Genomic DNA, 72089 nt, shown 5'->3' with positions numbered 1-72089 from the left:
AAAGGATAACATGACAGCCACTGTCATCATGTCAGCTAGCATTTGTCAAACTGCATTCACAGTTCCTCAGGAAGAATTAAGCTAATGCCAGTGTCAGTCCATTATGAAGTTTATACTGGCCTCAGCTGTCTGCAGTGCATTCATGTAAGAATCCTGCAAGTACAGGCTAGTATGTCAGCAATGTGAAGCAGGGCTTTGAAGTGTCAGCCTGGGTCAACAGAAACAACAGGTACTGTAGTACCAAACCTCAGAAACAGGTGGTGCGCTCATGTCTGAGCCAATACGTGCTGGTGGCCCAATGAAATGTTTCCGCTCAAGGACTGGATCATTGTGATCAGCAGCATTCAATGTGATCATCAAAGCATATAGTAAAAAATAAATGTTTTTTTTTTTCATTTTTTGGAACACATAAATCAGTTAAAAGGCACAATTTGTAAGATATTTGAATTAAAATATCCAAAAACCACTAGGCTAGTGTTATATATTTTGTCCAGTTGATTACTAACAATATCTCTAATGTTTTCAACTACTTGTAAATCATGAGAAAATTCCTATTCTAAACAGTGACACGGGGCAGTGCAGTCGCCTGTCAATGACTTTAGTTACCCTTTGTTACCGCCTTTACTGACGTAGAAACCACATGACAACTGTGTCATGAAAAACTGTGGAAATAGCTTCTCGACAAACTTCAACTAGAGAGAAATGCCAATTTTACTCGACAGGTGAGTTGTTTTGATCCGTATCTTTACAGAAAATGTATGCTATTATAACTATCAACAAGATTGGTATTATGGGGCATACACGCCAAATGCCAAACGGGGCATAACGTCTCTAAACCCTAGCAAGGACGCGTCTGATCCATAGTCTGATCGCGTATTTGCATTGACTTTGTATGTAATCTACTTGTGCAAATCGTTGAACTCGCGTTAAATCCATGATTTATCTTTCCGTATTGATTGATGGCCGTCAGCGTTTGCGTAGAAGACAACAAATCCCATCTTCCACGCTCATTCTTAGCGTCATCAAACCATGTGATTGTTATTGTTTTGGTAGTGTTAACACAACCATTTGTTAACATTAGTTAACATGAGCTATGAGCAATACTGTATATTTTTACAGCATTTATTAATATTTGTCAGTTAATACAAATACTGACTATACATTAACTTATGATAACAGATACAACTTTTGATTTAGAAAAACATATTAGAAAATGTAAAAATTAATATTAAAGATGAATATTTTTTCTATTTTAATTACTTTTTACTTAAGTACTTATTTTTAAGCCAAACTAAATGAAAATAAGAAACACTGTCTTCGCAACTAGTTTAAAATAAGTTTACGATTTTTTATATTTTATTTCAGTTAACAGTTTTTTGAAGTAACAAAAATGTTTCTAGTTTTAGTTAACTACTGTAAAAAAGAAATATTAATTTTATTATAACAGATTATTGGAATACGTTTTACAAGAAAATACTCCAGTTTTTTCTACTTAAAAATTAGATTTTTAATTGTGTTACTTGTAAATTCTTTGTAATGAGTTGTGAAACTCACTAACAATTTCTGGGTAAAAATCGTTTCTACACCGCGAAATATTTTTCAGGATGGATTAATAAGGTTATATATCAAATATTTGGGGCCAAGGGTTTAAAAAAATCCCTAGCCCCAAGTATAAGCAATAACAATAGTGTTGAAAGCATTAGCAAGTCTCAAAAATACTCTATCAGACCGTTCCCAAACAAGTGGACCTGATATTCACACAGTTATGGTTTGGCATCTTTAAACACTGGAAATGGAAAGGAAACTGCTCTGTTCATCTTTTGGAGAGCAGGCGACAGTCATTGGCATGTCAAAGGGCCAAGTGTTCACATATGGTCACAGAGCTGAGCTAATGGCTGACAGGCCTCAGCAAGGGCATTAAAGTGACCCTGCCCCAGGGCAACACACAAACATACACACGTAAACAAAGATGCAGAAATCTGTAAACATACAATTAGGCCATTAATGTTGCACGCGACTACTACTTGTGTTCACATTTGACATCTTGGCCACGATGATGAGTACAAAACTGAATTGAGATGAATAACGACTCAAATTGCCTTCTGTAGAGCTGCTTACATATTTGAAGAAGTTTGCATCACTGATTATTTTGTTTTGCTGTTTATTACAGGGAAGCTGCCTTGAATACAATCTATATTGTATTAAGCACTACATAAATAAAATTGCTTTAGGATTTACATAGAAATAATTTTCAATTTCGCAATTGCATAGAAACGGCAAGTGACACATTCTATTTTAAATGTGAAATTTTGAACTAATAAAGACTGAAATAATATTTTATTTTAAAAAGTACTCTAAAAAAATCATTAATATCAATATCTATCTATCTATCTATCGATCTATTACAGTTTATTAGTTTTAATTGCTAAACCCCAAGTATCACCAATTATATATGTTTCAATAGACAAGGATGGCCAAGGAATTCATATATTCACTGTAAAAATTCAACTTGTAGTAGTAGCTAAAATAAATATTTTTAAGTAGAAATCAATATAACATCCATAAACATGTTGCTAACAAAAATAACTTTGACCTTACTCATGCATTTGTTCAAAAACCCGTCCAAATGTTTTCCCAACTTTCCAAAGTGAGTTATCTGAACAAACAATTTAATGTTAATGGATTAAACATGATCATTGCTGTGCATTTTACTGCCTTATTTTATGCTGCTGCTGTCACTGTTTGTTAGCTGTCAGAGAATTCATTTTCATATTTTACTAAATTAACACTGTTTTAGATTCGTGTGTTGAGGTCTCAATGCAACTCTGCGGTCTAATACTGAATATTTAGCTACAAGGTAACAAAGTACTACTGATTCCCTATAATTTTTATAGGCCAAAAACCAGAAAAGCGCTTCTGATTCCAACATCCTGAGATTTCTGTGGATTAAAATACATAACACACCATGTGATTTTAAAGCTTTCACTTGTCTTGAAAAAGGCTAAATGGCTAATGCTAGGTTGTGAGTTAAACATCATAATGAAGAACAAGTCAACTCATCTAGCCGCTTGTGTCCAGGGAAATTGTTTTTAAAGTAATGACTGAAAGAGTTGAGTTTCACTTCTGGTGACTTTATTCAGACTTCAAAATCCATAATCCAAGTCGTGTTCATTTGTGAAGATTACCATGATGAACAAAACATGAAAGAATCATGAACTGTTGTTGGTCACAGAGCTTAATTTCTGCAGTAATCCAAAAGCCAATGGAAAAATCTTGAGTTTTTGTCGAGGGAACCAGAGTGATGCAAGCAAACTTCTGGGTCTGCCAAAAGAAATGCTTCAACACTGCAGTACACTATATTAAAAAAACTATATTATGAAAATCAAACATAATGATGAAAGAATGATGTTTGTAGCTCAATGCATTGCTAAACAATCTTTAGCAGTTCAGCAAACCAATCAAAAGTTTTTACGTTCTCAGTTTTTAGGAGGCATATCATCTCAAAAGCTAACAAACCTGTGGGAAACCCTTCACGTATCTGACAGTGCGAGAATGTTAGCACACAGATTTGAAGCAGACAGCTCACAATGGCCCTTATCTGTATTGAGTGTTTACGATAGATAGATAGGGTTTGCCCTCAGTGACAGCCACCAGACGGTCATGATGTTCAGATAGAAAGTCTGGACACTTCTTGAGATTGTTAACTAATAGACTGCTTCAGACAGATAAGTTCAACAGAGATTCAGTGACGTTTTTCAACATATTAGACTATTTGAATGTGCCATGGGAACGGCTTTGTTTAGTTTGCGTTCCAAGCATGACCACATCATAATCAGCTTGTGTCATCAAGCTTGGCCTGAATTCGTTTTTTGTCATCAGCGTGCAACATTTGTTTGCTTTTTAACTGTTAACTATTTAAATCTCTGTCACGGTAAGGGCAAGGTTTGAATAATTCAAATAGGTTTGTACAGTATGCGTAGATGATGGGAGAAGGACACAGAAAGGTTTTCAGCGGAGATGGAACATTTTCATTTCGAGCCGTTGCGGCCTGATGTACAGTATTTTCTTTTGTTTTGCATGTTCCGCTCTAAAATTGGAAGTCAAAGAATAAGTAATTATCTCTCTAAATTGAACCATTTCGCATAATTATTTCTTGGAATCTAATGTTTTATTGCGCAACAAAGAACATTGAAACTTGCCGTTTTATAGGCTGTTTGTGTCCCATAATGGCTTTTCACATCAGTTCCAGACTGTGCTGGTTAATTTGGGAAGAGGTCCTGTTCCCTCCCAGAGCACAATTTAATGAGGGATAGCATCCAACTGAGAGAACTTACATTTATTTATATATTCAGTATCTATTATTGTATTTTTCTTTCAAGATTTGTTTGTTTATGCACTTGACACTGATAAATAAATAATAAAGAAAATTCTTAAAATCAAATAAAAGCTTAAATTAATACATATATATATATATATATATATATATATATATATATATATATATATACATATATATATAATTTTATACGTATGTATAATTGGTTGTTAATGTACATAATTAAAATTACTAAAATAATTAGTACAATAAAGTACATAAAGAAAAGATAGGCATAAAAGTATATTTCTTTTCATTTTTTTCAGACCTTAACAACCACACAGCAACACCCTAGCAACCATCCAAATCAAAATCACATTTCTAAAAAAATTGAAATGAAATCGACAAGTGCAAAACTTTAGTCAAACGTGATTCTAAGTTGGATCCATAAAATTGAGATTCTACGCTGAAGCACTTTACTAAAATAAACTACAGGGTCTTCATGTCTCTTTATTAATCTGTCTGTGACCGTTTAACGTTCATTTTGCTCAAAACAGAGCGCGCTTAATTTTTTGTTACTCCCAGATGACCAAATCAGCCATATGAGTGAGAAGAGAATTATGACCAGTTTTACGGTGCTTAGTTAGTGACTCCTTTCTGTAGAACTGAATGGAGGGCAGTGTTGTGAGAACAGTGTTGCAAATGGGAAATTTATGTACAGCCTCAGGCAATGGAGTTTTTTTTCCAGCGCTGCGTCAGTGAGCTGAACTTTGCATTCCCAGTCTTATCTGTAAATCTTTACATAGCTGTAAACCACAACCCAGACACAAATGTGAACACGCTTTATATGGTGGAACCCTTGTTCTGCGGGACTCATGGTCAAGAGGAAAGAATGGATCTGAATAAAGGGTGACCTCTACTGAAAGACAGCAAGGGTCGCAACTGGAGTGATATACAGTGACCCCAAAAAGTATTTGGACACTTAAGTCACATAACTTATAAATGTCATTGCGTTATAAAATATCAAACCAAGTAGATCTGCAAAGGAAAGGTTTTCACAAAACTTAGTTATATTTTTGCAAAAACTTTTAAGCGACAGGTCAAAGGTTCCACTAAAGCAACACTTTTTGTCGGCATTTTAAACATCGGTCAGGATTTAAACTTAAAATTAATGTCTTGTGTGAAATATTAGATATTTTGTTATCTCATGCAATGACATTAGAATTTTTAAGTTTTACTTCAATTCAGAGGAATATCACAGGAATAAATGATATTTTAAAATATGATCACAATGAAAACTATTTATTTAAATATTAGTGTTTTTACTGTTTTCAATCAAATTAATGCAGCTTTGGTGAGCATAAGAAACTCATTTCAAAAACATATTAAAAACTCTTACAGATGGCTAACTTTTGAACAGTAGTGTATGTCCAAGTACTTTTGGAGTTCATTGTGTTCACATTCAATTCATCAGGTCATCTAGGCTTATAATGTCCTAACAAGCATTGCTCATTCAAGGCTTCAAAACCTAAACAAATATGCATTAATAGTAATATCATCAGGGATGTAAAAAGCATTGAAAATATGAGGACTGGGTCAAACATTTTTCTGTAACATAGGAGAATTAAATTATAATACCGATATAATAAATGAAGCAAATAAAATACATGAAGCTGCAATTACTAGAATAAACAGAATGTGTGTTATTCACACTCAATACATGTATCATTTAATACATTTATGTTAATCTCTCAAAAGTGACAAGACAGGGCCCCCAAATCACTAATTTAAGCTTGATCTTATACACTCAAAGAACTATGCATATGGAATATGTTATTCATCTGAAACATCAGATGTTATACAACTGTTCAAAAGTTTCAAAATAAATAAAAATTTTTCAGCAAGGATGCATTAAATTAAATAAATAAATAAAAAATTGATTGTGATATACATTTATAAATGTGACAAAATATTATACTATTTAACTATTTTAATATTAGTGTTTTTACTGATTTTAATTAAATGAGTGCAGCTTTGGTGAGCATAACAGACTTTTCAAAAACATATTCAAAACTGATGGCTAACTTTTGAACAGTAGTGTATGTTTCCAAGTACTTTTGGAGTTCATTGTGTTCACATTCAATTCATCAGGTCATCTAGGCTTATAATGCAAAAGAAAACAATTCTGATTGTCAGTAAAACACCCATTTTAACTAGAGTAGCCAAATTTCCATGATAAAAAAAGTAGATTCCGTGGAACAGATTCCACGTTGGCCATTTCAGATTAGCAGACAATAGCATGGTAGAGTTCATATGAGTTAAAGCACTCCAAAAGCCCCATTTCCCATTTCCCCAGTGGGAGTGTTGTTATTCTGCTGATGGGACGGCTGCCTTTTCTGCAGCTGAAAGTTTGTGAAACAGAGCCCACTCCTTTGGCTCCTCACAGCAAGACTGCAGTCTATAGTGGGTGGTGATTGTTCTTAAGACAATACGTCTTTTTAAAGGGTGCCACCACGATGGCAAGTATATATATGAAATATTGTTATCCTGGCTCAGAGAAATCAGAGCGGTCAGGCTGTCTAACCACAGTCACGCAGTGGCGCCACAATCTCGTGGACAGCTTCCACGCTTGTGCCGCTCAAAAAACACTGCTCGCTGGCATCTGGAATGCAAACGTAATTTAAGGTTATAGTTAATGTATACTGTAATTAATGTAATTTTGTTATATTAATTGATGTACTTTTTTATAATTTATGTAACTTTTAGCATGTATATTAACAAGTATGCATTTTATATGCAAAAAAATGGCAATTATAAAACATGCATATTTCATTTTATACATTAAAATAAAAAAAAATGTTTAGAGAAAATACAAATATAATTTAAGTACAATATATTTATGCTGTAATTTTAATATTATAATTAATATATAACTACTACATAATTTAGATTTTATATATCATATACACTGTATACTAAACATAAATTTTATAATAATTTGGGTTATTTTAGATCATTTATTATTATATTTTTTTTGATTATGGGCAAAGATTTGGAATGAATTGGATTGTGAAAAGTGGTTGTACAGTTAGCCTCCAAGGAAAGTAGTCTTTAGAGAGAGAGCAAGTGAAAGATTGTGAAAGCAAACCTTTTTATTTTTATTCACAATAAGATCAGAAAGTGTATTAAGAGAGTAAAGGGGGTCAATGTTGGTTTCATGTTGACTTTTAGGATATCGGTCAATCTGGCGTGCACTATTTTTGGCTTGAATACACATTTCTTGGCCTCAAAAAGGCGCCGAACACTTTCGATTCAGCAGTCCAAACACATGATTTTAAAATGGGTCAGCTGCCCTGCCTAAACATGACATCGTTCAAACCCCAAAATGCTGCCGTGCTCCTGTTTTTCACATCAAGGCTTCCCCCTTCAGACCCCACCAGACCACCAGCACCCCGAACAGAAACCACATGAGGGAGCGGGACCGGCCTGTAACCAGGAAGAACAGAGAGGCTGTTTATTTCTGGTGCATCTCTACTGAATGACTCACACGTTGGCTGGAAAAGCGGTCCAGTCTCCAACAGCTGAGCATGTGCCAGCTCCAAAGGCATAGAACTTGTGTGCTACCCACCCGCTCTGCTTTGCCCCCGTCTCAATCGCAACGCTCATCATCTGTCTATTTTCTCCCGCCTTTAATCCCCAAGTAATCATCAGATGCAGCATTTTACAATCAACATTGGGTCTGACCTTGAGCAGGTTTAGAAAAGGCCAGACACATTAGTGGATGGGTATGAGGCCGGGGCAGGGGGGAGAGCGAGAGAGATTAAGTAGAAGTGGGCGGCTCTCAGCTTCACTGGAGTTCAAACACACATTCAGCGTCCCTATTATAGAAGACAGCGGGTCCTAACAAGCACTGCTCATTCGAGGCTTAAAAATCTAAACAAATATGCATTAATAGTAATATCATTAGGGATGTAAAAAGCATTGGAAATATGAGGACTGGGTCAAACATTTTTCTGTAACATAGGAGAATTAAATAATAATACCGATTTAATAAATGAAGCAAATAAAATACATGAAGCTGCAATTACTAGAATGATCAGCATGTGTGTTATTCACACTCAATACATGTATCATTTAATACATTTATGTTAATCTCTCAAAAGTGAGAAGACGGGGCTCCCAAATCACTAATTTAAGCTTGATCTTATACACTCAAAGTACTATGCATATGGAATATGTTATTCACAGACATCATCTAGATTGCAACTGCAACATGGAAAAAAACTAGAAGGGGGGAAAATGTTCATGCTTGTTGACTCAACTACATATGAAGCAATGATTTGTCAGAGTCTGATTTCCTCTTTAACATTTGCCCATAAAACAATTCAGCCGCACTGACAACGTGTGCAGTAGGGTTAGCTTGAAATGCTATTATTAGCTTTAATTTGGGGTCAGTTAGATATATACTGTATATGACAATTATGAAAAGAAAAAAAAACATTAAAATATATATCAATAATTAATTTAATAAATATTACCCTAATCCTGATTAACCCTAGTGGTTTTTATAGTGCCCTCCAAAAAATATGTGGTGGGAAAAAATGGATGTCTTTAGTAGTTTAGTACTGATGATAAGCTTTGTACCCATTTTGGACATCTGATTCAAATCATCAAACAAGTAGAGACTCAGAGACCTGAAAATGAGTCTATGCTCATTATCTAATACCATAAACCTGGTTGTTGATTATCTATTTGGCTTTTATATAGCCTGCTGAAGGTGCTAATGAGCAGCGTGCCTGGAAATACACTTGGGTTTCAACTCTTGCCAACCAACATAAGACTGTATTCCCTCAACAACCAGACCAACCAAACAACAAAAATGAAGATGTAGCTGTGACATTCTCACAAACTCCCAGTGAAGTCAGCTCTAGAAGCCCCCATAGGCAAAACCCAGTTCGTGGGAACGGCTGAGGTGACAGATCTCGTCATCTCTTCCTATAGAGCTCAGGGACAGAAGACATCCCTTATCCTGACCTACAGCCTGTTAGACAAGAGCCGCTATCAGCAGTCAGTGACCCTCTGTGGACCAATCATAGCCAAAGAAAACCCTTAAATGCTGGAGGTCATGGAAAACCTCTCCCTGAGGTCCAGATTTCCTTGCTCAGCAGAACCGAAGCAACGCATAACAGGGAAGACGGACATCACCGGGCCAAAAAGTCGCCCTCAAAAATGCAGTTTTATTCACTGGACAATTTTGTGGCGTTCATATGCGCTTCTAAAACGGATGAGCTTGTGTTCAAGCAATAGTAATTGGATTGTATACACTCTATAAATAAACTTAAAATGGATGGATACGCCAGTCTTTTTAACAAATGGTTCCCTCCAAGTTTAAATTACCATGTGTGGGGGAAATGTCTTAGAAGGTTTTGAAATTTGTACGAGTAGGCCATGATCGTGTGGCTTCGACTTAAGATACACCAAAGTTAAATATGCTCCAAATTACAGTCGTTACGGGACCCTGAAAGCCAAAATTAGAGGGCGAATGCCTAGGCGGTGCTATTGACTTCTTTATTGAATGGCTGCCCTGTATAATTAGCAAAGCAAACTAATCCATCTGAACGCAACCATCTGAGAGCATTGTGCCGTGATTCAGATGTCGTCTCGTTACGGTGGCTAATCTACAATCAACCTGTAGTGTTGTCACATGAGAACTTTGATAACCGTCTGCGGTCCACTCAAGGTTTTTGGTTGGTTTGTAAAGCGAAACATTCATCTAACAGAGGATCCGGTCTCTGGAGACTCTCTGGACAACTGAGAAGGAAGCCATTACTGCCTGATGTTAATGGCAGGATGACCTTTAACCTCGGTTTTCCTTCATCTAAAGCACACCCGAGATTTTCAGTGTATCATATTACGACATTTGACCACATTTCGCCATCAGATGATTTCAGCTCAAGATGAACTTTAGTTACAGTTTTGGTGCTATTTATAAACACTGGTCTTTAAATATCTCTGAATTGTTTTTCCTACGTGTGATTTCAGGAAAGTGATGTTTCCTGCATGATATTTCATTTACTAAACACACATACAGTGGATTTCATTATAATTGCATACAGTTACAATACAGTTATTGATTTTAAAATTGTTCTAACAACTTGAAGGCAATGTTCCAGGTTTTCTGAAGCCATATAAAACTATATTTGGGGAATGAAAAACACTGACAACCACAGATTTCAAATCTCATTCATGCTTATTTATGTTTTTGTTTTGTTTTTTACATTTTATAAAGGCTTACTGTGCCTGGTTTAATGTCAATCAAAGCAAACAGCTTTAATTCCTGCTTATGCAAATGCAAGACAATTCTAAAATGTGTTTAAAAAAAATTATTGTTAGACAGAAGAAAGACAAATGCTTTGGGGTGACTTTAGGGCAAGAAAATATTGACAAAAAATGTTATATATACTATATACCAGTGGTTTTCAACCTGTGGTCCGCGCCCCCCTAGTGGGCCGCGGTGGTATTGCAGGTGGGCCGCCAATTATTTTCTGTTTATTTCCAGTCCATTCTAGGGCTGTGCGATTAAAAGAAAACGTCCTAAAATCACAATTTGAGCGTGCGCATATGCCTAACTCCAGGTTCATACACTGTCTGTGATGCGCCTTTTTTCTGAGCCAATGTTGACGGATCAGAGCGTTCTCACTGCGGTAAAAGGCTAGAAATAAAAACGTGCGAAAATAATTCATGTCTAACACATGAGCATAGAGTGAATTTGTTAGTGAACAGGATACAGTTTAAGTGAGAGGAGACACGTTTTAAGTGTGCAAAGCAGCGTGTATCTGAGCAAGCACGACCGGTTTTGTGACGGAGCAAAGGAAATCTGCTGCGAACAGAGAGATTCGCACTCGTGCATTATTTTAATGTGCTTTCGCGTTATATTTATGCGCTCTCACTGCTGACCGCATACACATACTACACACTGCAAACACCTGAGGCACCGCTACAATTAATGAGCTCTATGAACAATGCATGGCAAAAAAGAAAAAAAAGTCCCTGTATACAGGTTTTTAAAAAAAATTTTTTTTTTTTTGCCACAAGTCTATACATTTTTTTTACATCTTCACTATAGTGATAATTTTGACTTATGTCTGTTCTAGAGATGTTACAACTTTTTGATAAAGCTCTGATTGGTTTTCTTTTGGAAATATGTTTCAAATTAATCCTGAATGCATTTATGACTGTAAAAGCACAATTGCAAAATTGATCAAAAAAATCGTGATAGTTTTTTTTTTTTTTTTTTTCCATATCGCACAGCCCTAGTTTATTCAATAAATATAGTTTAAAATCTAGCTTCTGAGTACTAAGTTATTAACCCAACAATAGCGGGGTCAGTTAATTTTTTTGAAGTGGGCCGCGCAAACATATGTGTTTGGTTGTGTGGGCCGCGAGTTGAAAAAGGTTGGGAACCACTGCTATATACTTTTCATTTTTAAATGGTCTCAAATAAAATAATGAAGCACTAAGAATGTATTTTAATATATATATTATATTTAATTATTTTAAATCCTGCTTATTTGATCAATTTGTTCTGGCATTAATCAAACCTTGCTCATCTCTTTGGCCCGATTTGTTTGGTTTAAATGCAGCAGGTTAACACACATGGTTTTATAGTGATCTGCTGAACTGTATCCATGATGATGTTGTGTGTAGTTGATTGTCATTACCTCATACAGAGCCACCTCTGCTTCCAGACAGAGACACACTGACCAAATTATCCTCACAGCAGTACAGATACGCCTGGAGTCATCGATCAGCCTCTGCAGAGCTGCGGCAGTCACACGTTTCATTTTGGATAGTGTTATAAGAGGTGATGCTCAACACATTCATCCATTTAAAGCCTTCCTGTCATCTCACCGTCACACTGTTTTGACAGCTGAATCGATCCCACATAGGCAGACATCTGGCCCAGGATCGAGCCAAGGAGCAAAACTTTTGTAGATGTTAAACTTTTCCAATGAACCCGAGCAGCTCTTTGAAAAAAGATTTTTTGAAGAGTGTACTTCACACACACATTCTGCCACAGATTTTCTTCACGAGTTTCCTTGACTTTGCAAGGATTCTGATTGTATTATATTCATACCTTATTTTTGTTATTTTTAAAGGTGTATTATTAAGAACTATATTTTTGTTAAAAGTTTCGATCTTTTTGAACAGCGATCTCTCTTTGCCCTGGATTATAATAACATCCAACTGCAGTCAACAGCTGAACTTTTCTTTAAATAATGTCTCCCTCTTTTGGCCAAGACTGAAAAATCTTGTTCTAAAAAAAAAAAAAGAAATGGACCAGCTGAATAAATATGCTATTGCAGCATAATTTAATTTAATAGATGTATTTAGCATTGTTTTATCCCATGCTGTCCTTGAGAAGCAACATGGCTGTGATGATGACACTGCACTTTAGTCAAAGATACAAACACACTTCTTTTTTTTTTTTTTACTGTGTATTTACAATTAATAGTACTCTGCAATGCTATTTCAAATGCAAAATGAACAGTTGCAACACAAACTATTAATACTCAAGACATAACACATTTGCAATGATCAAATACAAAATATCCCAATAAAAATTGAACCAACCTATTCATATTCATGACCCAAAATGTCATTTGTCCTTCACATCCAGTACAGTTCAAGCATCTGTCCAGAATTTCAGCACCAGTCGCACCTACCATTCCATACATCTGAAATGTGGTTTACTGCTCATAAATAAGGTCAGCCAAATCTTCAGCACACATTTTCATTGGGTCACAGCTGCTCACGAGTCGCCGGTCATGATGGAGATGAAATCCTCTTGATTAACTGAAAGAGACCAAGAACAAATGTGATTCACTTTGCTTTTAACCTACTTCCTCACAGCACAGACAATTATTAATATTTTGCTGATTAAATTACATATAGCTCTTCACAATGCCAAAGGACACACAAACATTTTTCAACTCAGCCTTCATTTCTACTGTTCCCATTTTTGTTGGCTGCAATACATTGATTTGCTGTGCCTTAATTGAAAAAAGCACTTTGGGCCAACTGGGAAAAGCACAGTAATTACTTCCATTCATCAGAGGCAATAAAAATAGCACTTTTTCTCCTCTCCCTAGATAAAAATCCAGCAACTTACTCTCTCCGTCCCCATCGGTGTCAAATTCATCAATCATGGCTCGCAGGTCTTCGTCAGTCATGTCTTCGCCCAGCTCACGAGCGACACGCCGCAGGTTTCTCAGGCTTATCTTTCCCGTTTCATCATCATCGAAAAGTTTAAACGCCTTCAGAATCTCCTCTTTTGGGTCTCGCTCCAATATCATGTCTGTCACTTTAAGAAAATGATATCACTTGGTTCATATCGGTCTTCACATTTTTTCATCATCCCAAAATTCACATAAATACAATGTGGATGGAAGCATAGCTATTGTCAAGACCTATTAGTGAGTAATAGACTCAACTCACCCACTTCTTTGAAATCTTCGAAAGTTATTTTCCCAGTTCCTTCTCGGTCATAGTCCTTTAGGATCTTCAACACATCTACTTTCTTCACCTCAAAACCCAGAGCTCTCATTGCCACCTGGGACACAGATTTTAAATATCTGTATTTTTGAGCTACTACGGTTCATTTTTAAGTGTTTACTGAACAAAATGAATACAAAGTCACTACAACCCTATATTAAAAAATGTTTTAGAGTTTTGAGAAACTGTGCCTTGTCATCCTCTCTAATTAATCTTACAGTTATTTATAAATAATTAAATATTTTAAAAATTAAGACAAAGTTAAAAGATTTAAATATTTATATAATTATTCATACAACTTTTTTCTTATTTGTAAAAAATGTTATTTGGTTACTCTCTTTGGTATTATGGTTAACTGCATTAAAAAAAAAGGAACACTTCAGTTTGTCTTTGGTTATCTGTTAATATTTCACCATTAAAGGAATAGTTGACTCAAAAATGATAATTTGCTGAAAATGTACTCCTTCTCAGGCCATCCTAGATGTAGATGAGTTTGTCTTCATCAGAACAGATTTGGAGAAATATAGTATTACATTATTTGCTCAGCAAATTTTCATTTTTGGGGTCAATTATTCCTTTAATTTTTTCACTTTTAAACTGATGAATAGTCACTGCACATGTGTGTTCCGTTTCTAAAATTATATCTTTACCTTTAACTCGTGATAATCTATTTCTTTATCTTTGTCTGTGTCGAAGAGCTCAAACGCCTCCTTGATTTCATCCTTTTGCTCCTCAGTAAGTTCTTTCCTTTTCTTCCTCTTATTCTTATCAGCAGTAAGGTCAGTCCTTAAAGCACAAATCAGCCACCTTATTAATTTTCCATTAGTTCAGATACCCTTCAAATCTCTCTCTCTCAAACACACACACACTCTCTCTCTCACAGTGTCAACAGTTCACATACACCGGCTAGTAATGCTACACACACCAACAATTGGTCTCTAAATAAAACCTCTATCGATCAAACACCACATTACCTTAGAGTTAGGCTCATTTTTACAGTTTAGCAATAAATAACTGATACAGAGAATCAAATCAGACCAACGAGATTACAGTTCGGTTTCTCCAGTCGAGCTAATCAGCTACTGCAGTGCTGCAAACACAAAACAGACGCCAAGCGCAGCGCGTTGCTAGTTGACTGTCAAGGAAACGTTTCCGATTGGCTGTGAAGGTCTGAGCGTCCGGATAACGTTAATTGTGATTGGTTGTTTGGAAACAGACCTGGGTTTGAGCCTGTTTGATTGGAGGGCTGGTCCAGGAATGGGCGGTCTTAATTAATAGTCACGACGTAATGATGTATGGTTAATCATAATAGACATAGACATATAAATACCTAGACGCCTCATTGGCCGCTCGACCGCACGTCAACGTCGCCGCCATATTGGAGCGGGCAACTCTCATAACTCTCACACCAGGACAGAAGAAAACATACCTGACTCATCGACAGATTGGACACCTACAAACCGTCACACGATAATAAAAACAGACTCCGAAGTGCTGATCTGAATCAACCGAGTCACGAACAGGCTCCGAAGACCCGATCTCAATCAACCGAGTCGCGAACAGGCTCCGAAGTCCCGATCTGAATCAACAGAGTCGCGAACAGGCTCCGAAGTGCCGATCTCAATCAACCGAGTCGCGAACAGGCTCCGAAGTGCCGATCTGAATCAACAGAGTCGCGAACAGGCTCCGAAGTGCCGATCTGAATCAACAGAGTCGCGAACAGGCTCCGAAGTGCCGATCTGAATCAACCGAGTCGCGAAAAGGCTCCGAAGTGCCGACCTGAATCAACAGAGTCGCGAACAGGCTCCGAAGTGCCGATCTGAATCAACCGAGTCGCGAACAGGCTCCGAAGTGCCGACCTGAATCAACCGAGTCGCGAACAGGCTCCGAAGTGCCGATCTGAATCAACAGAGTCGCGAACAGGCTCCGAAGTGCCGATCTGAATCAACCGAGTCGCGAACAGGCTCCGAAGTGCCGATCTGAATCAACCGAGTAGCGAACAGGCTCCGAAGTGCCGATCTGAATCAACAGAGTCGCGAACAGGCTCCGAAGTGCCGATCTGAATCAACCGAGTCGCGAACAGGCTCAGAAGTGCCGATCTGAATCAACCGAGTCGCGAACAGGCTCCGAAGTGCCGATCTGAATCAACCAAGTCGCGAACAGGCTCCGAAGTGCCGATCTGAATCAACCGAGTCGCGAACAGGCTCCGAGGTCCCGATCTGAATCAAAATATAAAATCCTCTGAATGTGTGTGTGTGTGTGTGAGTACATGTATATATTATACTTTAGGAGCTCATTAATTAAACACAATTTGGAACTCATGTCCACAATATTTTTGTGTTGTATCATTAGTTGTGTCTTAATTTGATTAATAATTAGTATTTTAAAATTACATTTCAATTTTTTTTATTTTACTATTTATTTTACTATTAATTTATTCTTCATTTTTATCTATTCTGTATTATTCCACCCTTTATATTACATAATCTTCTTGCTATTATTAACCTATTGTTGTTCAGTTATTTATTATGGTATTATTCATATTATACATAGAATTTAATAAATCTATTATATCTCATATGTTATTGTACCGTTGTCCTCGCTTTTCATATTATTCACTTTACTTTAAGTTGTACTACATATACTTTTTAATCTAACATATCACTTTTACTATATTTCTACTGTGCACTGTATCAGTGCATATTTTCATTTTCACTGGATCCATAGCCTCATCAGTTACATGTGTTAACACTTTGTGTTATTATTGGTTGTATTCTTCTATAGGCTAAAGTGCTATCAAAATGAATGGCAGACTTCAAGTGTGTGATTTGTATTTACTAGTTTTATTAAATTTTCTCACTGATAGTAGTAATTATTAGTGTTTAAAGATGTATTATTTAGGTTTTATCCCAGTACTTCAAAGGGAATGGGCTGTGTTCTGACCTGAGACACAAGAAAGAGAGAAAAAAAAGAAAGAACAATGTTGCGACTGAACACAGAGAAAGCAATAAAACAACTACATATCATGTAATGTACATTCAAATTACATTACATGAATATGTCACAGTTATACTAAATTAACACATTTGTAAACCGAAAAAATCAACGAAATCATCAAGTGAGACAAATGTGAGCTTTCAATTAATAATTTTCCAAACCTTACTAAACAACTGGAGGCAAAGGTTTTTTTTAACTGGTTTTTAACCTATGAAATTGGTTGGTAAGTGAGAACGTTATTGTGTTTTTATTTTCCTAATGAAAGTAGGCTACACCGTACATTGTCTGTATATATATATATATATATATATGTAAATGCAGTATAAACTGATGATAATAATTACATCGATTTACAGATCGTCATACAAAGCAAGAAATGATTAATTTGATTCAATATTAAATCAAAATGTACTAAAACTCTGGTGAAATAAAACTGTCTTTTAATTAATTTTTACTTTCTCTTGATATTAATAAATATAATTTTTAATGAAAATATTTAAACAGCAAATTGTTAGCAAAAACAAAAAAGAATAGATTTTGGGCGATTACAGTCTATCACCAATAGAGGACGCCCTACACCATGACAACACTGACATGGAGCCTTTCTAACTTGAATTGCAACAGAGAGTCAAAGAAACTCTTTAAAACTTTGCACATGGTTTTGTCACATTCACAGTGTAATGTAATTAATGTATAGAATACTAGTATTCTCTCACTTTATTATATTATCATGACTGGTGGCAGTATCCTCACAGCACGTTTAGGGAAGTGAGATGGGTGGCTCCCTCACCACTTCCTCTGAAGAGCACAAAATGTTTCTGTCTGGTCTCAAGAAGGGGTTATGGGTTTGAGCTTGAAAGGTCTTAAGGTCACACAAAAACACCCTATAGACTGAAACTGAAAGTTGAACCGATTAATCCTGTGACGTGCATGAGCTGTACTAATTAACCTCATAGAAAAACTCATAGGGTGAAGAGTTAACTTAATCTGACATACTGACTTCAGGAAAAACAAACCACCATGGAAGCATGCTTACTTGCAAAAAATGCACATGCAAAAATTAAAAACAAAGAAAATGGAAACATGCAAAACACGCTTGCAGGATTTAATCATTAAAGTGGAATGCAGCAAAACCTGCTTTCATGTTTTGGCTGAACTTGCAACTGGCCCCTGAACAGTCTGTTACCATGACGACAAAGATTACCTCCGGGCAACCGTTGACAGTTGATAGGTGTCCTGTTAAAAAAACAACAGAATTGTTCACAGACTCAATAATCATTAGGCTACTCACACACACAAGGTGTGAGCGGTTGCTGGCAACTCAGCTTTTTCACAATTTCCATGATCACAAGCTGATCTCTTGCATGCACGCCGACTGAAGGAAGAGGGTTTCGGAAAGTACATGATGTCTTGTCTCGAAAGAGAAAGCATAAAGTCTGAGTTCTGATAGTACTAGTGCACACAGTGACAGACCACTGCTGGAGTTTTGTACTAGAACAGAGTCTGTGTATCCCAATGTTCCTATTGGACGGTGCTGGTCATGTGTCAGTCCATTCATTTCATTAGCCTACTTGTGACAGTCAGTGCAAGGATCTCAGGACCCTCGAACGTCTGGAACATCTGGACTAGCTTGTGTTTTGCTAGACTGTTGTGATGTTGTGTATTAACTAAAATATCTATCTATCTATCTATCTATCTATCTATCTATCTATCTATCTATCTATCTATCTATCTATCTATCTATCTATCTATCTATCTATCTATCTATCTATCTATCTATCTATCTATCTATCATTTTAAAAATATTTCCTAGTATGGCTGTGTTCCACCAGTCATTTGAAGCACACTACTACGTTTTATTTAGCCTAAAACAGTTTTATAGAGTGTTGTAGTGCACTGCTTTGTAAGGCATCTGTGGGGGAGCTATGACTGGCTCATTCTGAACAAAAGCAGATGAGGAACTACTGTGATGCTGCTGAGGCTGGAGCTATCTAGTTCAGACCGGCGGCTGGGTGCTGCCTTCAGCACTGAAGGGCTCTTTGAAGGTGGGAGGGTTTTTTTTTTTTCGTCTGTGTGATTAATTTAGGGAAGACAGCCTTCGGAGGTTTCACAGCTGCTGTTGTAAGAGATAATTATACGACGTACTGCTCTGAGATGGAGGAAGTCATTGACAAAACTCTGTGACTGCTTTTTAATCTGCCTATTATAAAGGTTATAGAAATGTGTTACACAGATACGTTAGTTAGAAAGGTTGATTTGTCCTGTAGATACAGTATATGTCCTGGAATATATATAATAATATAATATTAAATTATTATAATTATTAATATACAGTATGCATACAAATTAAATAATTATATGCCGTTTATAATATTTAATATTATATTAATATACAATATTTAATGATATTTTAATACATGCGATTACTGCATGATAAAAATATATACTATATAATAAAAAGTCTTTGCATAAAATCATCTTCCAAATGTTTACATTTTAAAATTGTTTGAATATATTTTTTTTGTTTGATGTTCAATTTAAGATGTAATCAATGGTTGTCAAGTACTTAAAAGGACTAGCATTATTAGTCTATCCTACTGATTCATTGTGTTACGTGGTGGGAAAACCAGAGTTACAGTAAGTACAGTACATCTTACACTGCTTTAGCTCCTCCCCAAATACCTGTTCTTTCAGCTCAGTGGTGGCGTGATTCTAGACACACCCCCTCATTGTTGTTGCATTCTCATTGGATGATGAAGACAATGTGTCATGCAGCCGTGCAGTTGATGGTGCATCAGGTATTTAATGTCTAATTTTAATGTGTAATATACATTTAAATGGATAAAAAGTTTTTTACAAACACTTTATGTGAGGTCACATAAAAGCTCCTTCAGAAGCCGTTTTTATCCAGACATAGGAGGGACGTGTGACTTCACAGGGCCGTCCGCTGCAGTAATAATCATGTGGAGATGTTTTTCTTGTGGCAGAAGGTTAAAGACCACATGCGCTCATGTGGCTTCTCGCTTGTTTTCTCTCGCTGAGAAAGAAGGAAAGGCAGATGTTGTGTGTACACAATTCCAAATCATGACGCCACAGGAGATCCTGGGATCTGGCCAATCTCTCCCGAAGCCAGGAAAAACAGACCAGTTGTTCTGGTGCCATCTGACCGACCTTCTGTGATAGCTCAGGATGGTGAAAACTGCATTCGGGTGCAAAAACCTGCATTTGTGCAAAATGAGTGTGTTTACATAGAAAGCAAAATACTGATGCAGCAGTCAAGGCCTTTAGTGCCCAAAAGTGAATCAATCTAGTATTAGAGGAGTCCAGTATGGAAGCTTGTGACCATCCAATATATATTAAAATAATAATAATTAAATAAATAAAAAGGTAATTGTGATACTTTATCTTAAAATTATCTTAAAATATGTCATATTACTGAAGCAAATAGAGCTGTGAATATGATTTTATGTTGACTTTAACGCAAAGGATAGTAACTTTGCTCTGAATCATTTTGTAAAATCTGCCAAATAGGTCAGAAAGTTTTGAATCATCTGGTTGCTTGTCAGATAATTATTTGGGAGTGATTAAAGAAGAAGTAAAGCATATGAATGAGGGGAAAAAAAGGTTTAGATGATTGCCAGACAGGGAACAGCTCAGTAATTGGCACAAAATGGTCATCCAATATCCGTATCACAGAACGGAACAACCCGACCTCAAAAAGGTGAACATCAGGAGGTTGTGTTTGCATGCAAAAGACTTTCTTGCAAACAGGGAAGTAAATCAGAACTTTGGAAACATTCTGACAATGCTCTCTCAAAGTTATGAACAAACGTTCTTCCATTTATGTTAACAAAATACTACCTTTACTTGTTTCAGAATGTTCAGAGAACATTAAAAAGTAACGGAATGAATGTTGCCTTACTGTAACATTTGCATTACCAAGAAATTTTGAACATTCATCCTAATGACTTCAAATGAAAAATGAATGATCCACATACTTGTGTACTTCTTGATGATTTGTAGATTTGTGCTGAAACATTTGATCCATTCAACATACTTATTCTGACCTGTACGTATTAAAATATATAAAAGAATAATGTATGTGAGCATACAAAATTGTATTATATTTTAAATGATTAAAAACGTATTGCTGACAAATGGATAAAACCTAGTGGTTTGAAGGATAGAGGGAAATATTGGTAAAGATTTCAAATGACAATTAGTATTTTGGGCCTCCACTGTGATCCTTGATGCCATCTAATGATTCTGGAACATGTTTGAATGACTTTTCTTTTTTGTTTTTCTTCTTCTTTTTTTTTTGTAAATCACAGTAAATTATATGATAGTCATTATTTTATGCTCAGAAAAAAAAACAGGACACATTCTAATGCACGAAAAAATAAATAAAGCTTCATTAAACTTTTGTTTTGATGCTTGAAAACCCCTTTTCATCTTTAACCCTTGATGAACACTTGAGAGGGACTTTAAGAAAATGTTCTCAGAACATCTGTTTCTTAGCTGGGTTGCTTAAAGGTTACACATTATACCCTCAATACACACGTTCTGTATAAAATAAAAAAAATCATATAAATATAACAAATTCAAGCAAGCATCTCCTGGCATGAGTGCAGATGCATGTACATCTCTGACGTATTGTTATCTTGTGAGAGTATGGTGCACAAATTCTGTGTGATGTGAGAAAGAAGCTGATGCTCGGTAATAGGATATCTGGTTTGAGTCGGTTTGTTTTTTTGCCCTGAAATAAACCTGCTTTGTTTTGTGTCATTCACACAGGTGTGAAGCTCCTCCCCCTATCCCACTTGGCTCGGTGCACTTAACGCCTGCCCGCTGCTTCACAGCAGAACAAGATGTTCTCTCGATTACTCCTGCTGCAAAAAAGGAACAACCGCTTTCACTTTCTGTTGCTGCTGGTATGTTTTTTTAAGGCTGTGAGTGCTGAGATCAGCAGTGCGGGTATGGTTCAGGGCATCTGGTTCACGACAAGGTTTACAAGAGAAAAAAATATTCTAGACTTCTTCCACTTTTTCTTGTGGTTATAAGTAAAGGATACTGTAAAACCAGCCATGATTATACAGATCTTGCATGAAAAAATTAATAAAACTTCCAAAATTGCATAAAAATGTATGACTTTCCCAAAATGTGCATAAAAACACCTGCTTTTGGTGGATTAAAAAAAATATATATATATTTTTACAAAAAGCCTATATATGTGCTTGTGCATAAAAGGCCATCTAAATCAATTGCTCAGAGAAAATAAAATAATGATAAAATATTTTATCATCAGACTATAATCATATAACATCTGAAATTTTTCTTTGGTCTTACAAATGTTTGGCTACTACCAATCTCTAGAAATCTATAATTATGGCAGTATGTAATTTTTAATTATTAAAGGGGCAGTCATTCCAAATCTGTATTTATTTCTTCGGCTGAACACAAAAGAAGATATATTGGAGAATATTGATAACCAACCATTTTTGTTTTCCATTGTATTTTTTGTCTATGGAGGTCAGTGGGAACTGAAACTGTTTGGCTAACAACATTCTTCAAAATACCTTTTTTATATAATTTTTTAAATATATTCATTTATTTATTTGACAGATATTTCTGAACCTGGTATTATGAGCAATCACAATGACCTATATATACAAAAAAAAAAAAAAAAAGGTTTTGCTTACATGTCTGTGTAAAGTGTGGGCATGTGGTTGCATCTGCAAAATGGCTTAAATTGCTTACAGCAGCTTTAACACCTGCAGCATTTCAATCTTGCACAGCTGATTTCAGAAAACATAAACATCATCAGGATATTGTGGCATCAGAGTGCTAGTAAAATGTGCATTTAAAGGACAACAACAGTATTGAGAATAACATCTGTGTTTCTGTCTGACGCACACAGAGGTACATAAAATCAGAGATGGCCAAAGAAGATTATCACCCGCTCTGACATCCAATCCACAACCAGCAGCTGCCCTCACGGCCTCATGATTCAGTGCAGAACACTCTTGATTGAACCAAGTCAGGCATTTAAGAAGTCTGGAGGTAGCAGCCCTCACTCATAAGTAAAATAAGTGTGTGTGATGTGTCTTTAATGGGAGCTTTCACCACATGCTCAGACAAAAAAACTAATTAAAGGCAACACGGTGCATTAGTAAATGGAGTCTTGAATGAAATAGATCACCCAAAAATGAAAACTGGATGACAATGTGCTCACCCACAGACTATACAGGATATAGATGAGTTTGTTTCTTCATCAGAACAGATTTGGAGAAATGTAGCATTCCATCACTTGCTCACCAATGGATCCTCTGCAGTGAATGGGTGCCGTCAGAATGAGAGTCCAAACAGCTGATAAAAACGTCACAATAGTCCACAAGTAATCCACACCACACTACTCCAGTCCATCAATTAATGTCTTTAAACTGTGTGTTTGTAAAGAAGCCCATCAGTAAATTTTAAATATGGCTCCATCATTTTTACCAAATATTTGCAAGAAAAACAGACACGTCCAATTCAGACAGGACTGAAAATGTCTGCTCAACAAATGAACCTAACTGCCTCATAGATGATAAGCTCTGTCTAAATAGGAGTCACTGAATGTGAAACTGTAACTACACTTTACTATTGATTTCTCACAGCGGATCGATTTCTTACAGACAATTTACTGAAGCTAAAACTCTCTCTTGAGAGAAGCACATAAATAAACATTCGCACTAATGAAACTGCACTTTCTCCAGTCTTTCATTTGTTTAAACTTTCCATGTAGGCAGCATTTTCACAGGCAGTTCCTTCCCTGTTCCACCATTTGAAGATCATTGTCTGTAAAGTGCATGCAGCACTGTTTGAATGAGGCTGCACTTTGATATTTTGAAACGATGTCTCCTGCTCAGCGAAGAGCATAAGGAGCTGTAGGCCTCAATCATATATCTAAGACAGAAAGTTTGTTCTTGTGAAAGGTGCCGATTCGTGTCATTTCCTGTTTTAAGATATGAGAGCGTCTGAGAGAAAGGATATGTGTTTTTTTTACCCCTCACTGTCTTTGTTGAGATTCTCTCGTCTCCTCACAAACAGGGATTCCTTGCTGAAAAATCCAGCTAAAACCAGCAGTTTTAAAAGCACCAGTCGGTGGAACTGGTTTTGACCTCAAAGCCATCTTGGAGTATAGCATTTCTCACCAAGACAGTAAAAACAGCAATATTGTGGAATATTTTAACAATTTAAACTGTTTTCTAATTGAACATCCTTTCAAATATAATTTATTCTTATGATGGCAAAGCAGAATTTTCTGTATCGTTATTCCAGCCTTCAGAGTCGCATGATCCTTCAGAAATCATTCTAATATGCTGACTTCAAGAAACATTTCTTATTATTGTCAAAGTTAAAAGCAGTTGTGCTGCTTAAATAAACAGTACATTGAAATATCAGTTACAAAATCATTCTGATGGGTACTTCTGTTTTCTTTCCAAATGTCTATTTTTAGGGTCTGTAAGCTTTATGGCAGCGACTTCTTCTTTTTTAACGGCAGTTGGCATCCATATTATTGGTGCATTACTGCCCCCTTTTGTTCCGGAGTGTGGATCAGTCACAACAGATCCCAAGTCACATAAAACTACATACAGTTGCTTTAATATTTATTTCAGGATTATTTAATAAAGTTCAAAAGAACGGTATTTATTTGAAATTAAAATATCTTTTGTAACATTAGAAATGTATTAACTGTCACTTTTGCTCACTTCTAATGTGTCTTTGCTGAATACAATAATTTCCTTAAAAAAAAATAATAATAAAATATCAATCCTACTGACCCCAAACTTTGTAAGGCTTGTGTATTTATTACTGATTTACAACCCACTGAAACAAAGAAACTACACATTTCTATTTTTCACCTGTTTTTGTGGGCTAGGTCTAATTCAAAATACTTTACAAGAATTACAAGAATCGAATCTGTTTAATCTGTTATCACAAATTATTTCATAACTAATTGTAATCACATCCTCATTTCTTAAGTCTGTTCTAAAGATTGTGACGCAATGATTTTTTGCTTTACTTTGGTGAAATCTGGTTGGTTTTGAATGTTAACAGTTCAAAATATCGCTTTTATCACATTTTTACATTGGCATTATTTGATGACATTATAAATATAAATTAAACACTAACTTTTGTTATTCAGTTATTCAGGTGTAAGTACGTGCAGTGATGTTTTTCTCTTATCATTTCTTATGAATGTGCTAGTTTGAGTTCAATATTAATTTCAAATAACCCTAGGGCATCTTTATCACTCAAACTTGACATGCCAGCGATTGACTGCAACAAATACCAACTTGTACCTATCCTGTATGTCATATCCTGCAGTGACATGTTTTCAGACGGGTCTTACTGAAGTGGAACATGTCACAGACCAGTGCTACAGTGAACCCATCCAAAGCGTTTCAGCATTCAAGCTTCCATCACACCTTCATGGGCTCTTTTCTCATGGACCTGCGGTTGTCGGAGGCTTCCGTTCCCTTCCGTTTTGCTGTTTATCTGTTAGAGTTAGTTTGACACAAGGTCATCGTTCACATTTAAGAGGCATGCTAAAAGTCATCCAAGAGCTGGTTTGGAAGCGTTCTGTTCTGCTGCCAAACCACAAGCTGTCATCAACTCTCTGCAGTGACTGTTTGCAAAGTCTAAAATGGATCTGAAGCCTGCAGCTTTTTGACATATGCCTGCTGTCTAGATTACAGACTACTGCTGTACGTTCAGTCGAAGCTGAACGGTGGACATCTGATATCTCACTCACACACCAGTACAGCCTCTGCAACTACAGATGCAGCAGAACTGTTGCTGCCACATTACAATCATATCCAAATGTCACATTAGTTAGAACACTAATGTTCTGTGGTTTCATCTATCGTTTTTTATAACTTCTGGACCCCTCCGGTTTGGATGACGTTTGACAGGACATGTGTGTGATATATTGACACAGTGCTGGCTTATGTGACATTTAGATCATAAATCAACATCGTTTTGTGTGTATGTCTGGCGTACCAGTCATTGCTGAGCACAATACAAAATTAACCAGCATTACATAACCTTTTCTAAAGCAATCAGGTGTATTTCTCAGAGGACGTGTTCACGAAAATTAGCATTATTAAAAATATCAATCAAATTTGGTTAACCACACAAGTTACCCTGAACAAATAAAGAATGTGTTTATACAATAAGAAAATAGCACGGACGGATGGACAGAGAGATATAGATAGATTACTGTTTTTATGGGAAAACAGCAAAGATGCACAGTCAAAGCAGACATGAGCAATTTGGGTTGGCTGAATGGATGGATCAGGTTAAAATAAGCTCCTGTAAAAGTCAATGAAGCCGGATTGAACTGGCCAGATCTGTAAGACGAGAGAGCCGTGGACACTGATAGTACGGCCCGCACTCCCTGTGAACTCTTCACAGCCCTTCACTTCACAGCACACAGCCCTGAATGTGCCCTGATAAAATATTTCAACACTCCCAAGTATGTGTGTCGAGAAGCAAGCGCACACGCAGAGCTATTACGTTGCTGCTGAGGCCGCCTCCATCAGAGACCAGTCCAAACCAGTTCTTGTTTAACACTGGCACAGTGGCCGCCCTTGTATCAACAACTGCAAGCAAGCGAGTCAGACTTGCACGCAATGTCACTAGATTTAATACAAACATGACTCATTTGCATGGTGTGTCAAAGGTGCCAGAAACAAAGAATTATTGTTGCCTTTGCTTTTTTTACTGCTTAATGTTTAATCATTTTGAAAGCACTGATATGAGAACTTGACAAGTCTTTACTTTACTTGTTGCAGTTTATTATTATTATTATTATTATTATTATTATTATTATATTTATATATATATTTTACTTTAGGCTATTATTATTATTTTACTTTATTTATATTCTTTCTTTCTTTATTTGCATTTAGTTTAATTCAACAAAAATATCAAAAGACTAAATAAAAATATAAGATTTATATACATTTTACATTTATGCTAGGCTTATTTTTTTTTTTTTTGATGGGTCACGGACATACTAAAGGCAAATTATAGAATGTGTATTAGATATTATAAATATAATAATATTATTATTATATTTAAAAATATATTTATTTTATATTTATATAGTCATAAACTCTTAATGTCGAGTTTATGACTATATAAGTTAAAAATACGTGTGTGTAATCCTTCTAGAAACTTTGTGAAGGTGGCAGCCAATCAGGAGCTGATCTGGCGCTCCTCCACCAATGGCATTTCAGAATGTCTGTTAAAGGAGGCGGAGCATGCATTGCTGACCACTGGTTACACTGACTCAGCTGAAAGTCGGGGTGTGCTGCGTGTCATTACTGACCCCTCTGGCAGCACCGTCACTGACTGACTGACAATCCCTGACTCGCAGAGCACGTCCCTTCTTAGAAACATGTCCCGCCGCTTCTGGCATAACCTTACAGTTATGAAAGTGTCCTCCATGCATATTTAGATCCATGACATTATGTAAGAGGGGAATGAAGCTTCACACTCACGTCAGTGTTTGCACCTGTTGCGAATGAAAAAAGCACCAATATCATAGATGAATTATATTTGTTTTAGGGCTTCTTTGTAGGTAGCTAGGTTTAAACTGGAAAAAAAAAAAATCTTGGAAGAAATCCAAACATTCAAAACATTCATTCTTTCGTCTGCTTGTCTAGACTCTGGTAGGCTATATGTTCTCTTCACTAGTCTTTTTGATATGTGTTGAAGCATGTATGGCGGGTTAAACCCTGCACACAGAGCGCAGATGACGCAAGCTAATTGTTTTCCACAGGTTAATCCTGCAGTGCAGTAAACACCTGCCACACACACACACACACACACACACACAGCCTGTCACAGGTCTTTTCAAGTTCATCACCTAAAGTAGGCTACATATCTGGAGACACCTGAATTATTATTTTTTTATGTTTTTGTCTCTTATGGTCACCAAGGCTGCATTTATTTGCTCAAAAATACTGTAAAAAGGGAATATTGTGAAATATTAAATGTAAAATTTAAAACAACTTTTTATATTTGAATATATTTTAGAATGTAGTGATGTCCAAGCTGAATTTTCAGCACCATTCCTCCAGTCTTTAGTGTCACATGATCCTTCAGAAATCATTCTAATATGATGATTTGCTGCTCAAGAAACATTTCTTATTATTATGAATGTTTTAAAATGTTTTATGGATACACTAAACTTTTGACTGATTATTAGGTACGTAGTCAAGTCCAATAAAGTCCAGTTGCAGAATTTTATGTTGTTTGTTTCAAACTTTTAGTTCCCATTGTGTCACCTACATATACTGTATACTCACATATGCAAATGTGTACTAAAATTAATTTGTTTAATACTCTATTTAATCCTAGTGATTAATCTTCTGATGTATATCTTAATTTAATTGACATTTCCAGCTGTAAACCTGAGCTTTTTACACTCCATTTACAGCAATAAGCTCTAATGAGCTGAAGAGATCCAGTTTTATCCCTGACCAGCAGAGGGAAAGTAGGTTAGTGGTCCACTTACAGCTCTTGGGAGCAAACATCTGCTCCATTTGAGTCTGGGAGGAGGAGTGGAAAATATGAAGTGTTCCTAGCGCACATGAGGCCAGTGTAAGCACAGACAACGAACTCCTTGTGCTACGTCAGCATCTGGTCCTTGGATGGCCTGTCTGCTGGAATGCCAAGAGGACAGACAGGAAAAGACATTTCCTCTGAAAGGAAGTCAATGCCTGTGAAGCCAACTGAATGCACTGAAGTAGAATCATATAAATACATTCACAAATTTTCAACTTTAGAGGTTGTACAAATTAAATGCAAACAAAATGTAAATTCTGGTGGTGAAATGTTCCACAATGAAGCCTGTCAACACTGCCAACTGGTTAAAGATCTCGCCTTGGGATATGTAACACCTGTCTGTCTATATAGGCTTCGTGTTGTTTTACATTTAATCCCATCAGGTTTCACAAACCTGGGTCACAATTCTAGACACGGCAGAGCACATGATGTAACCGCCGTCTCTGGATCTTTTTTGTTCTTTTGACATGAGCATTAGGCAATAGCCTCGACTATGATATACAACCTCATTTCCATTTTTTTTTTTCCATATTTGTGTTTGCCAAATATGTCATGCTCTCTTGTGTAAATTGATGTTCTTGTTCCAACAAGTTCAATTCAGTTCTAACAAATAATAAAATAAAAATTCAACTTTAGTTGTTGTATAAAATGGCATATTTATTTGAACCGACTGGAGCAAAAACAGACAAACATACAGACAACCTACAAAATGATACAAAAGTTAGAAACAAGCCGAGAATACTAAACTGTGGAAACACACAGCAGATATTGCACCATTCAATTTGGGAGTTAGCTTAATACCCAGATCACCCATCAACCCTTGAAATGGAAAAAAATGGAAGCTAGTTTAATTAGCTCTGGACCAGCCTGACTGAAGCTTCCTATATGCAGTATGCATTTCAGATTCAGTCTCTATGAGGGTTCTTTGATTCCCTGTAAGTGCATGTTTGAGAATGTTCTTGTAGTATCTGAAGTAAAACACTCAAAAGACGAAACAAAACTGCAACAATTTTTACCATGACCCAACACAAACATCAAGGTAAGGATGCATACAGTTCACAAAAAGTACATAGTCCCTTTTTAATAGGTACATGTCAGCACAGCGCACAAATTCAGCCATAAACTGATTAAAAACAAACATGGTTTTTGTGCCAAGGCCACAAAGATTGATTCATTAGTCTAAGGTTGTCTGTTAACAGCAGATTTATGTAAACAAACATGCCTAGAATCACATATAAACGTCAGAGCATATGTTTGTCAAGCTTCGGTATGCACTTTGAATGCAACTGATGAAAAGTGCTAATTGTCTTTAAACAAAAAAAGGCCTATGCCAACAAGCCACAGGCAGAGGAGTACATAAAAAATAAAAGAATATGTCCAAGAGTCTAGTTAGCTATTAGTTGCACATATAGTACGCGGTTCTAAACGAGTTTTGGAGTGCGGTTCTCTGCGTAACTCGTAACAGTGAGAATATTAGGACTGATTCAGGAATGTCTTCAGGAATCTCGAGGAGTGTCCTCTTCATTCGCCATCAATGGTCTCTTTTCTTTTGCCACTTGAATCAGTGCCATGTTCAGGTTGATGCTCTCGCAGTTTCTTTCAAGCAGAAAGGCAACGTGGCATGTCAGAATCCTACCCATAATGCTTTCGAGCAGGTATTGATGTATCCACATCTACAGTTTCTGACGTTCTTAAAACGCTTCTTAAAAAGAAAATCAATGTGGTAAAGCCACTTCTTCGAAGTTGAGAAATGACAAACAATTGACAAAAAGACAGTCTGTCATTATTCTGTTGGGAGTGGATGCAGGATGGTTGGAGTTATTTGTTGCACCTAGTACAATGATCACCGATAAATCTTCGAGATGATTCGGTCTAATCATTCAAATAAGTGAAGAATCACATCCAGAACAAGGCTGGAGATGTTTGGACACCATTCTTGCACTAAGTGGTGTTGCGTTTAGTCCATTTTGGTGTCAAGGGCACAGTTTTACTCCGACAAATCTTGTCTGTACCCCTTTCACCAAGGATGGAGGGGGAAGGGAATCACTCAAGATCTTCAGTGGATTTGAGTCCACTGAGCTGGACTCGACCTGGATTGGGAGTGTTTCCTGGTGGATATCCATCTGCATCACCAAGATGGACGCTCATGTCTCCTCACGGAGAAAGAACAAACCCCAGTTGAGGTTGTAGAGATAAGAGATCCCTGACAGCACTGGTCAGGTGTGGTCACTCCTTCAGCGGGATGGACAGGTATCTGGTCTCCTGTCCATGGTGTCGCACACCTGCTCAGGATGGGGATCAACCTATCAAGGTAGAAGAATGAGGTTACAGAATATAGGAACTCAAGTTCGCATTAGCAAGATACAAGCTACAAAGTCTGGGGACTCAATGTACCTCAGAATACAGGGGTGGAGGCTGGAAGCGGAACTCATGGATGTAAGCATAAAGTGGTCCTTCAATCTCATCCCTCACAGCTGGGAGCTCCAAGTTGTTCTGTCGCTCCTCATCGGTGATGATTTCAGAGTAGCTTGGTGGAGCTACAAGAGTTGAGGACAAAATCAACAGTTAGATCAAAAAAGACTTCCATGCTGATCGCTTCATGTCGAACAGACGTGGAAGCATCTTTGGCATCTTAATCAGTGTGGCTCAGTCCTACTCCTGGAGATCTTCCTTTGGATTTATTGGAGACTCTGGGAAGTAAACTCTGAAAGAAGGTGATCCTCAAGGAGCAGGACTGTGTACCCATAATCTAAAGGGCCTGATAAGAAGTTTAAGATTTGTGTCATACCTTCAGGTCTCTCAGGCAATCCCAACCAGCTCATAGCCATGCTGCACTGACTGCTGACAGAAGAGGTGCGACTGCCAAAGGAGTGGAGAGGAATGGTCCCGATCACCAGGGGCAGGTTCAGGGTCAAGTTGACAGCTCGAGGGATGTCCACATACACCTGTTGGGAAGCAAGAAGTTAGTTGCATGGCCGATATTGGCAAGCACTTCATCTTTTCATGAATCAAAAGGTTTGTAGACTCACCATGAGTGAATATTCCACATGGATGATGCTGCAGTCCAAAATGGAAGGCGATATTGGTGGGATCTTGAGCATCTTGCCATCCCAAGTCTCTGTCTTGCCAGATGGTAGAGGATCTCCTCGGAGGTTAGCTACGAGTTGTTTGATCTCCTTGACCTTCCCTTTGGCAAAGAAGGTTTGGGTTTGGTAGATGGCTGCCTTTGGCACGACAACACGGGAAGAGCAGTTTTCAATCTCTGCGATAATCTGGATAGACTCTCCTGTAAACACAATCAATCAAATTGACTTAATCTGAACAAGCGGCAAAATCACACAAGACTTTCAAATAAGTGGTTAACTGGTGGCTAACTGTCCATCAACAAGCAGATTTATAATCTCACCTGGAGTGTAGCCCTTCCTCTCAATTTTGGCACTTAGTGATACAGGCCCTGAGGTGCAGAACCAACAGCAAAGGGTTTTGTCCTTTGTGCCAGCCTGAGGAGACTATAGATGAAAAAAGGACAATATAAGAACCTCTAAAATCATACCACAGCTCAAGCAAACATTCTGTTTTACATTGTAAGGTGATTAGGCTTGAAATGCTTTTATCTTACCAGTAACAATGGAGTGTTGATGTCAATGTGCTCAAAGACGGTGAACTCCTTCTTGGTTTTCATGGGCAGGAGCCATGGTCTATGAAGCTCTGCCTTCACCCAGTACCGCACACTACCATGTTTACCTTCAAAGGAGGTCGCCAAAGGCCTGGAAAGAGGAATGAAAAAATTATGTAAGTATTTCAGTTGATACCTTATATATCTGTATAATCAGGCAAGAGATTTACTTACATCTGGGGCAGTTCGAAGCTGAAGGGAAACTCGTGTCGCCCTGAGTGAAGAATGGTGAAGCCTTCATCGCAGCTGTCATCATCTAAAACAAAGGAGAATAAAATTCGATATACCAATATACCATACCTGTAATATTCCTCAAGAGCCCTAAACACAACACAAAGACAGAGATACGACCCACATGGTCTTAATTTTTCAATGAATGAGAGAACATAACATTTTAAAACAATGTCAGCAAAAAAAATTATTCTTTTCAAAATAAAAAAGGGTGAACATATAGACCAAGTCACATCAGTGAAACCTTTAAATCTATGCACATACAAACAAAATACTAATTAAAAATGTAATGCTCTAATATATATTTAGTCCTAAATATACTAATTTGTATTAACAGTTATTGTTTTTGGTTTATTTTCTGATATTAAAGTTTTTGTTCATTCTTTCACTTTCACCTCAGCAGTTTCAACGACTTGTGTTAATAGATTTTGCCATAAATAAAAACAGGAATAATTTGTCATTAACATGTTGAAGCAGTTGTTTTCTTTCGTTGTTATTTTTAATGTGTAATTACTGTCTCTGTTCTTTTTACTGCCACCTCAGCAGTTCCACAGCCTGCTTTGAATAACTATGAGCCTGTCATTCGAAGGCAGCCAAGAGCTAGAGAAGACCAGACTGAACCGGCGCGAGCAGCATCTCTCTGCCGGATTTCCCCATGCATATATTACTAGGCGGCTCATGATTGGCTGAACCGGAATGCTTTTCCCTTGAATACGCCTCCATAAGGAAGCCACATGTGTACTGTAGCGTGGTTTAGGTGTAAAAGAAGAGACACGTTTAAAAAATACGCAAGACGCAAATAAATAAAATTTTACTTCCTTTATTAGTAGAAAAGACATAATTAAAACTCCATTCAAACTTCATTCAAACTCCACTATTTTAATGGTTGTTACAGAGTACATTTAATTCAGTTTGACAAACCACACACAAAAAAAAACATACCTCAAAATATTACATTGTAGAATATAAAGGTTACATTTATGGTGACCTCATATTTTCAGTTGACATAACCAAAGTCATGCTGACCAGTGGCATGGGTAGCAAATTCACTTGTTTTTCTTGCTGTTGTAGTTGTTCTATCACAATTGACCTGGCCCAAATACTTCTAACAAATGCAGAATGATGCAGAAGGTGTAGAATGAAAATATAACATTATAATAAACTTCCAATCAGTCCTGGATTATTGCGAATAAGTTGGGTCGCAGTCTTGACACTCGGGCAAAGATATGATATCACCGGGTGGGCACACGAGCACTTCCACCAATCAGCGAAGAGATAAGATTGACTACAACCAATCAGCGAGCAGAGGCTCGGTCCGCACAACCCCCACCTCTCCACCAGTTTCTGAACAGGTTTAAACCGCTTCTAACAAAGGCTACAAACTTACGAGAACAGTATATATAAGAAACTGTAACGTATAATAAAAACATCACGTCACGATATGATTATAAAGAGAATGTGGATATGAAAATCGCTAATTACAGATATCGAAGAAACCATTTAAACTAAACGATTAACTGGTTGTTTTGGACAGAAGGGCTTGTTTATAAGCTCTTGTTCTCTAACAGACAATTTCATTTAAACATTAATTGTGCTAGGATACATTTTAAATAATTAAATATCTATTTCAAGATGATTTTTTTTTTAAATAATATTACTGGAACTCTTTAGGAGCAATGAAGACGTCGTTTCAACCAAGCATCATCTGCATAAGGGGTTCATAAGTATCGCTTTTATTTTTATTTTTCATTTGTTATACCTATGCCAATGGATTAAATCGTTCACAAAGTAAAAACTAAAAGTGGATATAGACAGAATTGACAAGCAAGCAAACAAAAGACACAGTGTAACCTAAGAAGCATCTGTCATTGTAGTCCAACAAACATCTTTCGTGAATAAAAAGTGCTGAATAAAAAATGCTCCTTACCTCGATCATGTCCAATAAGGACGTCTTTGTGGTTTAAATACTCCACTTCTTCAGTGAAATTCTGTGTGTAGGCAGTGTTGGATCCAGCATTACGTGACTCGGTCCAGCGAACTTTCGCCAGTCCCTTGGCGTGAATGTTCAAAGATTTCACGCGGATTTCTCCGGTAACTTCAACGATCACCCGACCCGAGACAGAGTCCCCACTGGCGAAGACAGGGACATTACTGTCATTGAGACAGTCGTAGCTGACAAAGAAGTTTTTCACCTTTCCGAGCACCATGGTGAAAATCTTACTAAGCTGTAAGTTATTTAAAATAAAAAGAGCAAATCATCTGTCAGATGTTTTGTATGAACCATCTAAGGTTTGTGCCGTGCAGAAAGGCTGCAGGCAGGTTCAGTGCTATACTTGTCTGTTAATCATTGAGTTTAGCTGTAACTGCATGTGAAGATGCAGCTGTATCTCTGCGCTCTGGCTCTGACTCTGCTTTAATACCTCCGCTTGGTGGAAAAACAACCGGACTGCGCATGCGCAATCGATAAGACCGCTTGCTGCTCCCTTCTTCCGCTTTCCTAAGGTCTTCACAGACTCGTACACCCAAAGTGTTTTACTAATGAACAAGAGATTGTTTTTTATTATACCTATTACATTATGATAGTATGAAATACCACATAGTGGCGTGAAGAAAAAAAAAACGTTTAAATGTGAATACAGTAGGCTATCATAGTGAAACAAAAGAAACTGGAAGTAAATAGAAAAAAAAACGGCTTCAGTCCAAATTTATAATACTTTCTGCGTTGTTGACATCCAATACAAAAGTGAACTATGTTAAATTAAATTTAAATTAATTAGAATATCATCCATTCACAGTTTCTTCCATTGCTCTTTACTGCCACCTGCCTGTTAAATGTGGTTATTGCATAATGCATCTTAATAGCATACTTTCATTTAAACTGATATCTACAGACGGAAAACTAACTTTTGCTTCAGACTTTGACAGAACAGACTAAATCTTACGTACATTAATATGTTTGCATAATGCACTGTACAAGTACAATGTAAATCATATTCTTTTGTAAGATAAATGCATAAATGTAAAATGTAAATGTAAATACAATGTGGGAATTAAGAGAAAATATTGAGGTTAAATTATGTTTCTGAAACTTTTGGGTTAGTTTTCTCATGTTTTTAAATATGACTGATGCAAAATACTACAAAATATATAATACTTCAGCTGAATAAAACAAGAAGAGTAGCTGTCATGACTAATATTATTTTAGTTTTTACATACTATTGTAGCATTTATTCATATTTTTTTTATTTTCTTCAGTTTAGTTTTAGTTTTATTAATTGTGTTATATGTTTTCAGTATTTTCATTTATATTTTTTTTAGGATTTAAATATTTATATTTAACTTTTTTAACTTCAGGTCGATTTTAAGTCATTTTGGTACTTTTTTTTGTTTGTTTTTTGTTCAGTTAGTTGCCAGTGGAACAATTCAAATGTTAATTTTCAAGTTTTTTAAGTTTACATTTGAATGTAATTACACACACACACACACACACACACACACACACACACACACACACACACACACATTCTTACACCAGTCACAAATAGGAGAAATAGAGAAAAAATAGCTAATAGAAAGTTCAAATGTTACTTAATGGTGAAAAACCTAAAAGACTCAAAGACCGATTAAATCATCTAAATTAAAACAATCTTTCCTTGGAACTGAAACGTGCATGTAAAAGTGCATATTATTTGTCAAATACTCAACAGCAGATGGCAGCAAAGCTCTATTCAAACTCGTGAACTTTTAATTATTTAAAATTACCATCATGCATTTAAAGACAACTGTTAGAGACATGCTAAAATAATAATACATTTAATTGCTCATGATACATATAATAGAAGTAAATAATACATAACTATTGCATGGTCCACGGAGGTGAAATATGGACACTACACATGTCATTTCCAATGACCGTATTTTAATTTCCCCATATATAACAGCACAAACTCTGTCATTCAGATGTAAAAGGTAAAGCATATATTCTTTTTCAAAGAAATCTGGAGCTCAAAGCCCCATTCGTTTTTTTAATATAAAGAACCTGGAACAATTTCACCAAGTAATTGATTCTATTCAGATCAATTCTCATTGGATGACCACTATAGCTCAAAAAGGCAAAGTCCTGTCATCATACTAAAACAATGGCCATGACTGAGATGATGGATCCATTTCTACCTGTCCCACTCTTCGTATTATGTAATTCACTGAATGATCTTATTAATTCCATCCTCCAGAGTCTGGACAGGTCTGCTCTCTCCGGGTCAGAGGTCACCGTTATGAGTTCAAAGGTCAAATTAAAATGGAAGACCTTACAAAACTTTGATGGAACTAGGTAGATTCTTATTATTATTATACTACTTGCTCTTAAATTAATGAAACATATATCTAATTATATTAATAAATAAAAAAACAATTAAAATTTTACTGAAGTGAAGCATCCGCACATACTGACTAAATATAGGAGAAATCAATTTTACAAATGTACAGCACTTACAGTTTTGCCAATGAATTTTAATATATCACCAATTTATTTTAGAACTTTTAATTTACTGTAATTTGTTTACTAAGTTCAGTGCCTCACCAGGGCATAATGCTTCCTTCCTTAGGGGTGGTAAAATGTGTGTGTGTGTGTGTGTGTGTGTGTGTGTGTTTGTGTGTGTGTGTGTGTTTAAGAGCCATGATGTAATGTGAAGACTCAAGTCTTTCCCACACTTGGAGAGGGATCCCTGACAGCCTGGGAAACTAAAAGCTTCCATCTGTTCAACAGGTCAACAGAGGGTCCTGTGACCTTTGACATAGATTTGTCCCCCAGTAAACATGAAGTACCAAGCTGTTGACAGAGTGGTAAACGATACAGACCAGTCCTGTGTAATCTCATCTGAGTCAGACTTATCCCATATTCTGTCGACAGCTCGTACATTTAATTGGTCAACAAAGGGGAACTAAGAACATATAGCAATGAAACACCTTCCTTAAACCAAGATTAAGGACCTGTATTTGGGTAACAGGGTTAAAAAACTGTCAATTCCCCGATGGAGTGAAAGGTCACAGGTGACATAAAACACATGAACTGAAATGAAGAAGAGACCTTTTCAAGTGTGAAAAGCCCTTGACTGTGTTTAATGGTGGTATGTTGAATTCTTAACCCTATGGAAACTCAGTCAAGGACCCTCATATGTAGACAATCAATACTCTAGTATACTGATCGCATGGCTACCTGAAACTCAAAGCTTAGTGAGTTTAAGAAGACGGCAAGTTGTTTATTTTCCTACCAGTTACCCACAGTTATTGATTCAACACTGATCAATATTTCACAATCAGTCAGGCTATCAGAAATAAATGAATTAAATACAGATCAAGGGCCGTAATGGAGGCCCTGGATTGCTTTGTATCATCCAGATGTGCTGCAGTACATTCAGTCTCAGAGATCCAGCTGCATGCATTTGGCTTCCAAATAGCTCAGTCCTTCCAGAGGTCACACATCTGCAGGTGAAAATGTGAAATGTGTTGACCTTTGACACCACCGGCTTCCCCTGAGCCTCTGTGGCCCTTTTGTTACATTTGTTACATGCGATTTAGGCACCTAAATTTATGATCCCATAGTGCAAGAATCTATTATAATATTTATTTATTATATAATATTTATATATTACTAATCTATATATTTATCTCTCTAATATATATGCATATATATATATATATATATATATATATATATATATATATACACATACATATATATATATATATATATATATATATATATATATATATATATATATTACCTTGTTTTCTTTGATAGATTAGTATGGCGCTTGAAATCCTGACAAAAAAAAAGAAGAAAAAAAAAGGATAGATAATAATGTTAAAATATCATTCTAGAACATTGTTTTTGCAGTAGTGTCCCTTCTTTTGACATATGACCCTGGGCTTTGTCCTTGTCTTTCCTCATTGTATCGCTTTAACCCTTTAACATGCGGCTCCTGCAACCTGTTCACAAACACCATGTGACTCTGCTCCATCCCCAGTCTTGAGGTCCATCAGTAACTCAAAGCAAAAATGGTGACCCTTGAACTCACTGAATTATGCATGAAGAGAATAGTTGCTGCTGAAAGTGCAATCACTGTTGTTAATAATATTTTTTAGAATAGCTGCTGCTATAAATACCTTGGTTATTTATATGTAAGGTAAAACACTGCGGATATATATGATAATTAAAAAAAAAATCTAATAGATATGACCAACCTTTGACAGTACATTAAGACAATTGTTTTGTTTTACATGTTTTCTGAAATGTTATGTTTAAATGGCAAATGATGCATTATCTAATTAAATATGCACTCATTTGCATTCATTTACAGAAAAGAAATCTAAACAGCATTGGCCAGTTTCCAAAAATCTTTTTGTTCACATATTAAACGTTTTGTCAGCTAGACAACAAAAATAAACTTTCACCATGCTATTAGTATCAGAATGTTATAATGAAAAACCTCTGTAAAAACCTTCAGAAAATAGATAGTGTTAAAACTGTAAATCAGATTAGACTACTGAAGCAGAGATTTCTTACAAGTTATGGGAGCAAAATAGGATAATATATCCAAATTGACTAGTGCATATATATATATATATATATATATATATATATATATATATATATATATAATACAAAAATAAAAAGGGTAGTGTCTTAATATATATAAAATAAAAGTCATACAATCAAAAGATATTTAATCTCTCTCTCTCTCTCTCTCTCTCTCTCTCTCTCTCTCTCTCTCTATATATATATATAAAGAGCTGGACTTTAATATAATTTTTTTCACACTAGGTGCCAGTCCTTTTATTTTTCGAGCGTTAGATTAAATTACAGCACTAGTCAATTGCAAAAGTGATAAATGATCAGATGGAAGAATGAATTCAGTAAAGATGGTAAAGATAAAAAGCGCAACCTACCGTTTTCTTTAATAGTTGAATGTTCAATCCTATTCTTATCCAATGTGAGAGAGAAATACAAATACATAAAGGTCTCAGTGTTTGCTAAAAGAGACTTGAAGCACATAATTGCATCCAGACGCCTTTGGAAGGATGTGAGCTAAATGGCCAATCAAACAGAGCTTCCGAGCTGAAAGGAGCCTCCCACTTCTGTGTTTTAATAACAGAAAGGGTCCAGAATACAAACCATTCAATGGACCACCGCTGAAGCGCGTAAGACCAAGTGAAGGTGTGGTCATTTGGATCAGCATCATGCCAAAGTTGAGTCCGTTCAGCTCTGTTCTCACGGATACTCCTGTTTTTAGTTAAAGTTGAAGTCTTCCATTCATGCTCATGTCCATCATGCCGACAGAAGGCTGCGCTACGCCGTGTCTTTGCTCTCCTCGGATCTGATTCATTTGGGGTTTCCGATTGTCTCTTTTACGCACGAAGACACCACCAGCACGGACTACCGGCGTGATTGTTTTATATCCAGTCTTGTTGTCTGACCTGTTTGGACACATGTCTCCAGTCTCATCGATGCGCTTTCCATATCTATTGGTTCTTCTGTATGGATAAAACACGACCGGCCTTCTTCATCTTGAATAATTCTACAAGACGCGTAAAAGGTTCATAGTCCAGCCATGGCCATGGTGGTGAGCGTGTGGAGAGATCCGCAGGAGGAACTGGCACCGGAGGGATCTCTGGATGATCAGAGCGGACCGGGGGGAGACCACCACCATCACCACCACGTGAGCTCAGCCGCGCACTCTCCAAACACCGGACTGCCTTCCGCGGAGGATAAAGGACAGAACTCGGCGCAGAACCAGCAGCACATTGAATGCGTGGTTTGCGGGGAAAAATCCAGCGGGAAGCACTACGGACAGTTCACCTGTGAGGGATGCAAAAGTTTCTTCAAGCGGAGCGTTCGGCGGAACTTAACGTACACGTGCCGTGCCAACAGAACGTGCCCGGTGGACCAGCACCACAGGAACCAGTGCCAGTACTGCCGCATGAAGAAATGCCTGAAAGTGGGCATGAGACGCGAAGGTGAGTGTGCAGTGGATTTCGTCATTTGTAGCATACATAAACTTGAATTTAGAAAAGAAATGGAAGAAAGAAAGATAGAGATATAAAAAGCATTTTAAAGTAATTCTGCATGTTATAATACAACCTTATTTAACCAACCTTTAAGCAAATATTTACTAAAGACTACTGAGTTAGTCTCCATTCAACCACTGAACAGGGAAAGTTGCGTTATTGCATAGGAACAGATTTCATATTAATTATTATTTTACTTCAGTGTTGTGTTTTCATGATCTATATTGATTGCACTTGCAGTTAATTGTGTAAACGGCGTGTTATAGATAGATAGATAGATAGATAGAAAGATAGATAGATAGATAGATAGATAGATAGATAGATAGATAGATAGATAGATAGATAGATAGATAGATAGATAGATAGATAGATAGATAGATAGATAGATCATCTGATTGCAGGGCATAAACTTGTAGAAAAAAAGTTACTTTTGAAAGGGTAAAGAGCCAGTGACATCATTAATACCTTTTTTTCTGAGAGTTTAATCTACCGCCTGCACAGATAAAGATAAGAAATGTGTTTATTCACGCTGTCATTTCTATGCACATTTCTTCTCCATCTACTTCTGTTTTGATAGCGGTTCAGCGAGGAAGAATGCCGCCGAACCATCCAAACCCAAGCCATTACGCGCTGACCAATGGAGATCCGCTGAATGGCCAATGCTACCTATCCGGATACATATCTCTCCTGCTTCGGGCTGAGCCATATCCAACCTCCAGATACGGAAACCAGTGCATGCAGTCGGGTAACATCATGGGCATTGAAAACATCTGCGAGCTGGCTGCTCGTTTGCTCTTCAGTGCGGTGGAATGGGCCAGGAACATCCCTTTCTTTCCTGATCTCCAAATCACGGATCAGGTGTCTCTTCTGAGACTCACCTGGAGTGAACTTTTCGTGCTGAACGCTGCGCAGTGCTCCATGCCTCTCCACGCGGCTTCTCTCCTCGCAGCTGCTGGGCTCCACGCGTCCCCGATGTCCGCGGACCGCGTCGTAGCTTTCATGGATCATATCCGATTCTTCCAGGAACAGGTGGAGAAACTGAAGGCCCTGCAGGTGGACTCCGCCGAATACAGCTGTGCCAAAGCAATAGTGCTATTCACATCAGGTAGGCCCGAATGATTCAAGATCAAGTAAAATGCGCAGTTTAGTTAGCTAATTTTTAACATAATGCTATTTGTTCCGCAAAGTTTGTTTTAATATGTCAAAAGTACCATCTGCGTACATTCAGATTTGAAGCGTGTAGGTTGATTAAAAATAGGCTAATGGTATTTCCATGATATTATAATTTTGAATAAGAATATAAAATCAGCATTACTCAATATTGCTAGTTAAATAAAATACACACACACACACACACACACACACACACACACACACACACACACACACACACACACACACACACACACACACACACACACACATATATATATATATATATATATATATATATATATATATATATATATATATATATAGCCTATTAAATATAAGCATATATATCATAGCAACGTTTTCACAACGTTTAAAGAATGTTCAAACAAAGTTTAACCCACGTAATTAAAGTTCGAGTGTTAAGCAGAGCGCGCTAAACAGAAACTCGCTAAGACTCGGGTGTTACTATAGCAACAGTACGCCGACACTGGAGTACGCGGGTACTTCGTTTCAGTAACGGGATTCATTGACATTTTTTAATTTATTATAAATGTAGTTACACACCGTCCACAAATATAAATGAAATGTTTTGTTTTGATCAAAACCGCGCCACAAGACATTTAGGTTGACCGAATGCGCCAAGAAAACAGGCTGAAGACAGAAAAGTGGACACTTTAAAAGTCACACGCTGATGTTTGTTTTGATAAAGTATAACCTGTTTTTGAAGAACAGTGAATTGTTAGTAGCCTAATATTCCAAAATAAATAAATAAATAAAATGTGCCCCAAAATGTTATTTTGAGAGGTTTCCTCTTATTATTGTTTTAATGACTCTCTAAGAAGTTTCTATTAAAGTTTTAAACATATCCTATAGCTACAAATAATGCAGCATTCAGTGTTTAATTCGTTTCGTTAATTTGTTGTATCCATCCTCCTTTGACTGAGACAATTAGATTTTCAAATTAATTAATTATGGGTTTCACTATAAGAAAACAAATGAATGCAAACGCTCTATTTACTATTTCTCTGAACCATGTTAAATATTGAAGATTTATGTAAACATGCCAGAGATGATATTCTTCTGAATGCTGTGTGTTTAATGCCTGGCTATATTCATTTTGCATGTAGATGCATGCGGTCTTTCAGACGTACCGCACATAGAAAGTCTTCAGGAGAAATCTCAGTGTGCTCTGGAGGAGTATGTGAGGAGTCAGTACCCGAGCCAGCCCACACGCTTCGGCAAGCTGCTGCTGAGGCTCCCCGCGCTCCGGATGGTGTCCTCCACCGTCATAGAACAGCTTTTCTTCGTTCGGCTGGTGGGTAAAACGCCCATTGAGACCCTCATCAGGGATATGCTGCTATCTGGGAGCAGTTTCAACTGGCCCTACATGTCCATTCAGTGAGAGGAAGATGGAGATGGGGACATTTGGTGAGCATTTACAGACATAAAAAACTAAACAGTCACGGAGGACGCAGAAACTCTCTCTTAAGTGTCGGTTTATATAGCAATGATATTCGTGAAAATGTGAAGATCTTTACTCTCTTTCTCATGATCTCTGATTTGAACAGTACACGTGCTATAAAAAATACTTTATAAGATAACTTTTGATTCATTTATTCAACAATTTAATTGTCCAATTTATTTGCTTTTTTTTTTTTTTTGAACGAGGGGATATGCATTGATCCAAAATAACAGAAATAACTGGGTAAAACTTGAGATAAAACACGTTTGTTCTAGCTGAGAAGCGGACACAATGAATTTAACATTTATTTATTTAGCTGTATTTATTTTTCTGCTCATCAACTTCCTGTATACATGATCGAAACAATCAACCACAGCACTTAAGGTTATACTTTTCTGGGGCTCGACAATAAATATTATTGGTGTATTTTCCAACATTTTTCTCGGTGTAAAATATTACACCTCAAACCTGCAGAGGACTTTTTTTTGGGCTGTCAGGGTGGGCGATGGGGGGCTGTTGGATTTCATGTACGATGCAACATTTGATTAAACAATTTTCATTAATGATTTCGTGCGTAAATGTGCTTTTGTTTGTACTTTTGCTAATAAAGATAGTTTTCATAACTTTGAGAGACAAACTGATGTTCATTTTCCTAAAGTTGCAGTCTTGACATGCTTGAAGCGGTAGTTTTCAAATAGTTTGATATCTTTTGCAGAAACTGTTGAAGCAAAGGGACTAAAATAATACCCCCTTAAGGTAAGAGAGCATTTTAGCTACAAAACCTTTTTTCCTTTTTTTTTCCTTTTTCTTTTTTAAATCATCGTAATATTAATTAGCTAGTCTATTCTTCAATGTGGCTTGAATAAGAATTTCGTTATATACAGTCAATTAATTCACAGTTTAACACGCAAAGTTTATCATTAGATATAGGCCTAAGCTATAGGTTTATTATTAAGATTTTATGAACGGATTAAAACTTATGTAGCCTAATATTAAGTAGAAGAACTCAATACTGTGAACTTTATAGATGTACATAAGCCATTTTTAGACGAAACATTGTTTTGCTTTCAGCAAGGTCATGAAATGGGTTATAGTCTATAAATTAATAAAATATAAAACACGTTCGTGGGAAAGTTTCATTTGAATCGAGTCAGATTAATATATATAATATAATAAAAATAATATATATATATTCGCAGTGTCATATCTTGTAAGCCATAAATAAATAAAACGCCACTTTTTAGGTAACTCGAATATCTGCACGAGTTTTAAATCAATCTTATGAAAAATATGGATCGTTTGTTCATCAAACGGCTTGTTCATCTTTCATATTCCAGATACAGGCAGCAAAGAAATTCGTTTTTATTTATGATGGTACATCAATATATAATGTTTTATATATAATGCATAATACTTCTGTACTGATATATTTGCAATGGCTTGATAAAAGGCTACAAGTAAAACAAACTTTTTTTCTGACAAACTGACTTTTTTCATCAAGCGTGTTCTTTCAAATGGAAGTTTCCAGTAGAGAAAAGTAAAGACTAAGTGTCTTTTCTTTAAAATAAATAAATAAATAAATAATAAAAATAGCCCACATTAACACTAAAACTGATTATGTTGTATAGCCCCAAACTTACGTTTATACACGAAATATAGTTTGTAATAATTCATCGTCACTTAATATGGAGTTAATAAGGATTCATTTATAATTCATAGATTTAATTTAAATCGATTTTTGACTTCTGACCTTTGTGACGGTTCTAATTATTATGCAGGGCCGTCATTCTAATTATAAAGAGAATAGAAATACGCATGCGCGAAACGAAACGGGCCTTTCAGATTTTTTAGTCAGTCTACTGAAAATGACCAGCAGGCAGCACAAATATTTGTATTTTCATATGAGTTTCTCTAATTCAGGCGACAAAATAACAAATTAAATCATGTGGATTTACTGAACGTAATTTAAGAACAAAATTGTCCTTTAGAAGTGAGGTAAACCTAAATAAACCTTTTTTTAGGAGACATCTGGTTTTCGAACATTTCTAGAAAATAAATAAATTAGGCAGTCTGTAAGTCAATAAGCTTTATATAAAAACAACAGAAGTCTATGGCATCCCCCCAAGTTATAAATCTAGAAAACGTGCCCGGTTCTGCTTGGTTTTCTGTGTGGAGTCTGACAGCAAGAGTCTCTAATGAACTCCATGACCCCACACTACTCTCATCATGTGTGGATCTCCTCCTGAGCTGAGGTCTATCATGAACTCATGGCATCTCAGACGAATTGCTGACACCGTGCCTGGGTTATCCATGACCCCGGCGGTGCCTGGGGACCCGTGGGGAGAACTGGAGCTCAGAATAAAGCACAGACTCGTCCACAGGGGGATTCCTGATGGCCACCAGGAGGGTCTGTGTTGGACGTTAGTATCATAGGATACGTGCTCGGATCAAGGGTACAGCTCTTAGAGGAAACTCTGTCTAGCAGCTAGTGTTGAAATGCAAACATAGACATTGTGAAGAAAATATTGCTAAGAAAGCTATTGTTTATAACTGCAAATGTGATATCTTGCAAACAAGGATGAAAAAGTAAATGAAAGAACAGATTTGAGCGTGTATATATCGTCAGCCCCACTGAAGACTACTGTCATTCGCAGGATTAGTTTTACTGTATTTTCAACCTGTAAAGACACCACATCTGGAGATGTGAGGGCTGTCTAACTGAATCAAGTTAACAGGACGCATCACCTGTAGGATCCTGGATGGAGGTTCATTTGTCTTTGTCTCTCAGACGATCATCAGAGATGGTACCTGCTCTTTTGTTGTTCACCGATGATCAGACATGGTCTGTTCTTCTCCCAGTCAATTACGTCCTGCTGGTGTAATTGCAGAGCACTTTACTGTCTTGCCCATTATCAGCCTTTGTTCCTCTGCATCCACATTTAATGCAGGTTTTATTTGTCCAAGCATTCCATTCAAACATAATCAGTTTTATGAGAAATTGCACATATGAACATGGACAGAACTGATAAAATATAATATAATATAATATAATAGTGCTCTGCAGTTTAAAACTATAATGATAACTGGGTCATTCTTGTTATGCAGCACATTTTAAAGTCATATTCTAAAATGAATATGCTTGTTTAACCAAGTATTTCTATGAAAGCACACAAACTCACAGAATTCTGGAAACAAATACATCGGTAACACTTCCTGATGCTTCTGCTGATTTGCAACCAGAATGATGTCACTTCCTGGAAGATTATATCATAAAGGCTTTCGTTAGTTATGTGATTTTACAAAAGACTAAAAAACCTAAAATCAAAATGATGAAATGATTGTAAAAAATGAAACATGCGTCCCAACTTTAACTCACAGAATTCATTAAAAACATTGCTCACACTTACTGATGTTGGACCACTTTGCCTTCCTGGAGAGATGATGTCATAAAGTTAGTTAACAAAAGACTAAACTTGCTTAAATTCTGGCTAATTAATATCAAGATTTCTATAAATTCCCTTGTCATTTGACATGTAAAATAAAGCTTACGTAATAAAATGCTGTGTTTGTGTATGTAACCATCTGTAAATGATTTATTTGCCAAACGACAATTAATTTTCTTCAAATCTGTGCCAGCTACGGAGGGATTCGGGTGAGCTTTGTATGAACAGCTTTGGCGCCTACGCTCTATTGCTAAAATTCGTCAGTATTGCTCCATGTTCTCATTGGTTTGCTGGCATGCGTGTGATTTCATACAAGAAAAGCTGTCCACGAATTGCTCCAAGTGGAAAAATGCACGGTGGCTGCCAGATCTCAATGACCGAAATTCACATTGTATTTAATGCAAATGTTTTCTCAAGCAAAACCAATTTTAAAAGTCTACAGAAAACAAAAAATCTTTCTATATTTTAGCATACGCTTTTAAAGAAGTCATCACTTGCACTGGCAATACAGTGTATTAACATTACATACTGGTAATAAGTGTTGATAGAGCGCTCTTCTAATCCTCCTAGTGAAGTACACCTGTATTTCACTGTATGCCCACCCTATTGCACAAGAACATCATCCCTAACCCAGTCCAGACGGCCTGAGGATGACATGTGTTCCAGTGGACCGATCAGTCCAACACAAGAACATTCAGAGTGAATTAGCCTCTAGTTAGGGTCTCCCGAACCATGTGTGCTGAATATAGAGTCTTAGTGCAGTGTTTAACTACGCTTCAGGTTCATTTCATCACTTTTGGTCATTGAAATCAATAGTAAAAAGCCGCCAAAAAGCTGCCCTTTTAAAAGATGGTGCAGAGTATAATATTAAGGTAAGTGTGTTGTTGTGGTCATTGCAGGGTTGTCACATCAACCCTCTCAATCTAATGCAGTCTTGTGCACTGTGGGGTCCACACATTTTCTTAAACAACAGCTTGTCGGCAGCCCACTCATTAGTGTCTGAAAGACGCCCACACGTGCACAAATACTCAAACATCAACTCCAGCTGACACCAAAGAGAAGGAGATTTAATTACTGTATGTTTCTCAATCTAAGCTGCAATCTGTCCTCATTATCACTTTATATTCAATACATTAGTATTACATTTCATTTTAACACATGACAGATACACGTTCAAACAGACCATTTTAACAACTTTTTTTTGACGTTCATTAATTCCAAAAAACAAAGATAATGAAGATCTCTTCAAACTTTTGTAATGGATTCACATTCACCTTTTCTGCTTCTCAGCACAGACACGTATTAATCCACTTTCAGCTTCTTTTGAAGTCGAATCTCTTTCTAATTAAGGAAGCACTGGCCTTCAGAGGACCTCATTCTGAAGACATGTGGTATCTTGACTGAGAAATACGTCTCAATTTAATTCTCAGTCCCTCAGAAATCAGATGGATGCAGTGCAAGCACCACAAAGTGCCAAATTATACCAATGTGAACACATGTTGCAGAATGTCAGAAAATGTGGCTGAAGATCCCTGATTAATGAAATGCATCATCCCAACAGTGTATATGACTTAGATTTGAACAAACCACTGAGAAAAATGTGCTGCTTTAGAAAGTAAACATTATATAATACACCAAATGTCCAGTACACGACCTGGGTTTTGAGTTGAGCTATAAATAATGATTTTGAAAAGTTGTAGATTATTTAAAAATTTACCTTGAATTCATTACAAACCATAGTGTCAAAAATATATTTCCCCCCCCAAACTAAATAAATATCTTTGGAGTACTATTTGCAAGTAAATACTATTTTAATCTTTCCACTTCAAAATTTCACATTTAATTCAATGTGTTATTTGCTGTTCGTTTGTATATAGGTGAAATTTAGTAGCAATTTTTGAAAATATTCAATGTACTCTTTTAAAAGTTATTATTTACAGTGTATAGTTCAACTCAAAAACCTATCTTGTACTGGATATTTGGATGGTATTGCTAAATGTTTACTTCAATACTGTTGCAGTATTATGCAATATATTATATATGGTTATATGCATATGAAATGTCTAAAACACCATATGTTTAGTTCTTTAAAACACCAGAACGTGATAATTTACTAAAGACATATGCATCTCATATATCAGTTAACCTAAAAATTGTGCTTTTTATGGAAAATGTAAATGAGACTAAATTAAGTCAAACACAGAGGTTGGATCAATCAAACTCCATCTGAGTTTTTCAGAGCTCCAAATTTTTAACAGTTGACCAATCCAGATTTTTTTTTTTTTTTTTGGTGGAATATTAAGATTCCTCAAATGCAAATGTCCCTGTGCTGTAAAGCTAATTCTTCCACGGAGTGTGAACATTATGCAGTCTGCTCTCTGAATGAACCTGCGCTGTCTGTTCAGCCTCCAGGCTCTCTGAAATGGATTCTGTACGTCTGAAGCAGTCGCACCTCACGCTTGTCCTTGGAATGAAAAAAAAAAAGTGGACGATTTTTCCCTTTAAACCCAAAGAAAGGTTATTATCAGAGATTTTTGCTATCAGCAAAGACACCTACAGGCCAATCCGCCTCATTTCCCGCTTGCCTTTTTTGAAGCATCAGAAATGAAATATAATGTGATTTGATACGCATTCTGTGCCATCTGTCTGACAGGTATGGCACTGATATAATTCCCAGAGGAAGACTATATATACGTTTTATGCAAAGTCAACATTATTTACAATCTTAATACACATTCTTGGGCTTATTGTGAACGATTCATCGGTGCACGTTGAAAATAAATGATGGGAAGGCATTAAAGAGATCTTAACTGTGATTGTATTTGAAGGAGCCAAATGAACAGCGGTTTGTCTCTCTGTGCTGGATGGGAGCTGTCAGAGCTGAACTCCGTGTACCAGTGTCTGTGGGAGAAGCAGCAGTTTTCATCACACTGAGCTGAGCGGCCCAGCCAGGTCCACAGATCACTGCCAGGGGGAAACTTTGCCCCGGGACGATGCAAATGAAAGGCCTCCAACAGATCACACACAAAGGAGATAATAAAGTCATGAGGTGCCACTGTGTGTGTGTGTGTGTGTGTGTGTGTCCAAATAAAGAATTTGCAACACAAAATACAGTACTTTTTATTCCCGAAAGCACATTTAAATGAATTCAAGGTGAGTTTAGGAATATTTATGTTTTTTTTTTATTGAAATAAGTTAGCTTTTACTAATTTGATGGGGAGTACAATGCACATTACTGATAAAAAGTCTGGAATAATTAAGATTTCTTAATGTTTTGGAACGAAGAAAAAAGTTGCATATATTTCTGAAGAATCATGCGACACTGAAGACTGGAGGAATTATTCAGAAAATTCAGCATTGCATCACAAAAATAAATTACATTTCAGTACATATTTAAATAGTAAACAGCTATTTGAAATTGTAATAATATTTCACAATATAATCATTTTTACTGCATTTTTTTTAATCAAATAAATGCAGCCTTGGTGAGCATTAGACACTTCTTTTGGAAACATTAAAGGTTGCAATCGTAATTATTCCATACTTTTCACCAATTCTTATTAAATTAAATAATGATTTATTTGCTAAGACAAGCAAAACTATTATCAATACTTATTTAAGATTAGTGATTTGAACATACCTTTAACATTTAAGGCCTGTTCACATCAAAATAAAAAAAAGAGACAAAGACATGCACAATAATGTCCTGTGTATTATTAATGTGTGATGCAGTTTTATCAGTGTTTTTATTGTTTATCAGCTGGAAAAAAATCCTTCTGTAAGTTATTCCAGTGATATTGTTCCTTTCATTTGTTGCGGTGTGGACTTCCATATTCTCAAATAATGAACTATTATTAACTAAGCTTCGTACATTAATTTGCCAAATTGTGTGATTTATTAAGAAGTGTGCAGTAAAAGTTCAGAACAACAACCATCTATAACACCCTAAAAACCAACTCTAAATCACCCCAGAAACCATCTGTAATGCCCTAGCAACCACCTGTAAAGCCTAGCAACCACCTGAGGCACCCAAACAAAGCACTCATAACAACATCTTAGCAAAGAAAGAGAAAACAGTATAAAAAATTCAAGCACACTGCAACATGGTGGCAGATTTTGCATATGTAAGAACCACTCACGTTTTCTTCATATTACCATTTGGAATGGCAAAATATTAATTGCTTTCAAATGGCTTTCCTAAACTCACTTAAGAGCAATGTTCTGATTGTTCCACAGAGTCACCGTTTTTACACTTTTCACTGGAACCAACCTTAAAAACATTTTGTGTGCGCAACAAAAAGTGGGGACAAGACTACTTTAGAAAGTGAAATGAAATCATCATATATCACCATTCATGCACACATTCCATCATCATCTGAATGCATATTCTAGCAGGTTCACATACACACACACACACATGCGCCTTTAAAATAATGTCCTGAAGGACCACCTGTTGTCCATTATTGTGAAATATTTCTGAGGCATGAATCATAAGGGTGAGTAATTAATCACTGGCTGTCAGAACGGAGCGCAGGGGTCTCGTGGGAGGGTGAAGAGTCACATATGGGCAGATGGAGGTCAGAGTCACACCACGCACTCCATCGACAGGTTCACATGAGAGAGAGAGAGACAGAAAGCCAGCAAGTGTGAAGACAAAAGTAAAAACAGATGAGATGAGGGGAGGTGATAAATATAGCAAAATAACAACTACTTTTCATTTATATATATGTATGTATGTATGCATGTATATATGTGCATGTGTGTGTGTGTGTGTGTGTATATAAATATCCATCCATCCATTTATCTATCTGCATTAGTGCAGTTCACTTATCTGAATCTGAAATGGTTGGTTTATGGTTTGAGGTTTTGAAAAGCCTCAAATTAACCTAAAATGTTTTACATAGATATTGAAATTAAAAAGGGAAAAATCAGCCTCAAAATAACCATTAGAGAATGTTCTGCATAAATATACATACGTCAATAGTCTCATGGTTAGTGCGTTGACATATAGCACAAGTGTGCTCACAGCGACCCGAGTTTGAATCCTGCCTTGAGGTCCGCTCCCCTTTCTCCACCCAAATACTTTCCTGTCATCTCTCCACTGTACTCTCAAAATAAAAGGCACAACAATCCCCTAAATAAAACTTAGAAGAAAAGAAAGCATTCTGCAAAACAAAACAAAAACAGAAAGTTCCTGGAACATTAAGTACCCGATAAAAAGGGAAACAATATGCTAACGTTTGATAGCATTCCTCAGATATTCTGGTCATGGGAAAATGTGAGAAGCAATGTTTGAAATCTAACTTCTGTTTGCAGATTTTGGTTTTGTCACAAATCTGAGCAGTTTGAGGCATTGAGATCTCCTCTGAAAAATTCAGCAAAAAACAAAACATGAAACAACGGCGTGTTATTGTTCCAGTCCTAGTATCTGATTTAGATAAATCAGCTGAATTGCACCTTTAAAGGTTTTGTCTAATTGAAGTCGTCATAGAGCCTGAAGCCAGCTTCCCTGCACTGTTGCCCTCAGTCTCTCTCCACTCAAACACTAGTGGATCTCAGTCAGAGATAATTACCAGAGGCTGCAGGCTACAGCGCGTCCCATTTTGATCTGTAGCACAAAAGATCTGAAGCCACTGTTATGTGCTCTTTCTCACTACCAGAGTATTTGAACTGTGTAGAGCCACTTCAAGCATGTTTATTCTCAACTGCATGTCCCTTTCTGTTTCTGTCCAGCAGAGAAGAAGGATTTTTTTCATTTAGCAAAATAATTATCTATAGTTTAGATATAATATACAATAACTATAGACAATCTATAGTAAAGTGCTTTTTTCTATAGTTTTCCATGAACTTTCATCGTGTTTATTAATACAAACCCGACAGTACATTTAACTCAGGAAGGTACTTTTAAAAATAAAGGTTCTTTATTGGCATTGATAGTTCAGCAAATAACCTTTATTCCAATGCACAAAAGTTTCTTTATAGTGGAAAAAGTTTTTTCAGAATTGTAAAATGTTCACACTAAAAAAATTAGGGTTCTTTTAAGAATTGATCACTGAAATGTTCCTTTGGGGAACCCAAAATGACTCTATTCTGTAATATTCTACCCAATTAAGAACTATCAAAAAAAAAGAGTTAAAATAAAACAGGTTTGAATATGTTAAATGGTTCACTCATAATGCATTTCATATCATAAAGATATAATGATTTGCCCCAGAATGCGACAGCATTTTATATGTCTGAACCTCTGAATGACCCACTTAAAGTGGCACTGATGCCATTAATACTTTCTCGGGTCATGGCACCTTAGGATATTCAAAACACTCAAAGAGAAAGAAAGAGAGCAAGAAAAAGAGAGAAATCGCGTGTCTCTCAGGAATGCCCTTTATATTAAATCTATAATAGAGTCGACTGCCATTGGCTATATCTAAAACCCGCTCATTTTCCTGCGAACCTCAATATCCATGGGAAAACATTTTTCTCCCAATAGAGAAACCCAGCTTTAAATAGATAAAAGAATCTAAAGTTTTAGTTTAAATCAATTCACAGTTTAGCATGGTAAAATGTTATAATTGATTAAATCACAAATCGGCTCAAATAGCAAATGATGCATTCTATTTATCAAATCAATTCAACTTTATTTGCACAGCGCTTTATACAATACTGATATACTGTATTCTTTTAGTATGAAATACTATTTTAATTAATATTTTGAATATGTTTTTATTTATATATTTTCCATTTTTATTTTGCTATGCATTTTAATAGTTAAGTTGATACTTAAGTTAACATGTAAACAAACATTTTTACATGTCACATCACAGCAACAACTAGAAACTAGAATGACATAATAAACAATAATGACACAAAATAGGGCAAAATTAGCTGTGAAGGCACAATAAATTAGTCATGCACTGGGGTTTCTGTGTTGTATACTGATTTCATTGGCCCGTTGATGTACAAATGAACTGAAACAGAGCCTCCACGCTCCTGCTCTGCCTTTCCAGTCACGTCTCAGCGTGGCATCTGGAGCGTTGTGGCAGGGTCAGTGTCAGCGAAACGGCTCGAAACTCAACGCAAGCAATCAGTTTACCAGAGAGATGCTGACTCGGTGATGAGAAGAGAGGTGGCGCATCAAACTACGGCTAATTAGCCACTAGCATGTTCTCTTTATTAATGCAGCATTCAAGAAAAAAGGACCACACACACTCATGTTCACACTACAGTGGGGATCACGCTCATTCAAGTCTCATTGGGCCCCAAAACTCCACAGCACCAGCAGAAGGAGTCTTGGCAACTTACGAACAATGGTAATGAATAGAGAGTGAACATTTTGTTTGTGCACATATTCTGAATTCGTGACGAAGGAGTTGACAAACAACAACCATCATGCTTGTGGCTGTATGTCAGGTGCAGTATTCACTCAGGGGTGGACTGTCAGCGAAAGGCCCCTTCTCAAAACATAGAAGCTGTGCACTGGTTGGCTCCCTGTATCCACTGCTGCGGCCAGTGTGGGTTCCTATGGGGCCGACATCTGTGTACTGACAGCTGGCCCTGAGCTCCAGAGAGTGTGTGACGACGTCTACGATCCCTGGGGCTCGGTACTGTACAGCTGCAAATGCAAACAATACACACACCAGACCACAGAGCTCTATGAAATAGCAGGTATTTTATAGGAAAAAAAACTCTTTATGTTCATATATCCATTTATGTATTTATTATCTAAGAAGCTTTTGTTGTAAAGTTGTACAATATTAGTTAAAACAGTTACAATGAATAAAATAGTCATTTTTTATGATTAAAATAATATGTTTTATAAAAAGGAAAATGTTTAAATAAACATTGTAATATATATAAAATATAAATAATGTCCAAAGATTTTTTAGTTTTTAAATTTTATACATAAAAGACATATAAAACCTATTATTTTAAGATCTCAAAAGATCTGATTATGATTGATGTTTTAAAATAGCGATGATGTCATCATGTGATGGTTGACATACGTGGTTTGCCTTCTACATATTTATAATACATAAATAGCAAAAAAAGTCACACAGATAAAAAAAAAAACATTATAGTTACATAAATACAAATAATGTCAGAAGGTTTTTTAGTATTTACAATTTTACACACAGAAATATAAAACTTCAGTAAAAACTCACCACAGTGAGATGAGGTAAAATTGGGGAAGTCGTGGCCTAATGGTTAGAGAGTCGGACTTGCAATCAAAGGGCTGTGAGTTCGAGTCTTGGGTTGGCAGGAAGTGTGGGTGCATGTACAGCGCTCTCTCCACCTTCAATACCACGACTGAGGTGTCCTTGAACAAGGCACTGAACCCCCAACTGCACAGCACACCCCCAAGTACACAGCGTGTGTTCACTGCTCTGTGTGTGTGCACTTTGGGTGGGTTAAAAGCAACGCATGAATTCTGAGTATGGGTCACCATACTTGGCTGTATGTCATGTCACTTTTTTAAGCACTTAAGTAATGTTCGAAATAGAATGAAAGCATACTGCATACTGTTAAAGTCCCTAGGGTATCCCTTTGTTTTTGATACTGTTTAGTATTGGTTCATTAATAGTATGCAGTATACATTTTACAATACGTTTTAAACATTAGTATGCTATATTGCTTTGTTACATATTTCATACTGGTAAATAGAACGAGTTGACCTAGTATGGTAGCATGCTATTGAAAACATTGAAAACAAGTCATTTTTAATCAATGTGTCTAGATATACTGTATATCAGATACATTTAATTAACATTTAAATTTACAAATTGAATGTGGTTTATTCAAATGTGATTTTGATTCAATGCATTACTAGCCACTTCGTATGTAATTGTGAAATTTAATAGCAACTTCTGAGTGAAAATTTTTTCCACACCATTTTGTTCACTGTTCACTTTGTTTCCCCTTGCCTTTACAGTTGATCATTTTTTGTAGTAACATTTAAAGCATTATAGGTTTACTTAAAGGGTTAGTTCGCCCAAAAATGAAAATTATGTCATTAATAACTCACCCTTATGCTGTTCCAAACATGTAAGGCCTCCTTTTATCTTCGGAATACATTTTAAGATATTTTAGATTTAGTCCGAGAGCTGTCAGTCCCTCCATTGAAGCTGTGTGTACGGTATACTGTCCATGTCCAGAAAGGTAATAAAATCATCATCAGAGTAGTCCATGTGACATCAGAGGGTCAGTTGGAATTTTTTGAAGCATCGAAAATACATTTTGGTCCAAAAATAGCAAGAACTACGACTTTATTCAGCATTGTCTTCTCTTCCGTGTCTGTGTGAGAGAGAGTTCAAATCAAAGCAGCTGGATTTCCGGTTCGCGAACGAATCATTCAGTTCACCAAATTGAATTGAATCATTTTAAACGGTTCGCGTCTCTAATACGCATTAATCCACAAATGTTAACTTTTTTTAATGTGGCTGACACTCCCTCTGAGTTCAAACAAACCAATATCCCGGAGTAATTCATGTACTCAAACAGTACACTGACTGAACTGCTGTGATGAACACCGAGCCGAGCCAGATAACGAACAATAGACTGACTCGTTCACGAGTGAAGAAGCGGTTGCATCTGTGTTCGGATCACCAGTAGTTCTTTCGGACCGTTCGATTCAATAAACTGGTTGAAGAAAACGGTTCACCAGTTCTTTTGCGCTCGACGTAATGGCGTCATTGCGATGATTGCCCTTGATTCAAGCCTTCGGTTTACCCGCACCCATAACACTAGCACAGAATCAGTTCAGACGCTCTGTGTGTCACGCTGAATCACACATGCGCAGTATCATCAGCTCATCGGTTCACGAATCGGACACGTCTGACAGAAACGGTTCTTCACTCGTGAACGAGTCAGTCTATTGTTCGTTATATGGCTCGGTGTTCATCACAGCAGTTCAATGTACTGTTTGAGTACATGAATAACTCCGGGATATTGGTTTGTTTGAACTCAGAGGAAGTGTCAGCCACATTAAATAAGTTAACAGCTTAAGTCATTTGTGGATTAATGCGTATTAGAGACGTGACGTGACATTCAGCCAAGTATGGTGACCCATACTCAGAATTTGTGCTCTGCATTTAACCCATCCGAAATGCACACACACAGAGCAGTGAACACACACACACACTGTGAGCACACACCCGGAGCAGTGGGCAGCCATTTATGCTGCGGCGCCCAGGGAGCAGTTCGATGCCTTGCTCAAGGGCACCTAAGTCGTGGTATTGAAGGTGGAGAGAGAACTACATGCACTCCCCCCACCCACAATTCCGTCCGGCCCAAGACTAGAACTCACAACCCTTCGATTGGGAGTCCAACCCTCTAACCATTAGGCCACGACTTCCCAAGACGCGAACCGTTTGAAACTATTCAGTTCGATTTGGTGAACTGAATGATTCGTTTGCAAACCGGAAATCCAGCTGTTTTGATTTGAACTCTCTCTCACACAGACACGGAAGAGAAGACAATGCCGAATAAAGTCGTAGTTTTTGCTATTTTTGAACCAAAATGTATTTTCGATGCTTCAGCAAATTCTAACTGACTCTCTGATGTCACATGGACTACTCTGATGATGATTTTATTACCTTTCTGGACATGGACAGTATACCGTACACACAGCTTCAATGGAGGGACTGAGAGCTCTCGAACTAAATCTAAAATATCTTAAACTGTGTTCCGAAGATAAAAGGAGGCCTTACATGTTTGGAACAGCATAAGGGTGAGTTATTAATGACATAATTTTCATTTTTGGGCGAACTAACCCTTTAACGTATTCATGAAATAAATGGTCCATGTGATGCACTTTGGGTCCTAAGTTGTAAACCATATTATTTGTGCTTTGTTTCTCATGGTTGGCCTTCAGTATATGAGTGATATTTTGTAAGTTTAGCTCATCATACTGTACAATATTATTCAGCCAGCACACAGTGTCTTCCCAGGTTCTCGTAATGCTAGAAATGAAACGGGTCCATCAGAAGTTCATCTACTTTATTAACATAAAAAGTGTTAGCAGAAAGTTTTTCTTCAGAATCACTGCACTCGCCATGATCCGCACCTTGTGCCATTGTCACCCTGGATAGAGGCATTCTTTCTCTCACCCTTATTTTATACGCCCACAGTTTTCATTTTGCATTCATTTCATTGCCTGGAGTCATGCATTTTTCATCACTGGTTTCCTGATGAATAAAAGATGAAAAAGGGAGGGACGTAGAGAGCTGGAGTAACTGTATGTTTGTGTATTGTAACTATGTGAGTCCACAAAAGGGAGTGATAAAAATATGTCACCACGCTGTATCACTCTCTGATAGTGATAAAGCACATCAGAGTATGTCCTGTACAATAGTGACTCTGATTGCACTATAACTAAGATTAATTTGAGAAGTTGTTGATAAAATTAGTTCAAGAGGGAAGTGACTGCATTGGTAGGGTACTCTTTCCAGACAGAATGGTGAAAAACTCATTTGACTTTGGTTTCATTGGATAAAAACTAACTTGGGAATGAGTGTTACATTAGTGTACAATACAATGCCCCCATGTAGATAAAAATAGTGATATGTTTTATATTGTTAATGTTGTTCTAGAGCGTTAGCCTGTATAGATTTTTGACCAACTCTTTACTTTAGTAATGTATCAATTTTTAACAATACATTTACAAATCTAAATAAATGTAAAAAGTTCCTCAACATTGTAATCACAAACAGTTCAGGGGAAAAAAGAGCTTCCAAGAAAGCTTCAACCATGTATTTCAACCAAAATTACTCATTTTGTACCAGTTCATCATCCACTGAAGTCATTTGTAAACATTGCGTTTCTCAGACTGTGCCAGAAAAAGCCTTCTGCCGCTGGGTTTCTGGGCCACTCCAGCACACTGTGTCAAACAGACAGCGCCGCAAGTTTAGGATTCTCGACTGTCGAAGAACCGGTTCTAGCATGACCAACAACATCACATGCACACCCTCTTTCAGCAGCCTTTGTCGTGCCAGAAAAGCTGCCATATTGAAGATCCCACTGTGACCAAATCCCTCCGTCAGCACAACTATCATCTTTCTACTTTGGTTTACAGTCTGGTTCAGGTTATCCATGATCGGTATACTAGGAGTCCAATCTCTTTCGGCCAGGCTGAGTGGACGAACTTGTCTTCCTCCAGATTCCAGCTCAAAATACAAGTGGTTCAGTACCCATTCTGACACCGTAAGAGTCCTTTGTATCATACCTTACATAGGTTTATAAATGTACAACATGTCCCAGTAGAACACATGTATCATGACGGTTGTAGACATCATGACAGTGAAGATGGATGAAGTGAGAACACAAAGGATTTGAGCAATTCCGTTGTTGATGCAGGCATTTTTAAAGTCCAGACTGTTCATTGGATGACCCCTTTTGGATTCCAATGAAGTCAAAGGGAATGAAGTCCAGAAGGTCACAGGTGCAGTGGATAGGGTTTCTCTGCAGGTTTAGCATGCTCAGGTAGTGATCGCTACCGGTCTGAAAGGATGCATCGCTGATGTGCTGCGAGCGCTTGAAAGCATGACTGAGGATCATCGGTTTTTTACATCATTGAGAAAGCTGTGATGCAATCTGAAGATGAGATTATGGCTCAAGTCTAAGACCTTCAACGAACCTGTATATTTTGATAGTTTTCATCAGTTTGTTCTTACTTAGATCCAGAGCCTCTAACTGGGGTAAATATATGAGCTGTTCCCACTCAAAATCTGCAAGCGTGTTCCTGCTCACGCTAAGATATTTTATTGTCTTTGGAAAAAAGCTGAATATATTATCTGGTATTTCATTAAGCTTTTTAAGTGATATATCAATGTGAGTTGGGTTCAAGAGAGACTTAAAAAGACCTTTGAATCCACCGTCCTTCTTTTACATTAAATCCAGTCGATTTGCCTGAAACTGCAGTTCCTTCAGTGAGTCACTCTTCAGATTCTTGTTGGTTAGCGAATTAATCTCATTCCAACTGAGATTGGGCACTTTGAGGAACTGGAGGTTTTTTAAATAGTTTTGAAAGAAGTATAAAGTCAAGCTACCCTAATTCACATAGTGCTTCATACAATACAGATTGTGTCAAAGCAGCACAATGTTAAACAGGAGAAACGTGTGCTGATAATGCAAGAAGACAGTAGAAACCAGTCAAAGTCAAATGTTATCTTTATCTTTAGGTTCACCAAGGCTGCATTTATTTGATGGAGAAATACAACAAAAAACAGTATTTTGATATTTTAAATGTATTTATTTCTGTGATGCAATGCAATGCAATTTAAAGTTTTCAGTGTCACAGGAACCTTCAGAAATCATTCTAGTATGCTGATTTGCAGCTCAAAAACATTTATAATTATTATCAATATGTAGTTTCCTGCTTAATATTGTATGGAAGATCAAAAGATCCAAAAATTCCAACTGACCCTCTGATGTCACATGGACATTATAAATGTCTTTACTGTCACTTTTGATTAATTTATTGTGCCTTATTGAAAAAAAGGCGTTTAATTAAAACAAACTGACTGATCCCAAACTTTGAACGGTTGGGTAGTTGTATTACAGATCAGAAAGTGTGCTTACCAGAGCAATCCGTAGAGAAAGGCATGGTTAAGCAATATGTGTCTGCTCATAGGGATTTTTTTTTAACTCCCTGTTGTTTCACATTTCAAGCTACAGAATGCTTCCTTATTTCCCTTCAAATGAAACAAAATTGATGCATGACTTTAATCTGTTTGCCGTAATGGGATAGTTCACCTAAAAAATGGAAAATCTACTGACCTTCATCATTTACATTATTGTTTTGGACCCCACTGACTTTCATGGTATAGGCAAAAACAATGAGACATCTTTCATATCTTCCATGGATGAAAAAAAGTCACACTCTTTTTCACACATTTTTTACTTATGGCTGTTTTTTGAATAGAGACAGGCACTTTTCTTTAGTCTTTAGTAAGATGGTGAAGCTTCATCATTGTGTTATTTATGTTGCAGAAAATGATTACAAAGGAAACATAGGCAGTCATATTGTGCAACTGAACCAAACCAAAATATCAAAAAACCTAAAGAATAGTAAACACTCAACTCAGTAGCAATTCTTTCTCAACCTTCGAATCCTACTTGATCCAATACATCAGATCTACCATCTTCAACTGAAACAGTAACATTGTGAGCATTGCCGGCAGATCTAAACAATAACCTGATCTGCAAACCCTCCTGTTTGCACAGCTCTCCAGCAATGGCTAAGATCCCCGCTAATCAGCTCTACAGACATCAGGAGTACACAAGGCCAGACTGGCACTCATCGCGTGTAGAGTCGAGAGTGCATTAGTATGCCGTGGAGAAACACTGCGAGTGTGAGTGGACACTTCAGCAATTAGATGCATAGCACTGTGTGTGAACCCGCAGAGGTGCCAGTGCTCATATTCTGCTCAGCACCTGGGGGCAGCTTTCATGCATTGCTTTCCAACCACTGCTACGTGTTCCACATACAGATCGGCCCATTATTAATTTTAAATGTGTTGTATCCATTCCACAGTCTTTGGTATTTCTGATCAGTAGGGATGAGGCATGGAGATGAACAAGGGACGGTTCATTATCTAGGCGTGTTTTACTCTGTAATTTGTTGTTTGACTTGTTTCAGCATCGTGCATTTTGTCAGTGCTGGTGTTTAGCTGTTATTTTTATGTGTGGTGGAGATGAAAGTGTTTGGACCTTGTTTTCTAGAAACTCTTTCTGATTGCACAAGACTGTGTAAGAGAAGCACTCATGCCTGGCCGGAGACACACACAAACCTCATGAGATATGCTGCTGCTACTACTTCCTTCGACATGTGAGCAAATCCTTACACTTAAGGAGGCACAGTAAATACAATCTTGACAGTGATTTCCTGGTCGCATACTGCACTTTTCACCTTTTCCACCCTTCGTGATCCTGTGGGGTGTCTGAGCCTGAGGGGGTGTTGAATTCTGCCCGGGGTGTAATGTGACGAGCTTCAAGCTCTTGAGGAATAATGGTCTGCAATACAACAGTACTGGTGCTTTGATTAGAACTTTGTTTTTGTGTTGTGTGTGACTGACTTGGTTTCCAGATAGCATGATGAATAAAAGTGATGACCGGTGCTGACTATTATCATTTATGGTATGGATGGAAGAATCTCCAAAAATGTCTGGGTCATATTTCGACCTAAAATCAAAAGGGAAAAGTAAATTATCTTTTACATTTTTTTATTTTTTAAAAGAAAATTAAGCACATTTTAGTACCATTAATAAAAAATTTAATAACATTTACTTACATTTCTCCTCAGTCAATTTCATTACTGCAATGCAAATATATTAATCATAAAAAAATTCTAAATACATTTATTTTATTGTAAAGTGTTTATACATGATAGTGATAGCTTGCCATCAGTATAGGAGCACTGTGGAGAATTACATAGGCCTTTAATGAAGTGAGAAGGGAAACCCAAGACTGGTTTAAATTCTCATTAATCTTTTTTAAAAGCCCAGGCCATGTGAGAGACTGCCCTTTTGCTACTTTAAAAAGATGCCCTTCATAGCTCAATTAGTCCGTCCCGATTCCCAAAGAAGCATTTAATAAGGAAGAGATTAAAGAAACTAATTATAAACCTTTCATTTGTTACTGGGAGATGGGCCTTCCAGTTGCCCATATGAACTTATTAATGGAGACACAAAACTCCACCTGCATGATGACTCTTTCATCATCTGTTACTGTCCCACCCCCGTCCCGAGAAATCTGGATTAGTTGCTTGGATGATCTTGGACAAATGATTAACAATCTGCATTTTAAAATACTGGATTATACAACGTCATATGCACTTAAAACCCCATGGCACCATGTTTAACTGCATGTATGAATTTGTTTTTAATTAATGCATTTGTTTCGTTCTGTAAGGTGCGGTTAAAGTCATCATGGAATCCAAATTGACCCTATTTATTCTTGTCTTAATGTGAATGATTCATTGGTGGACATTGAGCCAAAAAAAAAAAAACCCTTAAAGAGATCCAATCAATTCCTGATGGACAAAATCAAATCCTGCCTTTCACATACAGTACAGAAGTAACATAGATTGGCTTCATCATAAAATACAAAATAAACCACAAACATTCAGAAAAAGGTGTATTATTTCATAGTTTTTGAAAATAAATATCCGAAAGATCACAAAGAGAGATTTTCATTAGTTGGTTTCAGCCCTGTATGAAGATGCCTTTTCTTTTTCTTTACATGTTCACAAATAATTCTTTCTAATAATAATAATTGATCTGCTTGAGTATATATGCTTAACAGTTACTTGCTCATAGATCATTGACAAATCATTAAGAAGCAAAACAATGTACAAATATTACAATAAAATACAATTTCATCATAGCACATGAACAGTGATCAGCATAAGACATCTGTCATGGATAAAGAACAACATTTATACTTAGAACAACATGTATATTTATATGTATAGTTACTTTTCATATGCACGTGTACATTCTTTCCATTTAAATGCACAGCGTGCAGTTTCTCCCTGTGCTTGTGGATTGAAAGTTATCCAAGGACAATTATATTATAGAGCAACCTCAAGGTGTAAAGTTCACTGTAAAGTCTTGGGGTGTTTTCAAAAAAGACTGTTGCATTTATAACATTTAACTGTGCAGACATTTGCAAAATAACATTTTCAGGCTGATACTTTTGCACCAGAAGCCACATTATATAGACTCAACATTTAAAAAGTCTAATTTGCTGTAGCTGCGACCAAGTGGTAGGCACATGTTTTTTGAGCTATGGTGCTCTTATGGGCGACACAAGTTTGAATCCGGCTTGCAGCATTTTTCTCTTTAAATAAAAAGGTTCATAGTATATATATATGTTTATATAATACAAAATATATTACATGAACAAGTAGGTTTTGAGCTATTATAGTTGTGCAAATTTGAATAAATAATAATAGAAATATATCTCCTTTTTAAAGATTTGCAACCCTCACAGTGTATTGTACGTGAACAGTGCTTTGGAGGCTGTTGATTCAGAAACGTAAAGTCCCAGTTCAGCATCTATCCGGGGTTGTTCTTCCTTTTCTTGCTTGGACTCAGAGAAGTCTCCGGTTTGAGCTCTTTGTATTGAATCTGATGAGCACATTTTGCACAAACATGTTGTAAATCATGCAAAGGAATGAAAATACATCACTAATCATCATCAATAACTTACCAGCTGGATATCTGATGGAACTCTAGACAGGAAGTCCAGCAGCTCGTTGTTCTCAATGTTGTAGGGGTTCCGAAGTTTTTTGGTGAATTTATTGATACCTGTGCGGGACATGCATGTTCACATCCTACTAATATCCAAAATATTGTACCCTTTAAATCATTAGTATGCAAGATCTAATGATGCATCTCTATTTAAAGAACATTCTGCAATTATTCATTACAACAAACCATTGGGAAAGTGTTGAATACACAAAAGCAATAGGAATTCTCACCCCAGACCAGCACAATGTATCGTAGTGGAATAAAGTATATTAGTGTGGCACCGGCACATAGAACCGTTATGGCTAACCAGCTCAGAAAAGGCACAGACCAGTTAAACGTGCTGAAAGAGAGGAACCATGCATTCATTACACAAAATTAATGCTACAAAAAAAATGGAACATCAAAGGTATGAGTAACATCTAAGCTTCTCACTTCTTCACTCTTTCCCCAAAGCAGGCCACTTCATCCAGAGCATTTTGAACTGTTAAGATCACATCTTGAACTGCGTAGAATTTGTCCAAGAAGCCCTTTCTCTCAGAGTCCTGTTGTTTGAATGCACATAACAAGTTACTCAAAAGAATTAGGAAAACTTCTAATAAGGTAACATGATTTTTTAGTTGTGTTATGAGAAATGAAAGACATGGGGGTGGGGAAGCTTTTGTTTGCTGTCTGGTGTCTCTTCTTTTTAGACTAAAAGGTTACTTGGTGTAGCTTAACACAAAAGCAGCAAGTCTCCAATCCCAAACCGCAGCTTCATTAATATGGAACGAGGGCCTCTGAATGGAATAATGTTAAACATTAGATTTAAATTCATCTCAATCAAATGTCAAATGTTTTATTTAAAATATTGGAAATCAAATTTGAATTGTGAGCTTTCCATATTCTTTAACTATTCATAGTGTTTTTGAATTTTCTTATGGGATATTAGACCATAAATATCGAAATCTTGTTCACGTGGTGCGTAAATAGATTTTCAATAGCAAGTAGCAATATTCATAAGAATAAGTTACTACGATAAAGACACCTGCTAATGTTTCTGAATAAAAATACAGTTTCTTATAAGTTCATAAAGAAAATGTGAATTTTATTTACACCATTTTATGGGGTATTTCATGCTTGCTCTAATAGATTGTCAGTAATCATTTTTTCAATTAAATATAAGTGATTTAAACCATGCTATCTTGTGTTTTTCCTTGTTTGATGGCGTCCGGTTCTGCACCCCAGTCCTCACCTGTGTCTCTGGTCACATAAATCAGTGGGACTGGCTGCAAGTTGTGTTATTCTTTCTCCGACAACTTACAGAGTCAGGGTTCAACAAATCAATTGTCCCCATAAATTAGCAGGAACAAATTCTGAAAGCTTGGAGAGTGATACCAACCCTCGCTGTATTTTCATGGTAAGCTAAGTGTAAACATATGTCCAGGCTTAGCCCGGGCCTATGACAGGGATCCTTATGAATGGAAAACAGGTGTCTGGGTCATTTGTGCCAAAATAGCCAAATTAGCTCCCACGGTCAAAGTTCAGGCCGTTAATGGCTGCCTTGTGGCACACAAAGGGTTATGGGAATGCGAAGAATGGCTGGAGTTAAACATCTGCAATATGTTTATATATTTTGCAATGCAAGCCTCAGGTGCAATTGAACTAAAGCACTGACACATATATTAAACTGTGTTTCTGTATGCCAGTCTTTCAGCTGTCCTCATGAGCTTCAGATAACACACAAGAACACAAATGATAGTGCTATTCTATACAGAAACATGACCAAGTGATAAGAGGAGTCTAAATGAGTTGACAAAGAAATAATGACGCTACATTTCCACATAGACATGTATGGTTACCTTGTCATCTTTGTCATATTCTTCATCCACATCCTCGAGAAGGTCCTCCATCGCTTCCTATCAAGCAACAAGAAAAATCACAAATGTAAACTTTTTAATAACTCAGTTGTTTCTGTTAGAGTGAAAGCAGCATTGAGGTCAATGGAGAGCAAATAGAAACTTTGCTCTCCTGCTTCTCCAAAGAAATATACCCTAGAAATCTCATGCTTGAGCTTCACCAAGATACCAAAATCTGCAAAAGTCAATATGAACTTGAATCACAATAAGTATGAGATCTTCATATTAACGTCACCATTTCTCATTAAGTTCTATGCGCATTCATTTTGTAATAGGAATATTCTGACAGATGCATTTTCATGACCTTCCCAAGCCACCCCTGATTACTTGATAATAAAAAATAAAATGATAACAATTGCTATTTAAATCATTTCTGAATCTGAATTTTATCAGATAAAAACTTTCCATGACTTTTTACCATTTTATTAATTTTCCTGACTTTTCCAGGCCTGTAAATCACAATTTGATAACAATGAGAAGAACCCTGTTTTATACACTCAACATCAAGAATCATCTCATTTGTATTTTTCTCATCAGTTTTTAAAGAAACATCTGAGATGAAGTTGATATCTAAATAAAACTCGACTGAGAATTCCAGTGTGTCTCTTGATCAATAAAAAAATTATCCTCAGAGCAAGAACCTTTTTGCTCAGGGGAGTTTAGAATGTCATTTAAAGACTCACGTTACATCACATACAGACTGATGACAATCTAATGCCAACTGTTCCAACATTTATTAACCATTAGGCCACATTTGAAAAACATATGCATACGGCTCACATTTGGGACAGACTGTATAGTGTTGTCTATCTCCTGAATGTGAAAATGATTCTCTCTCAGTGTGTGTCATGTGTCCGTCAACTGAAATCGAGCTTACAAAAAAAATAATTCATGCTGGTCAATATGATAATTTTATATTTTAATTTGCAAAGTAGCAGAAAATTATTATTTTATTGTTTTGAAATGTATCTGATGCATATCGCCACTGACTCCTGATACTCCTGAATAAAAATGTAATTCACATTTTGATGGCTTAATTGGGAAGCGAACTCCCTCTTCAGAAACACCGCTCACTGAAAGTCATCAGCACTCATTTAACACCATTTTAACAATTAAAAAAGGAATCAATTTGCAGGGAGCTCTGTGTACACACTTAGTTTGATTGGCAACATTTCACGATGGCATGAAATTAGTTTGACACATTTTAATTGGAAAATGCGATAAGCAAATACACCCGGTAAGTGGGATGGCACGTTTAAGAACACATATAACTGTACTACTTTTAATTACCTGAAGTAATTGGAATAAAAACATTCAATTCCAGCTGTGCACAATATAACATAACTGTTTTATAAACCAGGAATTGTTGATGGTTAGTTCAAATAATGAAAGATATATGGGTAGGGTGAGACGGTCATATTTCCTGTGACGGCCTGCGACAGCCATGTGTTTGAAATGAGCTTGAGATAAACGTCACACATTTAGCCCTCATTAGACTCAACATGCAGAAACTGACTCACCATGCTCCCCTCGTGCGACTCCTTCCCCGAGGCCAGCCGGAAGTAATTCCAGCTCAGTAACAGCAGCAGGGACAATGGAACCATGTAGATCTCAAAATTCCAAACCACCACCACAAAGATCTGAGCAATCACAACCAAAAGATTCTTTATTAAAAGTATCATTTTATTGATTAATAGATGTCTTGCAATCCATTTTCATTACAATAATTCCTTTATAATAAGTTACTACAATAACTGCTAATGGTTATAAATAAATATACTCCAGTTAATATTGAATATTTGATAATAACATTTAATATTAATCATCACATAAAATAATATAATATAGTTCTATAGTTGTATACTAATAGTTCATTATAATTACTGTGTATGATTTCAAAGTATGTGACAGCTGGTGATATAATTCACAAAATTAGGCATCCATCCATCAATCCATCCATCACTTAAAATCTGTGGATTTTGTTAATAAAGTATCATTTAAATAGTATCAATAAATAGTATCATTTTATTCGGTAACGATTCATTAATATATATATATATATATATATATATATATATATATATATATATATATAATATATATACTTTCTATTCATCATAGGAATAAATTACTTTTTGCCATCACAGGAAATAAATTACATTTTAAAATATATAAAAAATAAAAAGAAAATATATTTTAGAAAATCAGTTTATTGAAATTGTAATGTTGTCACAAAATTTCACTTTTTATGATTTTTTAAAATCAAATTAATACAGCCTTTGTGAGTATAAAAAGAGACTTTTTCAAAAGCTTAGTATATACGTATATATATATATATACACATTAGTGTACATTAGTGAATATATACACACTATATTTGTGTGTGTGTGTGTTATACAAGTATGTATGTATTGATGTTCACAAAGGCTTTGAATGTGGTTCATCCTATCTGATATTAGAGCTGGAACGGTTTCATAGTCTTTGTTATTGTATTGTAAATGAGTTTTACTTTAAGTTTCCATTCATAGTCGTAAACCCGTGCTGAACTTCACTGTTTAAAGAGGGAGGTCAAATCTCGGTCAGTTCATTTCCATGAACAGGTACAGATGAAAAGGGCAAAGCGAATCTATTGTGAGGGCGACTCAGAGTCTACAGCGCCTCCTTCAGGTACAGGAAGGAAGTGAGTAGATGGAGTGTGTGAACCGTGTGAAGGGCTGTTGAGGTGTTCGTGGGGGGCTGGGGGCGTGGGGGGAGGTCAGGCACGAGGCCACAGAGAGAGAGCACATCTACTTGTTTTAGCTCAAGGGTTCTTCAGCGCTAAACTACGAGCACACTTGACACATCACAGCCCTTCAACACAGAAGAGTCACCAAACACACTCAAATCATATTATATACATTCTCTGCATCCATATATTTATTCTCTAGACTAGACCTATCTTTTAATCTATAATACGTGAGTTTGAGTTTCTTTGAGCTGTGTGTATCAATATGGTGTTTGTTTCTGTGTGTATTTGCCACCTACCAAGAAAGCACATAAACTCCTGCGGGGGGACTCCCATTGAAAACAGCTGTTGATGTAGGAGCCCACGTTAATGAGGAAGAGGACGCAGCGCTTCACTCGGTTAAAATTCTGCTGCAGCATCTGAGAATGTGAGAGAGAAATTCAACCAAAACAAGAGCTGTTAGCCATAAACTACAGCACAGCCTCCTTAAAAATTATGAGCATTTTTGGAGAATACTGCTGAATAGCAAGAAATAGGAAATATTATATCGAAAATGTTACTGAAATATATTGATATATTTTATGTTTATATTACATAAATATATTTTATGACATATATTCAAACCAAAGGAATATAGAATATATTAGAATAGGTCTATTTTATATAATTTACTTGTATAAGAACTATATTATGTATTACCTTATATTCTCACAATTCTATATATTGTGCAATTATATGAGTTGTATTTTAACATAGTACATGTATTTTAATATAGTGAAATATTATTACAAATCCCTATAACTTTTATATATTAAATATATTTTAATTGTGTATAAATGTAATTGAATTGTTTTACATTACTCCAGTCTTCAGTGTCACATGATGTTTCTTTCAGAAATAATTCTAATAGGGAGATTTGCTGCTCAAGAAACAATAATAATTATTGCTGTCTAATTTTTTTTTTGGGGGGGGGGGCATGCTAAATTGTTTCAGGATTCTTTGACGAATAGAGAATTCAAAAGAGCACTGTTTATTATCTTTTATAACACTAAATGTCTCTGTCACTTTTGATCGATTTAACATTATCAATTTGTAACATAAACGTGATGAATCTTTACACTTTGAATCCATTTAAGTATTTATAAAAAAAAAATCTTACTGACCTCAAACTTGTGTGCACCAAAAAAAAGAAACACTTTTATACAATAAACATTCCAAATTTAGATTTTGTTACATACTTTTTTTATAAAACATAAATATTATTCTCTTCAATCAAAGGCCAAACTAGTGAAAATGAAACGACTTCTTCTTGTTCTGATTCGCATGATTAACACAAACCAGCCCAAAAGGTGCACTAATCTCATGGCATATCAAAAAAGGAGCTAAATGTAATCATCTCCATAAGTGACGGTGTGACTGACAGCTGGGGTTAGATATACGGCCGAATCCGCGGTTGAACTCTTCACTGAGACGGGCATAAAGGACTGAAGAATCGGTCTGTTCTGCTCAATGCGCAGCTTTGTGACAGCGTCTGATTCAGCCCAGCCCCTCCAATTCAGCGCTTTTGTCACGCAGGCACATCGAGAGAGAGGACAATGAGCAGGCACAGCCATAGAGCCGCAGCCGGGCCCTCTGGGGTGGCCCCTCTCCTCTCATGAGGGCCGGCTTGACATTTCTATTCAACACCTAGAGCGGCAGGGCAAGGGGGAAAACGCAGCGATTCAGCGCTTGCGCCCCCTGTCCCAAACACCTCGGCCTATTGTGTGGTGGGCATGGGACCGGCGGCACTCATTGGGGTGGTTTTGATTTAATTGCAGCCGTTGAATTAAATGAACAGTTTACCTAAAAATTAATATTATGTTATTATTTACTCGCCCCGATGTGATCTCACACCCGTGTGCTGTTATTTTATATATGGAACTCAAATGTATCATAAAAGCCCCATAAAAGTTGTCCGTATGACTTTTGTGATTTACATTCAGAGTCTTCTGAAGCATTGTTATTGAAGTTAACTAAAGCAAAACAAAAAAAAAATCATTTTAATTAATTGAAATTAACAATAGGCAGCAGCTAAGTGCAAATAGTGATAGATGCTATTATCATAACATTATGTGCTTTACTACCTACACCACTGCAGCTGTTGTATAGCAGGCGTATTTTGAAATCTTGTGTAGCCCAATCACACGATGGTGGGCGGAGTTAGTGTAAATAGACACTCCGTTAACCCGTTAACATTAATTGAAAAGGAATCTTTTTTACTTAAATTAACTAAAACTGAATTAAAAATGAATTTTAATGAATTAACCTATCTAGACATAATAGAAAACTAATAAAAAAAGACGAACAGACAAAATGTTTCAAACAAATGAAAAATGAAAACTGAAAATACAAAAAGATAGATAAATGACAAATGAAGAATAATAACTGAAATAAAAACAAAATATAAACATTTGTAAACATATTTAATTTTAGATAGTTGCCAAGGAAACATTTCTCAGTGTTATTCAGTTTAATCTGATGTACTAAAATAACTAAAACTAAAACTGAAATAAAAACTGTATAAATGAACTATCAGAAAATAATAACAATTAAAAACATAAACTAATTAATAAAATTATTATTTTATTTATTTTAGCCTTTTTGGAGTTTTTTTAACCACTTTTTCATTTTATGGACACAGCTGTGTAATGATTCTTCAAAAAAAAAGAAAAAAAAAAACTTTTTGTGTTTTTTTTAGTAAAATAACAGCACGTGTTTTGTGGAACGATTAAAAGGGGAGTAAATAATGACAGAGGTGTCATTATCTATGAGCTAATCTTTTTAATGAATAGTTAAATTTTTTTATTTTACCTGTTTAGAGACTTTGGACTCCTCTTCGATGTACTTCTGTTCTGGTGGAACGAACGTCCGCAAACTGGCTTTCACCTTGAAGCGATAAGAAGCACTATGATTTGTTTTAATTAGCGCTGGAGTTCTCTATGCATCAATAATTACTGCATATTCCACAGTGTGGAAAAGCGCAAACAAAAGACACAACATCCAGCGCTCTGGGCGCAGTGCACACTTACGGCGTTGAAGATGACGTCTGCTTCGAGAAAGATGACCCCCTTTGTTGGCCTTGTCAGCTCCTTGTTTTTTAAGACGTAGGCCTTCTGTTCACTGTTGCGGATCTGTGTGAAGAAGACGTGACAGCCTGCTGTCTGGCGAAGCCCCAGCGGACCCCCCTCCTCGGCTGACCCCTGATCTCCCAGCGGCAGCATCAAACAGCCAGCCGCACATCCCCTCCCCATCCCTCCCTCCTTCCAACACTTCCAACTCTGACAAGTACCTGCTCATTACCAGCATCCCTCTGTCACAGAGACATTAGCCAGGCACCGGGAGGCCTGGCTGTGTGTGCTTTTAAAGACCCGCCACCGTCAATCTCGTTCAAACACATCTATAAAAGCGTCTTTAAAAACACACGTGGATTTCGGAGAAGCTTACGTTTAATAACGGGATGGCCACTTTACCCAGGAAATCAGCACTGCGGTCTCTGTCCTCGTCGTACACGGAGATCTCCAGCACTGAGTGAATGTCTTTCACGTTGCTGCAGGGCCAAAACAAACACAAAACTAAATATACAGAATCATTCTTATTCTTTTTCGCTATATAATATAACAAAAACTGTATGAAGTCAACATTAAATGGAATTTGCAAAACATTT

At 36.6% G+C, this 72089-nt stretch overlaps 4 protein-coding genes, 1 long non-coding RNA gene and 1 pseudogene across 6 annotated transcripts in view; 2 read left to right on the top strand and 4 right to left on the bottom strand.

Moving 5' to 3' along the window:
- Positions 1-12718: 12718 nt before the first annotated feature.
- LOC113054605 (centrin-3-like) lies at positions 12719-15024 on the bottom strand. The gene is made up of 5 exons (XM_026220265.1): positions 14845-15024; positions 14521-14656; positions 13814-13928; positions 13488-13679; positions 12719-13171 (listed from the first exon to the last, which is right to left on the bottom strand). The coding sequence occupies exons 1-5, from the start codon at positions 14859-14861 to the stop codon at positions 13128-13130; spliced, it is 504 nt and encodes a 167-aa protein (XP_026076050.1). The 5' UTR covers positions 14862-15024; the 3' UTR covers positions 12719-13127.
- A 3648-nt stretch (positions 15025-18672) lies between these two features.
- LOC113054610 (uncharacterized) lies at positions 18673-24520 on the top strand. Its single transcript, XR_003277403.1, has 3 exons — positions 18673-18912; positions 21662-21798; positions 22785-24520. It is a non-coding gene; the product is annotated as an uncharacterized LOC113054610 (long non-coding RNA).
- A 4602-nt stretch (positions 24521-29122) lies between these two features.
- Positions 29123-34800, bottom strand: LOC113054597 (arrestin domain-containing protein 3-like). Its single transcript, XM_026220256.1, has 8 exons — positions 34321-34800; positions 32337-32418; positions 32106-32253; positions 31893-31995; positions 31516-31772; positions 31275-31431; positions 30881-31023; positions 29123-30789 (listed from the first exon to the last, which is right to left on the bottom strand). The coding sequence occupies exons 1-8, from the start codon at positions 34598-34600 to the stop codon at positions 30721-30723; spliced, it is 1239 nt and encodes a 412-aa protein (XP_026076041.1). The 5' UTR covers positions 34601-34800; the 3' UTR covers positions 29123-30720.
- Positions 34801-39561: 4761 nt separating this feature from the next.
- On the top strand, positions 39562-43266 carry LOC113054598 (nuclear receptor subfamily 2 group F member 1-B-like). 2 transcript variants are annotated; one of them, XM_026220258.1, is made up of 3 exons: positions 39562-40409; positions 41041-41565; positions 42743-43266. In XM_026220258.1, exons 1-3 carry the CDS (start codon positions 40004-40006, stop codon positions 43015-43017), a joined length of 1206 nt encoding a protein of 401 aa, XP_026076043.1. In that variant the 5' UTR covers positions 39562-40003; the 3' UTR covers positions 43018-43266. The 2 variants fall into 2 exon arrangements, with proteins under 2 accessions (XP_026076043.1, XP_026076042.1); XM_026220257.1 differs by having other exon boundaries at positions 41038-41565.
- Positions 43267-58237: 14971 nt separating this feature from the next.
- On the bottom strand, positions 58238-61341 carry LOC113053930 (toll-like receptor 8; annotated as a pseudogene).
- Positions 61342-61878: 537 nt separating this feature from the next.
- LOC113054593 (multiple C2 and transmembrane domain-containing protein 1-like) overlaps positions 61879-72089 on the bottom strand; it is a 33555-nt gene continuing 23344 nt past the window's right edge. Inside the window, exons 11-20 of the mRNA XM_026220247.1 lie at positions 71870-71972; positions 71455-71556; positions 71237-71311; positions 68686-68805; positions 67182-67301; positions 65605-65661; positions 64199-64308; positions 63997-64106; positions 63726-63823; positions 61879-63643 (exon numbers count right to left, since the gene is read on the bottom strand). Of these exons, the coding sequence (XP_026076032.1) occupies positions 63572-63643; positions 63726-63823; positions 63997-64106; positions 64199-64308; positions 65605-65661; positions 67182-67301; positions 68686-68805; positions 71237-71311; positions 71455-71556; positions 71870-71972 (967 nt within the window). The 3' untranslated portion in view covers positions 61879-63571. The remainder of the gene's footprint in view (positions 63644-63725; positions 63824-63996; positions 64107-64198; positions 64309-65604; positions 65662-67181; positions 67302-68685; positions 68806-71236; positions 71312-71454; positions 71557-71869; positions 71973-72089) is intronic.

This window comes from Carassius auratus, chromosome 35 (assembly GCF_003368295.1).
Source record: "Carassius auratus strain Wakin chromosome 35, ASM336829v1, whole genome shotgun sequence".
NCBI classification, from domain to species: domain Eukaryota; kingdom Metazoa; phylum Chordata; class Actinopteri; order Cypriniformes; family Cyprinidae; genus Carassius; species Carassius auratus.
This window is presented reverse-complemented; position numbering and strand designations above follow the sequence as displayed.

Coding starts and splice junctions, on each gene's coding strand:
- LOC113054605 (XM_026220265.1), bottom strand. Junction 13,929..14,520: donor TAGATTATCACGAGTTAAAG/GTAAAGATATAA, acceptor TCTGTGTCCCAG/GTGGCAATGAGAGCTCTGGG. Junction 13,172..13,487: donor CACCGATGGGGACGGAGAGA/GTAAGTTGCTGG, acceptor GGTCTCTTTCAG/TTAATCAAGAGGATTTCATC.
- LOC113054597 (XM_026220256.1), bottom strand. CDS start 34,600: ATGGTGCTCGGAAAGGTGAAAAACTTCTTTGTCAGCTACGACTGTCTC. Junction 31,996..32,105: donor TCAACACTCCATTGTTACTG/GTAAGATAAAAG, acceptor TTTCATCTATAG/TCTCCTCAGGCTGGCACAAA. Junction 31,024..31,274: donor ATTGCCTGAGAGACCTGAAG/GTATGACACAAA, acceptor CAACTCTTGTAG/CTCCACCAAGCTACTCTGAA.
- LOC113054598 (XM_026220257.1), top strand. CDS start 40,004: ATGGCCATGGTGGTGAGCGTGTGGAGAGATCCGCAGGAGGAACTGGCA. Junction 40,410..41,037: donor AGTGGGCATGAGACGCGAAG/GTGAGTGTGCAG, acceptor CTGTTTTGATAG/CGGTTCAGCGAGGAAGAATG. Junction 41,566..42,742: donor AATAGTGCTATTCACATCAG/GTAGGCCCGAAT, acceptor TTTTGCATGTAG/ATGCATGCGGTCTTTCAGAC.